General features: G+C 42.7%; 5 protein-coding genes and 1 pseudogene across 8 annotated transcripts in view; 2 read left to right on the forward strand and 4 right to left on the reverse strand.

The window, feature by feature from the left end:
• The first annotated feature begins 568 nt into the window (after positions 1–568).
• On the forward strand, positions 569–1669 carry LOC108160914 (zingipain-1). Its single transcript, XM_017295191.2, has 2 exons — positions 569–679; positions 743–1669. Exons 1-2 carry the CDS (start codon positions 584–586, stop codon positions 1652–1654), a joined length of 1008 nt encoding a protein of 335 aa, XP_017150680.2. The 5' UTR covers positions 569–583; the 3' UTR covers positions 1655–1669.
• Positions 1670–3570: 1901 nt separating this feature from the next.
• On the reverse strand, positions 3571–4609 carry LOC117193367. Its single transcript, XM_033398086.1, has 3 exons — positions 4517–4609; positions 4184–4351; positions 3571–4115 (listed from the first exon to the last, which is right to left on the reverse strand). Exons 1-3 carry the CDS (start codon positions 4572–4574, stop codon positions 3874–3876), a joined length of 468 nt encoding a protein of 155 aa, XP_033253977.1. The 5' UTR covers positions 4575–4609; the 3' UTR covers positions 3571–3873.
• A 3470-nt stretch (positions 4610–8079) lies between these two features.
• Positions 8080–8860, reverse strand: LOC108160561. Its single transcript, XM_017294636.2, has 3 exons — positions 8563–8860; positions 8221–8511; positions 8080–8166 (listed from the first exon to the last, which is right to left on the reverse strand). The coding sequence occupies exons 1-2, from the start codon at positions 8795–8797 to the stop codon at positions 8288–8290; spliced, it is 459 nt and encodes a 152-aa protein (XP_017150125.2). The 5' UTR covers positions 8798–8860; the 3' UTR covers positions 8080–8166; positions 8221–8287.
• A 1042-nt stretch (positions 8861–9902) lies between these two features.
• On the forward strand, positions 9903–14639 carry LOC117193195 (annotated as a pseudogene).
• Positions 14640–29115: 14476 nt separating this feature from the next.
• On the reverse strand, positions 29116–31123 carry LOC117193608 (voltage-dependent calcium channel subunit alpha-2/delta-3-like). The gene is made up of 2 exons (XM_033398350.1): positions 30528–31123; positions 29116–30469 (listed from the first exon to the last, which is right to left on the reverse strand). Exons 1-2 carry the CDS (start codon positions 30981–30983, stop codon positions 30377–30379), a joined length of 549 nt encoding a protein of 182 aa, XP_033254241.1. The 5' UTR covers positions 30984–31123; the 3' UTR covers positions 29116–30376.
• A 6058-nt stretch (positions 31124–37181) lies between these two features.
• The window catches only part of LOC108160677 (voltage-dependent calcium channel subunit alpha-2/delta-3), a 136106-nt gene continuing 102224 nt past the window's right edge, over positions 37182–71063 (reverse strand). The window contains exons 3-24 of one of the 4 annotated variants that reach the window (XM_017294824.2): positions 55174–55278; positions 54835–55111; positions 53623–54017; positions 52982–53431; positions 52727–52867; positions 52568–52651; positions 43970–44023; positions 42378–42458; positions 42247–42321; positions 42077–42184; positions 41942–42013; positions 41673–41875; positions 41473–41615; positions 41256–41312; positions 40242–40335; positions 39797–39844; positions 39581–39685; positions 39400–39518; positions 39200–39339; positions 38915–39139; positions 38305–38829; positions 37182–38246 (exon numbers count right to left, since the gene is read on the reverse strand). In XM_017294824.2, the coding sequence (XP_017150313.2) occupies positions 38154–38246; positions 38305–38829; positions 38915–39139; positions 39200–39339; positions 39400–39518; positions 39581–39685; positions 39797–39844; positions 40242–40335; positions 41256–41312; positions 41473–41615; positions 41673–41875; positions 41942–42013; positions 42077–42184; positions 42247–42321; positions 42378–42458; positions 43970–44023; positions 52568–52651; positions 52727–52867; positions 52982–53431; positions 53623–54017; positions 54835–55111; positions 55174–55278 (3594 nt within the window). In that variant the 3' untranslated portion in view covers positions 37182–38153. Of the gene's footprint in view, positions 38247–38304; positions 38830–38914; positions 39140–39199; positions 39340–39399; positions 39519–39580; positions 39686–39796; positions 39845–40241; positions 40336–41255; positions 41313–41472; positions 41616–41672; positions 41876–41941; positions 42014–42076; positions 42185–42246; positions 42322–42377; positions 42459–43969; positions 44024–52091; positions 52149–52567; positions 52652–52726; positions 52868–52981; positions 53432–53622; positions 54018–54834; positions 55112–55173; positions 55279–71063 lie in introns of those variants that run through there. The other 3 variants (XM_017294827.2, XM_033397240.1, XM_017294828.2) reach the window with 3 other exon arrangements.

Consider the following 71063-nt stretch of genomic DNA (forward strand, 5'->3'; position numbering starts at 1 on the left):
TAAGTAAGTCTCGTCTCAAGATGCACAGTTTATCGCCAGATTCCGCTGGCTAAAATCTCTGAATTACATAATTTAGCACTTGGTATTCAACAATTTAGAGAAGACAACAAACAAACAATCATATAAATGTTGCAATATTTATGAGGCCCATGAACAAGAGGCCCATGAATATGATTAATCATGCCTGCCCATAAAGAGAGAGAGAACCCCTAAACGGGGCGTGATTAGAGCTGGCGAATCGAAACGAGGAACGAGGAACGAGGGCTCATTTGACAAGTTTATTGGGCAAATAGTGCGCCGCACCCTGGACGCTTCTTGAGGCTCTCCTCTAACGGGGTTTATCGTCACGTTACGAGTGTCTTCTGCTGCTTCCATCTGCCGTGGGGCAAGTGCGAATTCGAGGCTGCTCGGCATGGGGCAGGGGCAGGGGCAGACGCATAGAAATCTATTTACACTTTTCTTGCGAAAGTGACTTACTTCTATTGTATTTGCGTTTGCAATCAGAAGGAGAGTTACCACCGACAACTGTCCGTATATAAGGCCCGTCGAGTGGTTCTTTCGGGCATCAGTTTCGGAATTCGTCATGCTCAAGTTGGTGCTCTGTTTTGTTCTACTCGCCGCCGGCGCAGGATGGGCCTTCAACCACGGCCAGGATTTAGCCGATTTCGAAGCATATGTGGTAGGTTGAAACCATTTTCCCACGCTTTCCGCTCTTGCAATTAGACGAAAATCGTATTCCCAGGCCAAATATGCAAAGATCTACCCGACCACCTCGGCGAGGTCCTTTGCCAACTATTACTTCATCTATAACCGCAACCAAGTGACGCAGCACAATGCCCAGGCGGACAGGAATCGCACCACCTACCGCGAGGCGGTGAGCCAATTCTCAGACATACGCCTGGTCCAGTTCGCTGCACTGCTGCCCAAGGCCGTGTACCCCACCGTTTCGAATGCCGTGTCTCCTGTAGCCACGCAGGCGCCGCCGGCCGAGTACGACATCGTCGCGGACCTGGGCTTGACCATTACGGTGGAGGACCAGGGCGTGAACTGCAGCAGCAGCTGGACCTATGCCGCGGCCAAGGCCGTGGAGATCATTAATGCCGTTGGATCTGGAAATCTCTCCCCCCAATCGCTGTCCGCTCAGCAGCTGATCGACTGCGCTGGCATGGGCGCCGGCTGCAGCACGCAGGCCCCGCAGTCGGCCTTCGACTACCTCACCCAGTACTCGCTTCTGTATCCATCCGAGGACTATCCAAACACGCCAGCTCTCAAGCAGCAGGGGATGTGCCTGCCAGCCCCGTCGGTGGGGGTGGGCGTCCAGCTGACCAGCTACTCGGTCCTGGCCGACGGCGACGATACTGCCCTCATGCGTTACGTGTCCAACGACATACCCGTAGTGGTGGAGTACAATCCGGCGACCTTCGGCTTCATGCAGTACTCGAGCGGTGTCTACCAGCCGCCCACCAAAGCCGCCATGGCCGCCAGCTCTCAGTTCCTGTTGGTGGTGGGCTACGGCTTCGATGCCGCCACCAATCTGAACTACTGGAAGTGCCTCAACTCATTCGGCACGGGATGGGGCGAGCAGGGCTACATCAGGATCGTGCGCAGCGCCAGCCAGCCGATCGCCAAGAACGCCATTTTCCCCAACTCGTAACACGTTACGGTGGTTGATTCAGTTAATAATCGACGTAGATAACGAAATAAAAATGAATTTAGGAGCCAATCGAAGCTATTTGTTATACTGTTCAATCCGTTGCTTTATTCGATTTCCCTTTGTATTTAGTTTATTTATTGAGTTTTCATCTACAAGCGGAGCTTTACAGACTTAAATGCTAAAAATTAACAAGTTCACATAATTTTTGCTTTATTCTTTCTCAAAGATCTTGTTTGATTTTCATTTAATGTCTTGTCTTTTTTTTTTGTGTTCTGTTATATTTCTGTTTGCATAATATGTATGTATTTCCTTTTGTGTGCTGCTGTTTGAAAAACCTAAGAAACAAATGGAAATGGAATCGATATATATATATATTTGGTATATATATATATACATAGAGAACATTCAAATCAGGCAACGCAGCAAAAATCATAATTTTGTTGGTGTGTGTTATTTCTTTTTGTTGCTGCTGGACTTCTAGAAACTTCTTCCATATACTATACTCGTATTCCATTTAAATGTTTAAATGTTAGTTTAGAATCTCTTCCCGCCTCCGTGTCTGGTAAAGCAAAGCTCAATGATATGATTTACGCTGCCAACTCATGTCTTTATTATGTCGTTATCTTTTCTTTTTTATATACGAGTATTATCAATTTCAGCGTGTTTTTTCATGTTTTGTTTCTCTGTGAATGTGCTCAAATGCGTATTGGAGTTTCTCAATCTTTTTATTATATTTATTTATTTTTGAATTTTGTTGAAAAGTTTTTCGATCTGTCATGGATTGCATTGCAGTGATAAACGAATAAAATGGAGCTCTGAGAGCTGGAATATCGAATCTAAATTATGTACGAGTCTGAGATTATTCAACTTGTTGGAGAATTGCATTTTGTTTTCCTTTTATTCTCTGGTTGTTTTCCTTTCCTCCATTTTTTTTAAATTACGGTACAACGGCAAGTGTTTTGTTATTTGTCTTTGGATTTTTGTTTGTTTCTTTCTTTTATAAATTAAAATTATTTAAGTTTATCTACATATGCTCACGTTTTTTTCTGTAGTTTTATTAGCTTTCCATATAATTCTTAATAATATTTAACTAAATAAATATAATTTTATATATTTTATGCAATTTCTGTTATGTATACGATGATATATAAATATAATTAAATTTTTTTGTTTGCTTTTCCTACACAAAATGATGTGTTCTTAACGGCTGTCATATAATGTGTCATGTGATGTGTTGGCTAGTGTTTTCCTTCCACCTTGCTCATTTTCTTGCTACCGTTTTTGTGTTGACTGTACTCTTGCTGTATCTGCCGGTCGGATCAATGACATAAAGTTTGATGAGTCTTTTCAAAAGACTCTTTTGTCTTTTGACAAATTTTAGGAAGATTTATTTTGTTAGTTTTCTATTTCGATTTTTGTTTGTATGAAGCTCAAAATGGACAAAATATGATTTCATAATTTAGTTGCTAATTTTATGGATTCTCTTGTTGATTTGTAAATAGTTTTCCCATTCTTTCTATTTAATGTATGTATATATATGTGTATATATATATTTTTATTAATTTTCCTTCCTATGCTTTTCTTGAGTTACATATAAATCATTTTTCTGGCTTCCTATTAGTTCGGAATCCTAATTATTTCAAATACTATGCTCTATAGATGTTCTCAATTAGTTTACCTTCGGTTTTTCGCATAGCTTATACGAAGGGGTTACCTTCTAGGGTTGGGTTGCCGTTGCCCTATTCTGTCGTGGTGTTAAATTATACATTTTTTTGGGTTTCTTCTCTTGTTGGGCTTCTCAGATGTTTCGCCGCAACAAAAATTAATTAATTATATTTTTTGCTCTGTCAAGTTTTATTCTGGATTAAAGTTTTGAAATTTTTCAGGCGGAGACATTTACTGGCAGTTTCTCTGTATTTTTTTTTTAATTTCGAACATAATGCTATGGGAAAATGTGGATTTATTTGTATTACTGCCCCCAATAACTGCTGTTTTTTTTTTGTTCGGTTATGCTCTTTTGCTGTTTATAATGCGTGACCATAAGATAATTTTCAATTTATTGTTAGTTCTTTTACATTTAACACATTAAATTAAATTAAATTACGCAACTAAATGAGCATCAAGTCCGGACCTGCACCAGGCCAAGAAAAACCATCGAAAGTAAGGCAAAAATAAGTGGATACAATTGGAGGTGTGAAAGCGCTAAATCCCAGCTAAATTTATGAGCTCTGGACTTTTATTGTGTGCCCGGAGCTCAGCAGGAGCGCGCAGCCGGCGGCCAGGGCGAGAGGCAGTATCATCCACGGGGCTGTCAGCGAGTTGCCGCCGTTGCACAGGTCCTTGGTGCAGGAGCAGTAGATGGCGGCCACATCGTGGGTGCCCGAACGCCGCACGCACTCCACATCGGTGCGCTCGTCGTGAATGTAGCCGCAGCCGCGCACAATGCGGGTCTTGCCATAGACTTGGATGGGAAAGCACAAGGATTAGCATTATATTGATCGGACTTGGGGTATTGGGACAATGACTCACTCTTCTGCACAGTTTTGCGGCACAAGGTGGGCTTGTACCTGTCCTTGAGATGCTCCAGGGGCTCCTGTTTGCTGCAGTTGACCTCTCCAATGGAGTACGGCTCGAAGGGATCGCCGCAGCGAGGATCGAATTCGCTGTTGCAGTCGTAGCACATCAGGGCAGTGGACACTGGGGACGGGAAGAGAAAAGCAACAGCGGGTTACACCGTTATATAGTACAGGTAGAGGTACAGGTACAGTTCGCCAAATTTCAGGGCTGTCAACTGTCAGGGCTGTTTTTGTGTCGGTCGGGACAGGGTTGCCTTTTTTGCATTGCATAAACTGTGGGGCTTACCTTGTATGCAGCAGAGCACGCCTAACAGCAACAACACTTTCTTCATGAACGGCGACATTTTCTCTGCACTTGGGTTTTTCGTTTATTTACTTATGCTCTTAGTCTCTTTTAAAACTCTTCTTTCTCCAAAAAAAAACTCTCTTTTCGTTGAACAATTTGAGGTTTCCTTTTCTGTTAGATTATCATGTTAGCCTGGAAAATGAGAATGCATTTGCTAATTCTGTGTAAACAGAACTGCCGAACTGCCGCAACTCTGCCACTCGCTTCGCTCTCATCTCTTCACCCCGACGATGAAAAGTGAAAATCCATTGGGCAAAAATAAACCGAAAGCTATGCGGAATAGGGCAAAGAGGAATGGGAATAACGGCAGAGCAAAGTGGGACGCAAATAGGAAAGACAAAACCAAAAAAAAAAGAAACGAGAGCTACGAAAGAAGTGCAGTTCGACAGTATGGTCTGGTGGCGAGGGGGTTAGGCAAGAAAGTGTGAGGTAATAAATGCGACGGCGCAATGCATCAGATGCTCTCTCTCTCTCTCGCTCTGTTTTCTTGCACTCCACTCGCTAAGGCAAAGAGAATTGGAACGAAACTGTAATGACGCGCTCTGTGTGGAACCTATTCGGGCGACCCAATTAGTGGGCCTGTGGAAGCCAATCCAATGCTCTTGGCGGCAAGCTTGATCACTGCCCTGGCTCAAAGTGAATTTCAAATAATTTAAAACTTGAGATTTATTATTAATTTCTTGTAGCACTAATGGAATGTGTGCCGTGGCTTTTTATGAGATTTTCATGGGAAGCATGGACACTTAATAGGATTTCCATGATTACTATCTACGATTTAGTGGGCCAATGGCTTAAACATTGATTTTCCTTCGTGTAGAGTGGGTGTTACGGATGAGGAACCTATTGCATTTGCTGCCCTGTAGCTAGGCAACCCATTCTACCTCCCTCTCACCCACTTCCCTCGCATACCCGCCAATCGGGGTAATCTTTTAATAGTTTTGTCATCGCAAGCGCTTTTCCGTTGCCATTTCATTCCCCTCAGGCCTGGTCGAGTTGGCCTCGGGTGTCGCCTCGAGTGAATTGTGATTGTGGCACGGCCCACAGCGGATGGTGCACTATACAGGAGCAATTTACGGTACATTTAACGGGGGTAAAAGCAATTTACCGTTAAAGTTGTTGAGCATTCAAAGCTCTGATACTTAAGCTCAAGAGACTTATTATTGGAACTACCTTTGAGACGGAAGATCAAAGCGGTCTTAAATGAAGAATTACCCGATATGAGATAAGAAAAGAACCAATTCCTTTAAACGGAACAATATACCAAATACATACCAATATATATTGGTAAGGGGCAGAAAAAAGTCAATGTACATAGTTTTCCCTTTCCATGTCAAGTCTCTATTGGCCAAAAGTAATTACAAAAGTACTCCCGCCATTCCTGTGAGGGAGACACCAGACACCCCTTTGAGCCAACTGCGTCTCCTCCTCTATTAACTTGTACAAGCACCAAGTCGTATACGTAATCAAGAAAAGTGCAATGCACTGAAGCCTTAGTAGAGCACCACTCCAATTGCTTAGCTGCTGGGGAAGCGGAAGAGGAAAATATGATCAGAGTTGGAAATATTACGCATACGCCTCGAATTCGGGTTTCTGGCACATACAGACTCAGACAGTTCACACACACACAGGGCATGTGGAGAAGAAAAATGAAAAATGGACAGCTGAACGAATGAAAAGCCAATCAATATGGTAGTCAAGGGGCTGTTGTCATGTCGGACCCGTCAATCACAACAAAATGCTGTTGTCGGGCGGAAGAGTAGAGTACCCCCGCCATACGGCAGAGGCATTTGGCGAGTGTGTCTGTGTGTCCATTATGACACTTCCCCTTAAATATTAGATGTGCCTTTTTCGATTAGATTGCATTCTCTATGGCATGCAACACTCTACAAAGCTCCATATCCGTCTTCATATGAATCTCCCTTCCAGCCTGCCTGCCTCCCTCCCGCTCTGTGGCTTCACAAAATTCAATGAATGACCTAGTTCAGACCATACCATACCGTGACTCCCCCTCAGTGGCACCTCATTGTGCTGCATGGCATTTCCTGCGGGAAATGTTCCTTCAAGTAATCTACTGCCTTGCGTCTGGTCTGTCAGGGTCTGTTTCCCACCGTTTTCTTTTTTTCTTTTGTTATGAAATAGTCAGACAATTGGCATAAAGGCATACCCTATCGATTTAGCCATTAAAAAAAAGAAGCCAAGCCCCAACGAACTAGGCAGAATAAGTGGAACGAAATAGTTGCTCAGGTGGTGGTTCAGGTGGTTCGTAGATGGTAGATGGGGTTTGGTTCGGCAGGTACATATCTGCTGCACTCTCGGTTGTATAATATAATATACAAGTATATGTACAGGGTGCAGGTCTCTTGGATTAACAGACAATACGTTTTTTTGTTCTTATTTGAAGTGATTTCGCTGTATTAGATATGACTCTTTTATCAAAATAATATAAGGGTTAAGTAATATATAGCTTCTTTTTTTTGGTTTGATTATACAAGATTGTGGTCTTTAGATTCAATTCAATTAGGATTTATTACACTCCATTTATACATATACTATGTACGTAAGGGTTTTTTCATTTTTTCAAACTGTTTTGTAATCATTTTGTCGCTCTCGCTTTACACTTTTCACTGATTTGTTTTGAAGTCACTTTTCACATTTACTCTCACTGTTATATAATGCCCAGGCCCTTACCACTATTTTATATAGTTCGCAAATGTCTGCCTTTCCATAACGATATATTCTACGAGTATATGTCGACTATATCTTTTGTCGTTGTGTTCATTTACATAAGAGCGGATGATGATGTGGGAGTCCGGAATTAATTTCCTTGGGTTGGGGTTTCTTTCGAACTTTTTCAAGCTGACGTCCGACTTTTGAAAACGAAAAGAAGGGCTTTGTCGGTGAGTGGAGTACGATTTCAGTGCAAATTCTATCGCAAGGACGAAGCACAAAGTCAAAGCGTGCACAGAAAGAGAGAGAGAGAGCGTTAGTCAGTCAGTCACCTAAGGTGTATTTATACAGGGTGAGTCATTCACAGAGAGCGACAGTGTTCCCTCATATATGTATGGTTCAGCTGCTTTCTCGTGTGAGAAGTACCTAAATACCTCACCATATATATACACCCTGCTGTCCCCATGAGCTTTGGCAGACCGACCGAGAGAGCGTGAGAATGAGCGCCCTAAAAGAAACCAAGCGAAAAAAGTTAAATCGATAGAAAAACGCGCCGGAGCCCGTGCCCCAAGCGGGATTATCTAATAGTACGGCTTAATCGCCAACTGATGGGCCCTCGATTGCGGAATCGCCGGCAGGCTTGTGGTTTGGAAAGTGGACCTGATCGATGTCGGGGCAGCTACCTTTTTGGGGTTCGACAAACACACACAATTTTTTTGATATATTTTGAAGTGTTATTATATTTGGCTTGCTTTTCTGTGAGGTCACGCGACGCGATGCAACCCCAGACACGGTGAAATTCCTTCTGAGCGCAAAATCTGCAGCTGTACGCAGGCCACCGCATCGGCCGGCAAGATGGGAGAGCGGAGACTGCGCACTGAGACAAGGAACATTCAATTCCAGTTCTACAATTATTTAACAAACTTTTGAAAAACCATTGCCTCCACGCTACCAACAGAGCATGCCCATTAACATACATTTTGAATAGCCGTTTCGGCACTTAACAGAGATATGTAGTTGCGGCTAACAGTCTGGCGCACCTCCTTAGGTCTTGATGGCTGCCATGATTCGAGTCCAGAATGCCTGAACCTCGGGATCCTGCATTAGGGCTCGCTTCTTGGAGCTCAGCACCATATTGAGTATGTCCGCATTCTTAAAGCGATCTCGGCTATTGGACTTATGCTCTGCCGCCTCTGGGGAGCCTACTGCTTCCGTCTCCTGCTCGTCCAGTGGCCCCGCTTCCAGCGCTGGGCTGGCGATTTGCGTGGCTGAAATTGTGAAATATTACCTATCTCTTTCTGGACTCTACACTAATCTACCTTTCTTGCACTTTGTGGTCTCCGTTTTAGTCTTTTCCGCTCGTTTCTGATACGGTTTGCGTTGTTTCAGAGGTTCCTTCGCCTTGCCACGCTTTCCTTGCCAGGACAGATCAGGGAATAACTCAGTGCTCTCGGCTGGGGTATCTGCATCCTGTTGCAGCCGCCTCTTGACATGCAAATTCAAACGTTCCTTGATATTGGGCTGTTCCAATTTCACCTGTAGAATCGATTCCATATTGCGCTCAAAACAAATTGCAAGAAATTCCAGCTGAATCAGCTGATGCGTATAACAGCACGTTTTTTCACAATGTGACCGCGTACCCATTGCCCGTGGGACTTAAGAACTATACCAAAATATACCGTCTATTTTTAATATATACCGTAAATATACTGACGAATTATCCATATGCCATATACATATACCTCGATTTTCATATTCCGTTGAATATTACTAGCTAGATAGAAGCGTCAACCCTGCCCACATAGTTTTATCCCATTGATGAACAAATGCTATACCAGATTAACTAATTTTTAGTACTCCATCTTATTGTATTTTGACTAAAAGACGGTTTAAGCAAAAAAGTTCAACAACAAAAAACGCAATGTTGTCACTTCAATGTTGCTGGTATTTGAAGACTCAATGCTTGTGAACCGAAGTATGGCTATTTCGTTAAGTGAATGTTAAGATACAACTGTTTTTAAAACGTAATTGAAGAAATTTTCTCAAATTGATATATTTAAGATGTATTCTTATTAGTTTCCTGTACATCCTGATCCCGATACGCATTTTTGAAATATGTAAGAAAACCACTAATTGCAAAATATCGTTGGAATACCTTTTAAACAGAGACAGACTATTATCTGCATTCATGAGAGACTGGGATGACAAACATTTTCCTAGGGTATGCAGAATGCCCATGTTGCGGGATATGCTGCGCGTTTTCTCTGACTCATACAAATTAATGTTGCCGCGACTTTTGTGCATGGAATGGGATTGTTGACACCGATTCATAACTGATTCAGAGAGAGCAAAAAGAGCCGAGAGGTGCGCGCCAAATATAAATTGTTTGAAAGCGAATGAGCGACAAGGACTTAAATTCAATGCATTGGAATAAATGATGAGGTTGAGGTGAAAAATATCGTGGCTTTGTTAAGAAAATCTACGAGAAGAATAAACAAATACTATTATTTTCCGCCATTTACAACAAGTCGTTAAACTGTTTAAATAGAGGGGGTTAAGTGGGCTAAGTTCGTTTTTGTCATCGGTATATTTTTTGGTATATTCTTAAAAAGAGACCGTATTTTTCTAAGGGGTCAGACCGCGGTCACACTGGACGCCATGTTGTTTTAAAATTTCAGCTTGACTGCGTCGTTGCGTGAAAAGTTGTAAAATATCGACGTCAAAGTGCAAATAACCACATCAAAATATAAAAAAAGTGATAATAAATGAACAATCCACCACGTAATCAATAATTCAACGTGCAAGTACGTGTTTTTGGCATCTGTAAGTGGGCAACGAAATTCTCTCGCTCTTGCCTCCGCGTCGCCATTGGTGTGTACGCATTGGCAGTGTGGTGCATCCGTGTGTAATTTTTTCTGCCCCATATGCAAAACAACGCTGGAAAAGGACCCCCAACACGAACAGCAAGAGCCTTTTGAAAGCGAGTTATGAGTGTCGCTGCAATGACTATGGACGATCAGAGACCGCTGATGAACAGTTACGACAAAATGTCGACAGCCAAATACGAGCAAAACATAAACCTTATAAGCAGTGGCTCCAGCAGTGGCATCAGCGCGGGAGGTGTTGGTGGAGGGGGCGTGCCGCCCTCTGGCCCGGCATCGCCCACACCCTCCGGGTCCGAGGAGTCGCACCACCATCCGCACCACTCGCACCACCACCAGCACCATACCCCCAACCAGGAGCAACAGCGCCAACAACTGCAGCAGCAAGAACAACAGCATGCCGCTGTTGCAGAGGCTGTTGCAGCCGCCGAACAGCGCCAGCGTCTGCTCGAAGGTATTATACATAACAGTAATCAAGGCTCCTATATACTCTATCTTTATATACAAAAAAAGAGCGGGAAGAACAGAAACGAAAGTGTAAAAATTTGTGTAAATTCTGTATTATAATTTCATAATTTGCCTAGTTCCCATTCTTGATTTGAACTCTCTCTCTCTCTCTCTCTTAATATACCCTGTAAGTATTCCCTATCGATTCACCTGCACTCTCTCTTGGTTTGTGCGCAGGAGAAAAATTGTTTATGAAAAACATTCGGAAAAGAACTCCACGTGTGTGCCACGATATGATCCTCGAAGCGAACACTCTCTGCGAAAGAACAGTTTCCAACAGCGTTTAGTAACCTTTTGTTATTTTTATTTTTAAATACAACTTCAGAAATTGTGAAAGTGCCAGAGAAATGAACGCTAAACGAGTTTATAACCCAACAATAAGCTAATAAATGAATAAATCATTAAAAAATATATTCATTGAAAATACAAAAATGTAATGAACTTCATGAATAAAATAAAGCAAAAGTGTTGTAAAGTGTTGTGCAAAAGAACAATCAAATATAAATCTGATAAAAATGATAACAAAATGCAAACCAAAATATAATAAAAACTCGAAAATCTCTCGCGTTCTCTCGTTCGGCGTCGCTGTGTACAGTTAGTTTTTCGTTTTTGTTTCGACCACTTTTTCGTTTGCCTACGTGCCAGAGCAGAGCCGCCAACGTGTCTCTGGCCCCCACCATCCATATATATATATATATATATATATATATATATATATATATATATATATATATATATATATATATATATATATATATATATATATATATATATCTCCCTCTCTCTTTTACTATCTGCCACTCTCGTCTCTCTGCCATACTCTCTCCCATTTGATTCCATTAAAACAAAAAGAAATTATAAATGAATAAAGCGCCAATGAAAGGCGAGTGTGTTACATATAAAAAAGCACAAGAGAGCGCACAAATAAATCACAATTATTTTTCTGTTTAAGTTTTGTGTTATCCCGGTATACAGTGAAAGAGAAAATATAATCCAAAAATATATATAAAATCATGGCCAAAGAACTCTCAAAGTTGTATAAATAAATGAAAAAGGCGCCAAAGAGCTCAGCCTGTGTATTGTGTGTTCGGTGTGCATGATGCGGTTTTGTTGCTGTTTCGATAACATAAGCAATCAAATAGTGTCATTAAATAATAGCTACAACAAATCTGCTAGCGAAAAAGAATGCTCTCATTTAAGCAGTTAATTAACTGTAATTCAGGCCGCAATCACACACAAATGCACGCACACATGCAGGCACCACGGCGAGTTCTACAAAGCAGAATTTTTTGCATAAATTAATTAATTGTATAAATAAATACAAAAGTGTGTTTGCACAACAAGAAAAAGTCAAATACAACAAAAATACCAAAGTCAATAAACTTTTTGTATATCACAAAAGAGTGTTCGAAAATGCCGCTAAGCAAAAGCAATGCAATACTGAATGAATGAATAGAAGAGAGTGGAAAGCTTTCCTAGAGAGCTTTCTGAGCAAAATGTGTGCGTGCATCGAGTTTTTTGCAAGTGTTTTTCAAAATCATTTTCCGTTCTGCCACAATAAAATCTGTTCAACCGTTTGTTGCTGTTTCCCACAGTGTTTGCAAAAAGAAAGAAAAGCGAAATCGAGAAATAATGCAAGTAAAAGCAAGAGCCCAAGAAAGCAAGCAATATATGATTCGATATGATATGTATAAGTGCCAGATAAAGAATGAATCGTGTTCAAGTTTCTCAAAAAACCGTGACTCGTGACAACCCCCTCCGCGCCCAACAAGAGTCTAGCGAAGGACGGCGGCGGCGGCGGCTGCGGCCTTTTCCACCAAGAATGTCACGAACTTACACGAAAGATTGCAACGCATTGGTATGATCTCGCATTAAGTTCCCTTTAATGAAACACACACACTCTGTCCCAAAAACTTGTAAAATACCATGTATAATTGTTCAAAAATACAATGGCAATGCAATGGCATATGTGTAAAAGAATTGCATTGGCCGCCTGATCTGTGAGGCGAATGGCTTTCACGAATAGCTCCGAAAATCTCTTGCTAACACAGACCCTAACTTTGTTTTCCGTCCTGCAGATGAGATCGAAACCCTCAAGCTGGAGCAGGTACGCATGGGGCAGATCTGTGCCGATGCCCAGCGTCGCGAGAAGATCCTTATGCGGCGGCTGGCCAACAAGGAGCAGGAGTTTCAGGACTATGTGGTAGGTTAGCCCGAACTCTGTTGTAGACACACCTAATTCTGATTCCCGGTCAGAGCCAAATTGCCGAGTACAAGGCACAGCAGGCACCGACAGCCCTGGCGCTGCGCACCGCTCTTTTGGATCCGGCTGTCAATCTGCTCTTTGAGCGACTCAAGAAAGAGCTAAAGGCCACAAAGACCAAGCTGGAGGAGACCCAGAACGAGCTGTCTGCATGGAAATTTACGCCGGACTCCAACACAGGCAAGCGGCTGATGGCCAAGTGCCGCCTGCTCTACCAGGAGAACGAGGAACTGGGCAAGATGACATCGAACGGAAGGCTAGCAAAGCTAGAGACTGAACTGGCCATGCAGAAGAGCTTCAGCGAGGAGGTGAAGAAATCACAATCGGGTAGGTTGAGGCGTATTTTCCTGCCTTGGCTTCGGCTGACATCTCTTTCTTTTTCTTCTCAGAGCTGGATGACTTTCTGCAAGAGCTCGACGAGGATGTGGAGGGCATGCAGAGCACCATATTGTTTCTGCAGCAGGAACTGAAGACCACACGCGATCGCATACAAACGCTGGAGAAAGACAATGTTCAGCTGAAGCAGGCTCACACGAAGGATGATACCGTCGCGATGGCACCACCCACCACCAACGGCACCAACAAGATGTCGCTGTCACAGACGCCGACTCCCTCGACGATAGGAAAACTAGAGCCGATCGACGAGAACGCCGCACTAGAAAGCAAAGCCGCACATCCCGACTATCTGAACGGAGATACCAGGAGCGTTAATAACAACGAACAAATTTTGCCCAGCTCTATTCCCGGAGATCATATTCTGCCCGATGATGTGAACAACAGCAATAGCAACGGTAATGGGAATGGAAATGTCGCGCGATTGGCACGCAAGAGGAACTACGAAGAGGAGACGACCACGAACATGGTGACACCGACCCCTGTGAGCTACAGTGTGGAGGAAATGACCACGGTGAGGGAAGTGAGTACCCCCAGAATACTGCCGCCCAAGAAGTCTAAGCTGCGAGGCATGCCGACGCGACGAAGCTCCCAATTGGAGGAAGAACTACATGCAGCAGCGACGGTAGCAGCTACGGTGCAACGCCACTGATCCTCGATAATTCTGCCACTGGAATGGTCAACGAAGAGGCGACCGCTGTTGCACAGACAACATTAGCGAGCGTGGAATCTGGAGCAGTATGCCCCGAGTCTACTGAAGCGGGAGTAGTGGCGGGGCCTGCCCGCATCTCGACGCGACGTCGGTCCGTGCGTATGCAGCAGAACGGAGCCGGACCCTTGGACTACTCGACCTAAGCGGAATAGGGCATTTTTCAAAAGGTTCGCGCGCACTTTATGATTTTTTTGTCATATTAATCGTTAAATCCTGACGTTTATTTTCGTGAATTGAGATTTCCAAACTGAGAGAACTTCTTAAGAGTAATATGCTATTATAATTTACTGTAATCGACTAATTTTTTTTTACACATTTGTCTTGTAAAATACGTTTAGCATTGCGTTTGCATTCACCATATAGGCATAATTGCACAGAAGTCCCTGATACACATGATCTACTGCTAGAGAGTAGAGTGTATCCCACATACTATACATATGAACGAGCTAAAGGTTGAATCGACAAACGATCATATATTGAACCAGCTGAATGAAATCTTGCACATAACGAGACACGTCATCTAGATAAATTAGATTTTAATTACTAGCGTAAGGTCATTTTTTGTAATACCATGAAAGTTCTGTAAAATAATATAAAACTTGTGTTAAAATAAATTGTTAAGCATAACGAAAATTTCAATCCCAACTGACCTTTTCGAATCGATCTCCTATCGGACTGGATCATTTCCAAAAAAAATTTGTGTGTACATCTTGTATCTTTGTATTTCCAAATATCGGAACGCCTCTTTGCGCCGTCACAAGGAGCATCCAAAATCAAAGAATGATTCTACCATCTTACCAGATTGCTGAATCTGCATGATATGATATGACATTATAACCACAATGAGGAAAACAATTTCCAGCGGCTCTCTCCCACTCTCTTCCTCGTCCAGAGTGCGCTCCCTTACCTCCAACCACCATTCCTTCACCCTTACCAATACTTTTGAATGTGGCATTCATTCTGGAGCTTCTGCTGGCAAAGGGAAGAGTAGAGTCTGACCGTAAAAACGAGACGCATGGGGGAATAATTGTGAAATTATTTCGTTTTTATTATCATTTTCTTCTTTTAGCACAGTAGACAAATGTTTTTTGGTTTTGTTTTTTTATTATTATTTGTAGTTTATTTAATGTAATACAATTGTGGCTGTCATTAGCGAGAGTTGTGTGTGTGTGTTTGTGTCTGTGTGTGTATGTGTATGTGAAAAGTTGTACTAATTAATATTGGAAATTGGAGATTGGGGAATGGAATAGCATTCGAGATTCGAGGGAATGTGTAAAAGGAGTTTTTTCGAGAAGTATTTCTCAGCATCTCTCACTCTCCCTACCTCGGTCTCTCATTGTTCTGCTGGGATTCTAACGGAATTTACAAATGTTTTTGGTGTGTAACAACCTGTGAGAGGCGAGGATGATCGTATGGGAAAATTCGTGGGAATATTTGCTAGAATGATTGAATGACGATCATTTCGATTGTAAAGTGCCCTGTAGCTTTTGGGGAAATTCACTCGGGGAATAGGATAGCTTCTCGGCAGACCAAAATTCAGGTACAACTGTGCGTCCTAACAGCACTGGGGGTGGAAGAAAAAGAAAAATAAACGCGCCACCTATAGGTCAAAGATCGTATCTGAGGAAAGAGTAATGGAAGTTGACAGTTAAAGGGTCGAGCAGAGAAAGTAGGGTCCGAGTGTCGAGGCAGAATGGCATTCGCTATTTTTCGTCTTGGACACTGAGCCAACTGGTAGCTTCTAGCGAAGCTCAGGAAGTAGGTACGTTGATCAACCTAGCGGTTGAAGTGAAGTGTGAAGAGTAAAGGAAAATTTTTGCTTAGATTCGGAAAAGTGCGCGAGCCTGCTAGAACGATAAAAACGAGGGGGAACGTTGTGAGTTGCTGCGGACACCGCAACTCTACAGTTCTACCCGATACTAAGTCAATATGGCTCCCCTCCGGCAGACGCCGCTCATATTAAACGACACGACAAAGAATGCGTGCGAGAGAGACAGAAGATCAGTCTGAGCGTGAAGTCGGGCGCTGCGTAGCCACTGCAAATTGATTTCTTGCTTTTGGCTACAAAAATGATCCAATCTGATCCTGATTCAGCAATTTGATAGATATGGTCATTATCTATGATTCTGCGTTTTTAGTTTTCTCGAACGTGCAATATTGTGGATGCAACAGATTTTCGTCCTTTGTGGGGGCGGAAGGGTGTGGGGCGAAATTCTGAGATATACGTTTTATAGTGAGATCTAACAGAAGTGTGGATACAAAATTTGGTTACTCTAGCCGTAATAGTCTCTGAGATTTGTGGATGCCCCAGATTTTCGTCCTTTGCGGGGGCGGAAGGGGGTGTGGCGAAATTTGGACACGAAACGGTCAAGGTCCGATATCACAGGAGTGTGGATACCAAATTTGGTTGCTCTGGCTCTTATAGGTTCTGAGATCCTTGAACTCATATTTTGCAATTGGCAAAACCGACCATGAAACCTGTGTGTTAGAGAGAGACAGAGCGAGAAAGAATGAAATTGTTTTCTTGATTCTGGCTATAATAATTATACGATCTGGTTGAGATTTTACACTCTAGAACATATAGTCATCCTCTACGATTCTGCGTTTTTGGTTTTATCGTATCTTTAAAAATGTGGATGCCACAGATTTTCGTCTTTTGTGGGCGGGGAGTGGGCGGGGCGAAGTTTTGAAATATTTTTGTAGCAGTGACATATCACAGAAGTCTGGATCCAAAACATCGTTGATCTAGCTCTTATAGTCTTTGAGCACTATGCGCTGAAGGGGACGGACAGACGGACGGACGGACAGACGGACAGACGGACGGACGGACAGACAGACATGGCTCAATCGACTCGGCTATTGATGCTGATCAAGAATATATATACTTTATGGGGTCGGAAACGATTCCTTCTGGACGTTACACACATCCACTTTTACCCCAAATCTAATATACCCCAATATTCATTTTGAGTATCGGGTATAAAAAGCAGTCAGCAAAGAAATTCCACTGCTAAATTGGTGCAGATCCGCGGGTAATTGGAGGAGAGCTTTGCAGCGGCGCAGCAGTACATGTATTCAAGCAGTCGGAACTTTTGCTACCCCTTAGGTTTGGCACCCCAGCCTCACTTAAATCTCAAGGCAAAGAGCACCGCTTCAACATAAATCCACCTGGCAAGGGGAAGGCACAGCAGAGGGGAACCATAAACAAGGGGAACCTAGTGCGCAGCAGAGGCGATAATAATTCGACTAAGGCTGGCCTACCCGAATCTCAGTTCAATCTCAAGGCAAAAAGAGCACCGCTTCAACATAAATGCACCTGGCAAGGGGAATGCAAAGCAGAGGGGAACCATAAACAAGGGGAAACTAGAGCGAAGCAGAGACGAGAATAATTCGACCAAGGCTGGCCTAGCGAGCTGAAGAAAGCGACAGATGCCGTTGGAAAGCAGCACGTCGTGTATCGCGAGCAGATCAAAAGAAAACGAAAACCAATTTTCGATCAAACTTTTTTTGTAAACGGAAAAACCCCTCGTCTCAGTGCCGCAGTGTCATAGAACTCCAGTGGTTGAACCGAAACCGAAAAGCCAGAGCGAGTTAGCGGAAAGGTAGCGGGATCGGCTCAAATTTTCGGTCGAACGCAGAAGGGGAGAGAGTGCGAGTGGTCGGGAAAGGAGAAAAGAATAGGAAGAGGAAGTAGAGCAAATGAGTAAAATAATGAATTTATAATAAGCTAAAGATAAAAAAAAAACATAACTATTAATTCTACTGCAAAGGGGTATGTTCAGCCACAGACATGTATTTAATGAATATTAGGAATATACAGTTCAATCTCATACACAAATACTCATAAATAAAATTGTCCATGTCATTTCATGTAACTGAATATGACGACACGAAAAATACATTAGCAACTAAGAATAGACAATAGCACTTGTAAACTCGAACCCACCAAAAGGGATCAAGCAATAAACTATCTACTTTATTGCCGCCAAGTACCTAAGTAAATGCACTGAAATATAACCGCCGCACAGAGTAAGTGTACCCAATCTAAAAATACACTCACAAGGAGCCTGTGCGTTCCTTCCCATAGAATAAGAGTACCACTGCTAGCTATATAAGGAGATGCATTTGTTCAATAAAAATCAGTATCAGAAACAGTACCATAGCTGCCTGTCACTCATCTTCCATCGCAATCATCAGAGGCTGTCGCCGTGTCTTCAGATCCTCACTTGCGCACCGTAGGATACCCACTCCGCAGTCCAACTGGTTCAAGTTCTAGTTGCGACGACCAAACTGTAGACGGTTTATGTACGGTATGCAACCCAGCTTCCTACACACACACACACACATTAACATTTGGTGACCCCGACCTTGGTCATCCTTTCAAACTGTCTAACAAGCTACAGTGAAAGGATTCGATCTGGACATCAGATTGAAGCAGTCAACAGGACATCTTCAATAAAAATTTGGCATCAGGCCATACACTTACGGTAGCATCTCCTACCAATAAGTATCACTTTGGCAAATCGGACATATTCAGGTTATCAGCCAACAGAAAAACAGCTATAGAATTCGATTACCACCAAGGCAATAAATTTTTGTTGTTCCGTGCGTTCCATAAATTGGAAACAGCACAAATCCCCCCATCCAACACATCACCTGTACTATTACCTTTCTGACCAACAACGGTTGCGATTCGGAGCGTATCCAGCTGCAAAGCAAATAAAACACTCCCAACGGGTCAAAAGTAATAAGTACAAACAGATAGAATGGATACACATATGGAGGCAGAAGCTGCCGCTACAATGGCAATGGATGTGCAGCAAGAGATTGGTGAGGAAATATCGAGGTGCATTCGGAACTTTAAAAAAGATTCCCAAGAACGAAAGCAAACGGCCTCTTATTTTCAAGCCAAAATATCAGCACTCGAAAATGCGTGGAATCGCTTCAACAAAAACGACTCCAAACTTCGCGATACAGACAAAACGGATGAATACGTAAAATTCCGTGAAGACTTACGTACAACATGTAAGCAACACATTACGATCTTTACCAAATGCATGGATAAGCTATCACAGACGTCTAGTGCTCGTGGGGAACGTCAAATCATCTTTAAAGAAAAGCATGAGAATCCTCCAGTAGATCCCAAAAAAAGCGGTCTGATCCAGCAGCCCTCGAAGGATTACAGAAAACTGCTTTCACTATATCGCCGACAAAAGGCCATAGTAGAGTCCGTTAAACGCAATCTGGAACAACTTTCAGAGGGGGAAGGACGCACATCAAGTGATTTGATAAAATCACTATGGACTCAAGCGCAGGAAGTCCACTTCACAATTCATGAGGAATACGAGGACCCAGTGGAAGGAGGATATGACATGGAATCCTACCTAACACTGGAAAGTAAGGTCCAAAGAGCATTGACAAAATCAGCCACACCAAACACGGATAACGTGCATCTTCCACGCATCAGCATCCCAAAGTTTGATGGGGATGTATTAAAATGGACCCAGTTCTTCGATCTGTTCTCATGCATGGTGCATGAGACCAACATTCCTACGGTGAAAAAGATGTGGTATCTTAAAACCACCGTTACCGGCGAGGCAGAAAGATTGATTCGACATATCGATCTAAAGGAAGAAAATTATGAAGCCGCTTGGGAAATACTAGTTGACGCATACAACAATCCCAGAGATGTTTCGAACACGGTACTGAACCGCTTCCTCAATCACCAAACAATTAATGACGATCCCAAGTCATTAAAAGAGTTGTATATAACAACCATAGAATCATCATTGGGCATCAATATATCTACGTGGGATCCGATATTGATTGCCATTATCAGAAACAAACTGGATGTAACAAATAAGGCCTTGTATGAGCAATCATTGGGAAGCTCAAAGAACATTCAGGCGCTGGATACGATGCTTCAGTTCTTGGAGCAAAGAATTCGGGTTCTCGGAACCAGTAAGAAGCCACCAGCATCAAGGAGAGACCAAAAGGCACGACATGTGCATCAGCAAACACAGGGGGAACGCGAGCACCCTTATGCACATTCTGCAAAAAAGCAAGCCCTTGGCTCTACGGATGCGAAGAATTTCGCTCCAAATCTCCATCAGAACGACTTAATTGGGTACAAAAACAAAAAATGTGCGTTAATTGTTTTAGAACAAATCACAAAACACGCATGCCCTGGTCGAAACTGCTTCAAGTGTGACAAGAAGCACAACACGATGCTACATTTGGAAACAGCATCAGGCGCAGCTACAGAATCAAGAGGCCCGACGGTTGGTGCAGCAAGTAACAATAGTTACAATCTTCTGGCCACAGCAAAGGTGGCAGTAGAAGCCAACAACGGGCAGGTTGCTATTTTCAGAGCACTGCTAGATTCAGGATCACAGATAAACTTGATCTCTGAACGAATGGCATCAATGTTGTCACTCAAACTAAAAGACACAACATTACGGATCGAAGGAATTGGAGGTCAATCAAAGACCAGCAGAGCACGAGTAAATGTGCTCATGAAATCCCTTCACAATGGTTTTACGCAAAGAATTGAAGCTTTCGTATTACCACAGATAATAGCTGATCAACCAGCTCAGGCACTCGATTCAGATAGCTTAAACATACCAAGCAAGATCTCACTGGCAGATCCAAACTTCCATAAGCCAGGCAAAATCGCCATGCTAATCGGAGCCGAGCATTACTACTCGCTGCTGCTACCAGATCAACAGTAGCTAAGGACAGGAGGCCCGTTGCTACAAAATACGAAACTGGGATGGATTGTGGCAGGAAAAGTCAAATCTGCCCACAATTCCTCACCCATTTGTGCAACGGGAGTAAACGAGCTCATGGAAAGATTCTGGACTCTGGACAATCTAGAGACGGAAGACAAACCACGCACTCCAGTGGAAGCACGGTGTGAAGCTCATTTTATAGAAAATCTTCAGACGGCCGTTTTATTGTAAAGCTCCCATTTTCCGAACACCCTTCAGCCCTGGGGGAGTCATTGGAAACCGCAACAAAAAGATTCCTAGCGTTGGAGCGGCGAAGCTCAACAGAAACTTGGAAGAGTTATGTGGACTTCATGGAAGAGTATGAAGGACTAGGACATATGAAGATTGTGCCAGCATCAAAAGTTCCCAAAAGGCACTACTTCATTCCACGTCATTGTGTACTCAAACCTGAGAGCACCACCACAAAGCTTCGGGTAGTATTCGATGCCTCATGCAAATCAACAAGCGGGAAATCTTTGAACGACATTCTGCAGGCTGGACCCACCGTTCAGAGCGAACTTATGTCCATTCTGCTACGATTTCGAATTCATAAGTACGTATTCACAGCGGACATAGAAAAGATGTACCGGCAAGTGTGGATGAATCCGGAGGATCAATTCCATCAGATGATAGTCTGGAGAAACAATCCATCCGAAGAGATCAGGTACTATCGCCTGAAAACAGTAACATATGGGACAACAGCTGCTTCGTTCCTAGCAACGAAATGTCTGGATCATTTGGCAATACAATACAAAGACAGACTACCAGTAGGATCAACAACATTAAAAACAGATTTCTATGTTGACGACTGTCTAACTGGAGCAAACACGATTCCAGAGGCAATTCATGTTCGACAAGAACTAAATAAGATATTGCTACCGTCCGGATTCAAATTGCGCAAGTGGTGCTCCAACAATGAGCAACTTCTCCAAGGAATCCCCAAAGAGGATATTGTAACCGATGTTAAATTAGGAGAGACACTAGAGCACTACAGCGTGAAAACTCTGGGTCTCATCTGGATGCCGAAGAAGGATACATTGTGTGGACGAACACAGAAAAGTCAGGCTACACGCATCACCAAACGGGTGATATGTTCCGAACTGGCCCAAATCTTTGACCCACTAGGACTCTTTGCACCGGTGGTAGTAAAGGCAAAAATCTTCATGCAACAACTTTGGGAGCTCAAACTGGATTGGGATGACGAATTACCATTACAACACCAAATCGAATGGAAAGAATACCGGGACGACTTACAAACATTGAACAAAATGCAAATTCCCCGGCATATCTACGATGGTAAAATTCCAGTTACCCAAGAACTCCATACGTTTGTAGATGAATCAGAACGAGCATATGGCGCAGCAGTATATGTACGCGCTACATACAAAAACAACCAAGTGTCAGTAAGACTGCTCTGTTCGAAATCACGTGTGGCGCCGACAGCCAAACAATCGCTACCACGGTTAGAACTTTGTGCTGCAGTCCTCGGTGCCGAGCTCACAAACCGAGTCCGACAGGATCTGCACATGGACATTAACACGGTTTCAGGATGGTTTTGTAATGATTCCACCGTTGTGTTATCCTGGATAAACGCATCGTCATCAACATACCATACCTTTGTGGCAAATCGAATAGCCAAACTCCAGGCATTAACAAACCAGTCACAATGGCGTCACGTGTCATCGGCCAACAACGCAGCCGATGTCCTGTCGAGAGGAATCGCAGAAAGCAGACTGGCAGATCACAATCTGTGGTAATATGGAGCATTATTCCTGCACGGATCTCGAGACAACTGGACGAAGGCACCCAACATAGAACCCAGCAATCTTGAGATAAAAAATAAACATGTAAGCTTGCCAATCACACCTAGCGCACTTGGGGATGAATTATATACTTGCAGACATAGCAACTCGTTTCCCAAACTGCAACGCATTGTGGCATATATGTTACGCTTCTGCTACAAAACCAACAGAGCGAACACCACGACGCTCTGCGCAGTTCTTCTTCTCACGCCCGCACTATAATCCTGCGAACCATACAACAAGTCGAGTTTACAGCAGAGTTAAAACAGTTCCAACGCTTTAAGACTGTGGATAGAAAGAGCTCGATCATATCGTTATCTCCCTTCCTAGGAGACGATGAGCTATCCGAGTTGGTGGTAGACTTGAAGAAGCTCTACTTCCATACAAGGCAAAACACCCAGTTTTGCTGCCTTACAATGACCCAATCATCAAAATGATTTTGCGGGAGCTAAATGAGGAGAACATGCATTGTGGTGCTCAAGCATTAAGGGCAATCGCAAGACAACAATATTGGATTATCAATGACAAGACAATGGCTAGAAGCATCATCCACAGCTGTGTTAGATGCACCAAGGCTAGACCAAAGCTGATGCACCAGATCATGGGCAATCGCCCAGCACAACGAGTCACACAAGCACGCCCGTTTCTTAATGCAGGCGTCGACTACTGTGGACCAATCTCGATCCACCATAAGATCCGAGGCAAAAGACCAGATAAGGCGTACATCGCCGTGATCTTCTGCTTTTCCACAAAGGCAGTACACCTGGAGCTGGTAAGCGACCTGACCACAGATGCATTCTTGGCCGCCCTGCGTCGATTCTTAAGCAGACGTGGGAGGTGCCAAACTATTCATTGCGACAATGCAACGAACTTTGTGGGTGCAAACAACCAGCTTAAAGAATTAGAAGACTCTATATTCAGCTCAAAGGCAAGTGCTCATCTGATCACGAATCATTGCAACAAAAAGCAAGTGGATTTTAAATTCATTCCTCCCAGGGCTCCATCGTTTGGCGGCCTCTGGGAAGCGGCTGTAAAATCAGCAAAAAAGCTGTTGACAACAACCACCAACACAGCCTCATTGACATTTGAAGAACTAAACACAGTGATAATCGAAATTGAAGCAATTCTCAATTCTCGACCCATCACTCCAACGTCACCCATCACCGCTTCACCAAACGTACCTGAAGGATTATTAGTTTTGGTTAAGGAAGACAACCTTCCTGTAATGAAGTGGCCAATGGGTCGCATCATTAAGACATATCCTGGACAGGACAACCACGTACGAGTGGTTAACGTTAACTCGTCTAGCGCCGCTCTTTCCAGAAGATGTGGCAATCAAAAGTTCCCACAACGTGATCAGTGACACCACGGAGATTGACGAGCCACCCACACAGCGAACAACAAAATTGTCACCTACATTAACATCAACATTAGTGGTGCTGTTGCTCATGCTTCCATTAGCATTGTCACAGTCAATAAATGTGACAAAACTCGCAAACAATCCTGGAATATTCTATGAGAAACTTGGAACATCAAGAATACCAACGTCTGAGTGGACCATGATCGTATACTATGACTTGGACCCATATTGGAAGGATATGCAACTAATGTCTGCTGGAATTTCAGAGTTACGATACATGTGCCCTGAATTAAAAAATGTTCCGGCATGTAACTCCATAGTTCAACACTTTCAACATGTGCATAACGAGCTACAAGCAGGAAGCGTTTTAATGAAAACCTCTCGAAAACGCAGATCGCCGCTGGACATCATAGGAAATGTAGCAAGCAGTCTTTTTGGTGTTCTCGACGCAAAATACGCAGAAGAGATGACTCAAGTAATTGAGAAAGTGAAAACCAATGAAGACTTTCTACTAAATCTGCTCCAAAACCAAACATCAATTGTCGACGCGACAATAAACGTAGTCAGAAAAGAAAAAAGTAACAACTGATAATCGCCTAAAAATTTTGGAACAGCATATGGCTACTATCAACCGAGAAAGAGGGTCATATCACAGCGATCATCTGACTCAAGCGTACTTAGGACTAATAGCACAATTAACCCTGCTCACAACAACTCTCCAACGAATGCAGTCCGACATATCTGATGTCCTAATCGGTATTCATCATCGGAGAATAAGCTCCACGCTGGTGTCTCCCGAGCAACTAATAGACCAACTAGACCAGATACGGGATCATTTGCCACAAGATCAAATGCTGCCGGTCACAACGAAGGAGGTGATTCAACTATACAGAATCATGCGAGCCGAAGGAACCCCGACTGCAAAACACGTCATCTCCAAGCTGACGCTACCGCTGGTTTCAACAGCTCAGCTCGAAGTTTTCAGCATCATCCCAATTCCGTTTTGGGATTCAATAAGCTGGAGTCTATTTGACCTCAGAACCACCATAATAACGGTGAACATCCATCGATACCAGTTCATGGGCACTACCCAAGAGGAATTCCGACGTTGTCTTAAAGTACACAACGAGGAGTTCATCTGCTTTGACCATCAGACGATCTTCAATGTGGACAATTGCTGTGAGTTTCAACTGTTTAACAATAAAACAGAAGCACTGTGTCAGGTAACACACACAAAGGCTGATACGGTGTGGCTAAAAACTCAGCATCCAAATAAATGGATCTTCGCAACGCATTCTACAACTAAATTTCAAGCAGTATGCAACGGAGTTCCGTCAACCATAACACTGGAAGGAACTGGTCTACTCTCCATGTCCATTGCACTGCTCGCAATACTGAAGTAAGCATCAGCACCTTCAGCACCACAATCAGCGAAGTAAAATCGACTTACACTCGGTTTGGTGACGTGAGCCCACCGAAGACATCAACCTCGCCACCAATGTGGCAACTGAAGAACCAGACATCAGACTTTCTTCAAGAACTTGATGATCTACGCCAGCAACTATCAACCATCAATCATCACGAGCTGCCACACCATCTCACCACCGTGCAGCACCATCAACTCGCTGCTTACGCAACCCTAGCAATATTAATTTTATTGATCATTGCCTTCATTTTCCTAGAGAAGTATCAACTATGGAAACCAAGGCCATCAAATCCCGATCCAGCCATGTCATCACCCCCTATACCACCTGCACGCCGGTTTGCCGTCGACTTGAGCGATGGTTGAAAACCAGTTCAACGGCCGGGAGAATGTTCAGCCACAGACATGTATTTAATGAATATTAGGAATATACAGTTCAATCTTATACACAAATACTCATAAATAAAATTGTCCATGTCATTTCATGTAACTGAATATGACGACACGAAAAATACATTAGCAACTAAGAATAGACAATAGCACTTGTAAACTCGAACCCACAAAAAGGGATCAAGCAATAAACTATCTACTTTATTGCCGCCAAGTACCTAAGTAAATGCACTGAAATATAACCCCCGCACAGAGTAAGTGTACCCAATCTAAAAACGAGGGGGAACGTTGTGAGTTGCTGCGGACACCGCAACTCTACAGTTATACCCGATACTAAGTCAGTATGGCTTTAAACGACACGACAAAGAGTGCGTGCGAGAGAGACAGAAAATCAGTCTGAGCGTGACGTCGGGCGCTGCGTAGCCACTGCAAATTGATTTGTTCCTATTGGCTATAAAAATGATCTGATCTGATCCAGATTCAGCAATCTGATAGATATGGTCATTATCTATGATTCTGCGTTTTTAGTTTTCTCGAATGTGCAATATTGTGGATGCAACAGATTTTCGTCCTTTGCGGGGGCGGAAGGGGGTGTGGCGAAATTTTGAAACAAACTCATCTCGGTCCGATATATTAGGAGTGTGGATACCAAATTTGGTTGCTCTAGCTTTTGTAGTCTCTGAGATCTAGGCGCTAATGTTTTACTCTAAGCAAAGCCGCAGATTCCGCAGTCTTAAAGATATGGTCATTCCCTACAGTTCTACGTTTTTGGTTTTCTCATATCTTTAAAATTGTGGATGCCACAGATTTTCGTCCTTTGTGGGGGCGGAAGTGGGCGGGGCGAAGTTTTGAAATATTTTTGTAGCAGTGACATATCACAGAAGTCTGGATCCAAAACATCGTTGCTCTAGCTCTTATAGTCTTTGAGCACTAGGCGCTGAAGGGGACGGACAGACGGACGGACGGACAGACGGACAGACGGACAGACAGACAGGGCTCAATCGACTCGGCCATTGATGCTGATCAAGAATATATATACTTTATGGGGTCGGAAACGATTCCTTCTGGACGTTACACACATCCACTTTTACCACAAATCTAATATACCCCAATACTCATTTTGAGTATCGGGTATAAAAAAACTCTTGATCCCTCACGAAGATTTATCAGCTGGCATCGAGAAAGCGCTTTCGCCGATGGACCGCAACACAACAAAAGAAACAGTGAGTAAATAAAACCATAAAGCGAAGTCATTTTAATAATCGGTTCTGCCGATGATGACAATTGGCTAAATCACACTTGTTCTATTGGGGAGAAACGAAAAAGAAATGCGATTACTTTGTAAGTCTGTCGAGCCGTCAATCGAGCGTTTAAGTTTGAGAGAGGGGATCAGCTGCTGACGCAGCAAGGCCAATCTTTGAGTTTCGAAGAATAACGCGGGGGAACGTTGTGAGTTGCTGCGGAGACCGCAACTCTACAGTTATACCCGATACTAAGTCAGTATGGCTATCCCCCGGGAGACGCCGCTAATTTTAAACGACACGACAAGGAGTGCGTGCGAGAGAGACAGAAAATCAGTCTGAGCGTGACGTCGGGCGCTGCGTAGCCAGGGCAAATCGATTTGTTCCTTTTGGCTATAAAAATGATCTGATCTGATCCAGATTCAGCAATCTGATATATATAATCATTATCTATGATTCTGCGTTTTTAGTTTTCTCGTATCCTCAATATTGTGGATGCAACAGATTTTCGTCCTTTGTGGGGGCGGAAGGGGGTGGGGCGAAATTTTGAGATATACGTTTTATAGTGAGATCTAACAGGAGTGCGGATACCAAATTTGGTTACTCTACCCTTAATAGTCTCTGAGATTTGTGAATATCCCCAGATTTTCATCCTTTGCGGGGGCGGAAGGGGGTGTGGCGAAATTTTAAAACAAACTCGTCTCGGTCCGATATATTAGGAGTGTGGATACCAAATTTGGTTGCTCTAGCTTTTATAGTCTCTGAGATTTAGGCGCTAATGTTTTACTCTAAGCAAAGCCGGCTATGCTACGTGTGTGTTAGAGAGAGACAGGGCGAGAAAAAATGAAATTGTTTTCTTGATTCTGGCTATAATAATTATACGATCTCGTTCAAATTTTGCACTCTAGAAGATATAGTCATCTTCTACGATTCTGCGTTTTTAGTTTTCTCGTATCGTCGAAATTGTGGATGCCACAGATTTTCGCCTTTTGTGGAGGCGGAAGTGGGCGGGGCAAAGTTTTGAAATATTTTTGTAGCAGTGACATATCACAGAAGTCTGGATCCAAAACATCGTTGCTCTCGCTCTTATAGTCTTTGAGCACTAGGCGCTGAAGGGGACGGACAGACGGACAGACGGACGGACGGACAGACGGACAGACAGACATGGCTCAATCGACTCGGCTATTGATGCTGATCAAGAATATATATACTTTATGGGGTCGGAAACGATTCCTTTTGGACGTTACACACATCCACTTTTACCACAAATCTAATATACCCCAATACTCACTTTGAGTATCGGGTATAAAAATAAAACCAAGTTTAAGCGCAGGGGAGTTAGGTTAAGGGAAATTGAAAATATTTGGAGAGGGTAAACTAAGTGCTAGTAATGTATCTAAATTTTAGCTATTAATGAATAAATTTATAATGTCTCCTTAAACGTTGATCTTGATTTCTGATACCCAGCCCCTGTAGTAGCGAGCCCTTAAGAAAAGGGATCATAAAGAATAGAGGAAGATGACAGATTATGACCAAGGAAGGGTGGGCGTGGTCCTTCATTCCAGCTGAGGACGACTTTTGATCCGTTCGTGTCGCGTGCGTGTGCATATGTGTAAGTGAAGTCTAATGGCCAAAAGTTTTGTTTCTCTCCGGTTCTGGAATTGTACTTGTACATGTCGTTAAGTTTCTTGCACGCTCTTTTAATATAAAAACAAATATCGTTGGTCTCAGAATAGACAAATAAAAAGAACACCACCCTTTTGCCGACGAGACAGTAGCCGGAATGATAGGTGGCTGGTCGACCTCTGAGGAAAACATCAGTCCTACTAATCGTTGTCCACAACACGATTAGTAAATAGTTAATAACAAATTCTAGGCAGTTCAAATGGCACAAGTCGATTACACTACCAATGGGGGAACAAGTGGGTGGCTAAAGCTTAGTAAGTTCCAATCCGATCTGAGGTGAGATCCCGCTCTGTCGAGGGTTTTGTATGTGTATTTGTTTTCGCCTAGACGCTAGTAAGATAAGATTCTTAAGAGCGCAAGTTCTTGGAAAATTTCAACTAGTCAATGTTCAAAATAAATATTCGTACGAGTATATCATACTTTAGTTACTAGATGCTGTTTTGCTAACACCAATCAGCGCTGTCCGCGGCTCAGTTCTGTGGCTCAAGTATCAAGTAGTAGTAATAAAAAGTTGATTTATCCTTCCGTCTTCCATATATGTAGGTACTTGTGGGTTATGCTACGTATCATCATCGTCGTCATTAATTCGTATTTCGCATTAACTATATATATAAAAACATTGCATTTATGTAGGTCAGTTTCGGCTTAGATCATCATTAACGAATCTGTGGTTACAAAAGTATGTATGTAATTCTTCAAGGCAGAAATTTCGGTCAGTTTCTCCCCCCAAATGCGGGCTAAGCTAAGCAAATATACAAAAGCTACTTAGATGTAGTATGTATGTATTGTTTGTTTGTTTTTATGTATGTATAGTATGTATTATATAGGTAGTATATCGTATAAGTGTGTGGGTGTGTACATACATTAAATATATATATGTCTATATACTTTCAATGGTTCCATTATTCGCTTAATCGATAGTGTTCTTGATCCGCTCATTAAACATAAATCTTTGTAGCTAAGTATTACTTACAAATGTGTCCGTCTTAAATTAAGATTTAACAACAAACATTCACATTCACTTTCATTCGAACACAACACTCATTGAAAACACTCACTCGCTCCTCACTCACTCAATCACTCACATAACCATGGGCAGTAGTCGGCATTGGTACAGTGCGTGCCATGAGTTCTATTGCGTTCTATTACTTGAATCGCGCCCTCGACGGTGCTTGGCGTTCAGCGTATAATACATATGTATGTATGTACATATGTGGTTTTTGCAAGTCGTTTAAGGCCGTTATTGGATTTGTGTAGTCTCATATACTCTACGTAATACTCGTAAGTGTACATTTTCTAATTAAGTTTGTCTATTGGAAGGTCCACAATATATACTATACATATATGCAAGCTTAAGCCTGGCGCTCCGCCCAGTCACCCGTCCACCTGTCACAGTCGGCACGCACTTTCCCGGTATTCAATTTGGTTTCCTTCTCCACCTCCTCCTCCTCCTCCTCCGCCACTCAACCACCGAAAACAGATACATATTTAGCTACTTAAGAACTAATTTGGAAAAGTTTCTCTAGGTGACCAAAAATATTTTTAAGTATTATTAAACTGCGCTCAAGCATTGAGAGTAAAAAATTCCTTTGTTCTGGGGATTGCTGTTGGGTCGTGGGGCGGGAGGGGGGCTGGGGTCCTACATTCGTACAATATGATACAAAAACGTATTGCCTAGATTTAAGCTAATCTGGTCGATTGCCGTTACAGCCAGCGACTCAGGATGTGGCAGAGCAGTAAGAGGGCGAGGTTCGCATAGAGGGAGCAGGCCTTACCGCACAGCTTGATGTTGCTCTCCTGGAAAAGGTAGCGAACTATTAGATATCCATTATATACAATCTCATAGTCCACTCACATTCGCATGCCGACTGATGCAGCTCTGGGGATGCACGCGGTTGAACTCGCGGGCGTGCTTGTAGCAGGCCAGCGAATCGTTCACCGACAGATGATAGTCGATGGTCTGCGGATTGACCGTTAGCACGAGGGCAGCGTCCCGCGGACAGAGCTGGTCGACGACCAGTAGTATGAGGTTGCTGAACGGTATGGGCAGGACGACAAATGGCCGCTCGCATGCGTGCGCTGTCATATTGTAGAAAACGTTGTCCTTCTCGTTGTAGAGCGTGTAGAGCTCTCGCTGCATGTCGCAGGACTTGACGCGTGTCCGGTGCAGTGTCAGATAGCGGAGCCAATGCTCCTCGGTCTCCGACTTTTTGCCATGGCCATTGTGGTGGTGCTCTGGCTCCGGCTCAGTGCCGTTCATGTCGCTGTACATCTCAGCGTAGTGGGCGGACACCCCGGGCGCCAGTTGCATTAGTTGCACAATATACCATAGCGCCGTATGCAGCAGCCATCTGCTCAGTCGAAGAACATGATAAAGTGGCTGAAAGGGGCAGAAAGTGAGTCAATATCGAGTGATACATATATGTATGGATTGTGTTTTGGCGACCATCGTTTGGCGGCCTCTGGGAAGCGGCTGTAAAATCAGCAAAAAAGCTGTTGACAACAACCACCAACACAGCCTCATTGACATTTGAAGAACTAAACACAGTGATAATCGAAATTGAAGCAATTCTCAATTCTCGACCCATCACTCCAATGTCACCCATCACCGCTTCACCAAACGTACCTGAAGGATTATTAGTTTTGGTTAAGGAAGACAACCTTCCTGTAATGAAGTGGCCAATGGGTCGCATCATTAAGACATATCCTGGACAGGACAACCACGTACGAGTGGTTAACGTTAACTCGTCTAGCGCCGCTCTTTCCAGAAGATGTGGCAATCAAACGTTCCCACAACGTGATCAGTGACACCACGGAGATTGATGAGCCACCCACACAGCGAACAACAAAATTGTCACCTACATTAACATCAACATTAGTGGTGCTGTTGCTCATGCTTCCATTAGCATTGTCACAGTCAATAAATGTGACACAATTCGCAAACAAGCCTGGAATATTCTATGAGAAACTTGGAACATCAAGAATACCAACGTCTGAGTGGACCATGATCGTATACTATGACTTGGACCCATATTGGAAGGATATGCAACTAATGTCTGCTGGAATTTCAGAGTTACGATACATGTGCCCTGAATTAAAAAATGTTCCGGCATGTAACTCCATAGTTCAACACTTTCAACATGTGCATAACGAGCTACAAGCAGGAAGCGTTTTAATGAAAACCTCTCGAAAACGCAGATCGCCGCTGGACATCATAGGAAATGTAGCAAGCAGTCTTTTTGGTGTTCTCGACGCAAAATACGCAGAAGAGATGACTCAAGTAATTGAGAAAGTGAAAACCAATGAAGACTTTCTACTAAATCTGCTCCAAAACCAAACATCAATTGTCGACGCGACAATAAACGTAGTCAGAAAAGACAAAGTAACAACTGATAATCGCCTAAAAATTTTGGAACAGCATATGGCTACTATCAACCGAGAAAGAGGGTCATATCACAGCGATCATCTGACTCAAGCGTACTTAGGACTAATAGCACAATTAACCCTGCTCACAACAACTCTCCAACGAATGCAGTCCGACATATCTGATGTCCTAATCGGTATTCATCATCGGAGAATAAGCTCCACGCTGGTGTCTCCCGAGCAACTAATAGACCAACTAGACCAGATACGGGATCATTTGCCACAAGATCAAATGCTGCCGGTCACAACGAAGGAGGTGATTCAACTATACAGAATCATGCGAGCCGAAGGAACCCCGACTGCAAAACACGTCATCTCCAAGCTGACGCTACCGCTGGTTTCAACAGCTCAGCTCGAAGTTTTCAGCATCATCCCAATTCCGTTTTGGGATTCAACAAGCTGGAGTCTATTTGACCTCAGAACCACCATAATAACGGTGAACATCCATCGATACCAGTTCATGGGCACTACCCAAGAGGAATTCCGACGTTGTCTTAAAGTACACAACGAGGAGTTCATCTGCTTTGACCATCAGACGATCTTCAATGTGGACAATTGCTGTGAGTTTCAACTGTTTAACAATAAAACAGAAGCACTGTGTCAGGTAACACACACAAAGGCTGATACGGTGTGGCTAAAAACTCAGCATACAAATAAATGGATCTTCGCAACGCATTCTACAACTAAATTTCAAGCAGTATGCAACGGAGTTCCGTCAACCATAACACTGGAAGGAACTGGTCTACTCTCCATGTCCATTGCACTGCTTGCAATACTGAAGTAAGCATCAGCACCTTCAGCACCACAATCAGCGAAGTAAAATCGACTTACACTCGGTTTGGTGACGTGAGCCCACCGAAGACATCACCCTCGCCACCAATGTGGCAACTGAAGAACCAGACATCAGACTTTCTTCAAGAACTTGATGATCTACGCCAGCAACTATCAACCATCAATCATCACGAGCTGCCACACCATCTCACCACCGTGCAGCACCATCAACTCGCTGCTTACGCAACCCTAGCAATATTAATTTTATTGATCATTGCCTTCATTTTCCGAGAGAAGTATCAACTATGGAAACCAAGGCCATCAAATCCCGATCCAGCCATGTCATCACCCCCTATACCACCTGCACGCCGGTTTGCCGTCGACTTGAGCGATGGTTGAACACCAGTTCAACGGCCGGGAGAATGTTCAGCCACAGACATGTATTTAATGAATATTAGGAATATACAGTTCAATCTTATACACAAATACTCATAAATAAAATTGTCCATGTCATTTCATGTAACTGAATATGACGACACGAAAAATACATTAGCAACTAAGAATAGACAATAGCACTTGTAAACTCGAACCCACCAAAAGGGATCAAGCAATAAACTATCTACTTTATTGCCGCCAAGTACCTAAGTAAATGCACTGAAATATAACCCCCGCACAGAGTAAGTGTACCCAATCTAAAAACGAGGGGGAACGTTGTGAGTTGCTGCGGACACCGCAACTCTACAGTTATACCCGATACTAAGTCAGTATGGCTTTAAACGACACGACAAAGAGTGCGTGCGAGAGAGACAGAAAATCAGTCTGAGCGTGACGTCGGGCGCTGCGTAGCCACTGCAAATTGATTTGTTCCTATTGGCTATAAAAATGATCTGACCTGATCCAGATTCAGCAATCTGATAGATATGGTCATTATCTATGATTCTGCGTTTTTAGTTTTCTCGAATGTGCAATATTGTGGATGCAACAGATTTTCGTCCTTTGTGTGGGCGGAAGGGGGTGGGGTAAAATTTTGAGATACACGTTTTATAGTAAGATCTAACAGGAGTGCGGATACCAAATTTGGTTACTCTAGCCTTAATAGTCTCTGAGATTTTTTAAAAACCCCAGATTTTCGTCCTTTGCAGGGGCGGAAGGGGGTGTGGCGAAATTTTGAAACAAACTCATCTCGGTCCGATATATTAGGAGTGTGGATACCAAATTTGGTTGCTCTAGCTTTTGTAGTCTCTGAGATCTAGGCGCTAATGTTTTACTCTAAGCAAAGCGGCCTATGCTACGTGTGTGTTAGAGAGAGACAGGGCGAGAAAAAATGAAATTGTTTTCTTGATGCTGGCTATAATAATAATACGATCCAATTCAGATTCCGCAGTCTTAAAGACTAAAGACTTAAAGACTGGTCATTCTCTACAGTTCTACGTTTTTGGTTTTCTCATATCTTTAAAATTGTGGATGCCACAGATTTTCGTCCTTTGTGGGGGCGGAAGTGGGCGGGGCGAAGTTTTGAAATATTTTTGTAGCAGTGACATATCACAGAAGTCTGGATCCAAAACATCGTTGCTCTAGCTCTTATAGTCTTTGAGCACTAGACGCTGAAGGGGACGGACAGACGGACGGACGGACAGACGGACAGACAGACATGGCTCAATCGACTCGGCTATTGATGCTGATCAAGAATATATATACTTTATGGGGTCGGAAACGATTCCTTCTGGACGTTACACACATCCACTTTTACCACAAATCTAATATACCCCAATACTCATTTTGAGTATCGGGTATAAAAAAACTCTTGATCCCTCACGAAGATTTATCAGCTGGCATCGAGAAAGCGCTTTCGCCGATGGACCGCAACACAACAAAAGAAACAGTGAGTAAATAAAACCATAAAGCGAAGTCATTTTAATAATCGGTTCTGCCGATGATGACAATTGGCTAAATCACACTTGTTCTATTGGGGAGAAACGAAAAAGAAATGCGATTACTTTGTAAGTCTGTCGAGCCGTCAATCGAGCGTTTAAGTTTGAGAGAGGGGATCAGCTGCTGACGCAGCAAGGCCAATCTTTGAGTTTCGAAGAATAGCGCGGGGGAACGTTGTGAGTTGCTGCGGAGACCGCAACTCTACAGTTATACCCGATACTAAGTCAGTATGGCTCTCCTCCGGCAGACGCCGCTAATTTTAAACGACACGACAAGGAGTGCGTGCGAGAGAGACAGAAAATCAGTCTGAGCGTGACGTCGGGCGCTGCGTAGCCAGTGCAAATTGATTTGTTCCTTTTGGCTATAAAAATGATCTGATCTGATCCAGATTCAGCAATCTGATATATATAATCATTATCTATGATTCTGCGTTTTTAGTTTTCTCGTATCCTCAATATTGTGGATGCAACAGATTTTCGTCCTGTGTGGGGGCGGAAGGGGGTGGGGCGAAATTTTGAGATATACGTTTTATAGTGAGATCTAACAGGAGTGCGGATACCAAATTTGGTTACTCTACCCTTAATAGTCTCTGAGATTTGTGAATATCCCCAGGTTTTCATCCTTTGCGGGGGCGGAAGGGGGTGTGGCGAAATTTTGAAACAAACTCGTCTCGGTCCGATATATTAGGAGTGTGGATACCAAATTTGGTTGCTCTAGCTTTTATAGTCTCTGAGATCTAGGCGCTAATGTTTTACTCTAAGCAAAGCCGGCTATGCTACGTGTGTGTTAGAGAGAGGCAGGGCGAGAAAAAATGAAATTGTTTTCTTGATTCTGGCTATAATATTTATACGATCTGGTTCAGATTTTGCACTCTAGAAGATATAGTCATCTTCTACGATTCTGCGTTTTTAGTTTTCTCGTATCGTCGAAACTGTGGATGCCACAGATTTTCGCCCTTTGTGGAGGCGGAAGTGGGCGGGGCAAAGTTTTGAAATATTTTTGTAGCAGTGACATATCACAGAAGTCTGGATCCAAAACATCGTTGCTCTCGCTCATATAGTCTTTGAGCACTAGGCGCTGAAGGGGACGGACAGACGGACAGACGGACGGACGGACAGACGGACAGACAGACATGGCTCAATCGACTCGGCTATTGATGCTGATCAAGAATATATATACTTTATGGGGTCGGAAACGATTCCTTTTGGACGTTACACACATCCACTTTTACCACAAATCTAATATACCCCAATACTCACTTTGAGTATCGGGTATAAAAATAAAACCAAGTTTAAGCGCAGGGGAGTTAGGTTAAGGGAAATTGAAAATATTTGGAGAGGGTAAACTAAGTGCTAGTAATGTATCTAAATTTTAGCTATTAATGAATAAATTTATAATGTCTCCTTAAACGTTGATCTTGATTTCTGATACCCAGCCCCTGTAGTAGCGAGCCCTAAAGAAAAGGGATCATAAAGAATAGAGGAAGATGACAGATTATGACCAAGGAAGGGTGGGCGTGGTCCTTCATTCCAGCTGAGGACGACTTTTGATCCGTTCGTGTCGCGTGCGTGTGCATATGTGTAAGTGAAGTCTAATGGCCAAAAGTTTTGTTTCTCTCCGGTTCTGGAATTGTACTTGTACATGTCGTTAAGTTTCTTGCACGCTCTTTTAATATAAAAACAAATATCGTTGGTCTCAGAATAGACAAATAAAAAGAACACCACCCTTTTTCCGACGAGACAGTAGCCGGAATGATAGGTGGCTGGTCGACCTCTGAGGAAAACATCAGTCCTACTAATCGTTGTCCACAACACGATTAGTAAATAGTTAATAACAAATTCTAGGCAGTTCAAATGGCACAAGTCGATTACACTACCAATGGGGGAACAAGTGGGTGGCTAAAGCTTAGTAAGTTCCAATCCGATCTGAGGTGAGATCCCGCTCTGTCGAGGGTTTTGTATGTGTATTTGTTTTCGCCTAGACGCTAGTAAGATAAGATTCTTAAGAGCGCAAGTTCTTGGAAAATTTCAACTAGTCAATGTTCAAAATTAATATTCGTACGAGTATATCATACTTTAGTTACTAGATGCTGTTTTGCTAACAACAATCAGCGCTGTCCGCGGCTCAGTTCTGTGGCTCAAGTATCAAGTAGTAGTAATAAAAAGTTGATTTATCCTTCCGTCTTCCATATATGTAGGTACTTGTGGGTTATGCTACGTATCATCATCGTCGTCATTAATTCGTATTTCGCATTAACTATATATATAAAAACATTGCATTTATGTAGGTCAGTTTCGGCTTAGATCATCATTAACGAATCTGTTGTTACAAAAGTATGTATGTAATTCTTCAAGGCAGAAATTTCGGTCAGTTTCTCCCCCAAATGCGGGCTAAGCTAAGCAAATATACAAAAGCTACTTAGATGTAGTATGTATGTATTGTTTGTTTGTTTTTATGTATGTATAGTATGTATTATATAGGTAGTATATCGTATAAGTGTGTGGGTGTGTACATACATTATATATATATATGTATATATACTTTTAATGGTTCCATTATTCGCTTAATCGATAGTGTTCTTGATCCGCTCATTAAACATAAATCTTTGTAGCTAAGTATTACTTACAAATGTGTCCGTCTTAAATTAAGATTTAACAACAAACATTCACATTCACTTTCATTCGAACACAACACTCATTGAAAACACTCACTCGCTCCTCACTCACTCAATCACTCACATAACCATGGGCAGTAGTCGGCATTGGTACAGTGCGTGCCATGAGTTCTATTGCGTTCTATTACTTGAATCGCGCCCTCGACGGTGCTTGGCGTTCAGCGTATAATACATATGTATGTATGTACATATGTGGTTTTTGCAAGTCGTTTAAGGCCGTTATTGGATTTGTGTAGTCTCATATACTCTACGTAATACTCGTAAGTGTACATTTTCTAATTAAGTTTGTCTATTGGAAGGTCCACAATATATACTATACATATATGCAAGCTTAAGCCTGGCGCTCCGCCCAGTCACCCGTCCACCTGTCACAGTCGGCACGCACTTTCCCGGTATTCAATTTGGTTTCCTTCTTCACCTCCTCCTCCTCCTCCTCCGCCACTCAACCACCGAAAGATACATATTTAGCTACTTAAGAACTAATTTGGAAAAGTTTCTCTAGGTGACCAAAAATATTTTTAAGTATTATTAAACTGCGCTCAAGCATTGAGAGTAAAAAATTCCTTTGTTCTGGGGATTGCTGTTGGGTCGTGGGGCGGGAGGGGGGCTGGGGGTCCTACACTCGTACAATATGATACAAAAACGTATTGCCTAGATTTAAGCTAATCTGGTCGATTGCCGTTACAGCCAGCGACTCAGGATGTGGCAGAGCAGTAAGAGGGCGAGGTTCGCATAGAGGGAGCAGGCCTTGCCGCACAGCTTGATGTTGCTCTCCTGGAAAAGGTAGCGAACTATTAGATATCCATTATATACAATCTCATAGTCCACTCACATTCGCATGCCGACTGATGCAGCTCTGGGGACGCACGCGGTTGAACTCGCGGGCGTGCTTGTAGCAGGCCAGCGAATCGTTCACCGACAGATGATAGTCGATGGTCTGCGGATTGACCGTTAGCACGAGGGCAGCGTCCCGCGGACAGAGCTGGTCGACGACCAGTAGTATGAGGTTGCTGAACGGTATGGGCAGGACGACAAATGGCCGCTCGCATGCGTGCGCTGTCATATTGTAGACAACGTTGTCCTTCTCGTTGTAGAGCGTGTAGAGCTCTCGCTGCATGTCGCAGGACTTGACGCGTGTCCGGTGCAGTGTCAGATAGCGGAGCCAATGCTCCTCGGTCTCCGACTTTTTGCCATGGCCATTCTGGTGGTGCTCTGGCTCCGGCTCAGTGCCGTTCATGTCGCTGTACATCTCAGCGTAGTGGGCGGACACCCCGGGCGCCAGTTGCATTAGTTGCACAATATACCACAGCGCCGTATGCAGCAGCCATCTGCTCAGTCGAAGAACATGATAAAGTGGCTGAAAGGGGCAGAAAGTGAGTCAATATCGAGTGATACATATATGTATGGATTGTGTATAGGAATCCCAGAGGATGCGCGCCTACCGATAGCAGCATGCTGGAGGCATTGTTGTCGCCCCTGGACTCGAAGCACACTGCCTGGTAGTCATAGACGAAGACCCGCTTGTAGACGTTCTCCTCCAGCAGACGCTTCATAATCGCCCCATTGACCTCGCCGAAGAATCTGCCCGTTTCGTGCACTCTTGTCGAGATGATCACATAGCCATTGTTGTCCAGTATATAGCAGTCTTTGTCATCCACGGCACAGGCCTGTAAAGAGGAAGAAATCAAGGGCAGATAGATATAGAAAGATCGTGAATGTACACTCACGTTGCCAGTGATATTGTGGAAGAGCTTATAGAGCGCCGAGTGCTGAAACTGGAAGCCCACAACGGCCGCCGGTGCGGATTTGCCGCCCTCATTATGGAAGATGGCATGACTGGCAGTTACAAAGATCTCAGAATTGCTTTCTAAATGACAAAGAGACGATTTATGTGGAGTCCAAAATATAGCTGTTACCCCCAACATACCGACCGCATCGAAGGGCACGGAGTAGACAAAGCTTTCCGCCCGTACAAAATGTTGGTCCACGGCGCGCTTGTACCAGATCTCATCGATGGCGCGTTTGTTTTTCTGGCTGAAGGTCTCACTGCAAAAAAGAAGTCCTTACATATGTATGTTTATCTGTAGTTAGAGTGGTAGTAATCTTACCCGACACTTGGCTCCTCGGCCAAGTTGAACTCGTGCCAGCGTGTGAGGCCGCTGTGGGTGGCCAGGAAGGCGACGGTGACGCCAAAACGCTGCTTGAATTCGTTTCTAAGCCAACAGATAGAAAGGTTACATTAGAGACTTGTTCGAGGCAGGGTATATATGTATTTTATGACTAATTATAAGGAAATACTGAAGTATACTGTAGTATTCGTTTACCTTGGCAGCAAACCCATTAGAACGGCTATTGGGCTTGATGCGCTTGTGCTAGATTTGTGAATGTTTTTAGTATTCATTATGAAGAGGCATTATGTTTTTGTGGCATATCAAGTTCAGGAGATACGTATATTCAATATTCAATAATCAATAGATATATTTTAATATTGTGGGTGCGAAAAAATTCATTATGAGAGAGACATCAAATATCAAAAAACAGCGACAAAGACGACGGAAAGAATTCGTACAATAAAGTGCAAATAAATGTGAGAAAAAGAAAGGGCGTACACAGAAATAAAACATAAAAATATGGTTAATACGAGTATGAGCTGTGCTGCTTTCGATCTGTAGGGATCTGTACGGGGCGGGGCGTTGACTGTACTTGAGGTGTCAAGCCTAGGCACTATTTCATACCCTACGCCGCTACGCAGCCCAGTCCCCCACTTACCTCTTGTCCTCCTTGGAGTTGAAGCTGCTATTCTTGGAGAACCACTCGGTGACGCCGGCATCGAAGACCAGGGCCTGCATCAGCTGCCTATCGCCTGCAACACAAAACCAGACGAGAGTCAAAAGGAGCCTCCAAAACAAAAAACACGTGTACATATGAGTAATCTGGAGAATAATTGGGATGCCAGTGTTGCGCCACTAATCTCCAGTTACACGTATTTTTAGCGGATTGGCTCGGTGTTGGAACAGATCTGTGACATAAATGGGAGCTGTATTATCAGAATCCTCTGTGACATGCAACGATTGTAAGGTGCAAATTCCTCAGCTAACTACAGTGGGCTATAAAACCATAAGACACTATCAGAATCTAAAATTTATTTTCAAGATTTTCACAGATTTGCATCTGTGCCAAGTATGACTCCGTTCAGTACACACTCGGATTTAAGAATATATATTCGCAACGAGAATGGAAATTGTACAAGTGTTTTCCCTTGATCCAAATATATTTCATATTTTAAATGAATATATTTCATATTTAGAATAAATATATTTTTTACAAATTGTAAATATGATATTTATTTTAAGGTGGTTTTTATTTAGATCGACTTTTTAATATTTATTAGATGTATTTAAAAACCGAATATTTAGTTTTAATATGGCTTCTCTGAGTGCAGCCTTCCCAATTCGTATTTTCTATTGGGCTTAGTGTCTTAAGGAATTGAAACGCACTATACATACACATATTTGGAAAACAGTTAACACGAAATGGGTACAGAAAATGCATTGGTAAGAGTATTGCAAATAAATGTCATCGGTTCACAGCCAAGTACAGTACGGACCATAAGCATCTACGGGACATATCCACAGGAAGTGGATGCAGGTGCAGGTGAGAGAGAGAGAAGAAATGAGTTCGGTGCTACGGTGGGTGCGTGTGTGTACGTGTGGGTGCACAACAGACTGTGACTGTAACTGTAACTGTAACTGTGACTGATGGCTTGAGGCATTCGTTACTCACAATAGTAGCTTTCTTTTTCATTGATTGATGGATAGCGGCCAGTTGATGAGTTGTTAGCTGTGAATTTGCATGAATATTGAGATTGCAATCGTAATTTTCGTTTTGGATTTTGGAGATAACAGGAGGCGCGGCGTTTTCGAAGCGTTTGTTTTGGAGAGCAGCGGAAATCGGTGGGTGCTGGGGACGGGGCTGGTGACGGGGCTGGGGTTATACTTACAGAACATGGCAGCTGTATGCTCCGGGGGCATAGCGCTTCGACTCGCTGGCCATCGCCAGCCAGGCTCAGTCATACGCTCGAGAAAGTACAAAAGTTCTGTCTCTGGCGTTCTGAATGTCCTGTTGCTGTGCTTACAAAATAGCCTACAAATGCACACAGAATTATATTGTGATACCCCTTTAGAAGGTAGATAGACGCACCAATCTGGATGTATTTTCCATCGCTTGCCATCGAAGAAGCTGCGTATGTTTGTGCCCTTGATATTGACGCGATGGATGTCCTGCTCTGACCGTATATCTATGCGAGTGACGCCGTACTGCTCCGGATAGGAGATGACCAATGTGAATGGTGTGTTCTTGATGGCTGTCCAGTAATACTGGCGCTTGATGCGAGTAACCCGTTTCTGTCAACCAAAATCCGATTAAAGTCTTGCAGTTTTGGGGAGTAATATAGTGTAGGGATTGCTTACCATTTCATCGAAATGATTCTTGACCAACATCCATTTGCTGCCAGTCGATTGATTGATTATAGAATCGCGTATCTGTTCAGGAATCGAAATATACACATAGTATCTTTACGGTTCAGATAAAGATGGGATTCGTACCGTCATCAGCACTGGATTGAAGTCTCTGGCGGGTCGATCGTCATCCAACAGCTCGACTTCAATCATGTCCACGCTATTGTATGCTGGTTTCAGTATATAACCTTGGAACTGGAACACACCAAACCATTAGCAATTCAGAATACGATCGAGTACCATCGAGGCACACTTACAATTGGACGAAAGTCTGGATGGAATAGTACATAACCGTTGTTGGTTACTATAAACGCGTAGCCATTCACGCCCAGCTGTGGACACAGAGAGGGGATTACTTGCAGGACTGTACGCATTGGAAGTGACCTACCATAAATGGCGACAGCAGCTTTTTGATTTCATTGATGGGCACGTCGGTGCCGGCCACGCCCAGTATGTTTGCAATCCTTGTCTGTGGCACGATCGGGATCGGGGGGAAGAAGGGTTTGGGATAAGTTTAGCAAAGTGTCGGTACGATCGAGGGAGTGGTCAGAAAACATATACACAAGTTGGACTTTAAATGTTTACAAGTACAGAGAATGGTTTAGTTAAATGTTTTTTGGGTTTTGGTTTTTGCATGTTAATCAAATACTGAAAAATGAATTTGAAATTTGAGCTTGATAAATGGCATTGCTATTACAAAACGAAACTTCGATTCGGCTTACGCATTTTATTTTAAGGCATCTCAAAGGAAAATACAAAGATGTAAAAACAAAATTAAAACGAATGTTGAATGCAAATATGATAGAAGCATCGTCTACTACGCAAGAACTTACGAGTACGAGTACGAGTACAGTCAAGATCAAGAGAGTTCTTTTCAAAGGATTTGTATGGTTTCTTTTTTGTTTGTTTGTTTGATTTTGATGTTTACAAAGATTTGTCTTGTTTGTTTTGGAATTTTGTAAAGCGTTTCTGGACGGTTTTTTAGCGGCTAATTACATGACTAGGCAGAGTAGTACTAAGAGCGTATGAGAGAGCGTTGTAGAGTGGTGGAAAGGTGTGAATCGAAATGATGAACAGAGAGGGTAGTAGAGTAGAAATCAAGGATACTTAATAGAGAGTATTACTGGAAAGAATAAACTGAAAAAAGTGTCGGCAAAAAGCTGTTTACAGATTGTAGATGGAGGGGTTGGGGTTTCCTTGGTTCGTATGGCATGTGGTGGAATGGGGTGCCAGATGGCAGAATGTACAGTTGTAAGTGTCTGTTTGCGTTGTTAATGTTGGTATTTGGTATTGCTGTTGGTGTTGGTGCTTTGGTGTATATTTTTACAGTTTTTATACCCTTCATAGTTGTAGTGTGAACACAGAGCTCTTGGTTGTTTGTTTTTTAATAGGGGTACTACTCGTACAAGACAGCATTTGCCACAGCGAGTGAGGGATCTGTGAGACAGACAGTTTCAGTTTTAGTAGAGATACATATGCCATTGCCCCAAAAAAGTATCCGATCACGGATATGTACATATATTTATCTGATATGGAAGCCTATTCGATACAGAGTAACAGAGCGATACAGAGAGAGAGACAGAGAGAAAGAGAGAGCAAGAGTGAGAGAGAACTTAGACTAGGATTGCAAAAATAAATCAAGGCATAAGTGGCGGCTCTGGATCCATCCCACTGGCTACGAAATCATAAAGTGGCATGGCTCTGGGGTCGGTGGAGGGGTGCATGGAGGAGAGGCATACAGAAAACAATACAAAAGACAAGGTGGAAACTGAAAATCGAATCGGCTGTGCCCCAATCAAATTAAAAGAGACGAATTTTGATCACTTCACATGCGGCTTAGAAAAAAAATCAAAAGAAATTGGCAAATTTTGCAAAATATTTAATAGGGATTTGCTGTGGGTTTTGGTGTTTTATTTTTTGTATGATTTTTTGTTTGTTTTTTTGCAGTTGTTGAATTTGATTTAGAAACAATTTACTCACAACTTGAAGGTTTATTTTCGCAGCCGGATTTATATCGGTCGTTAGATTAATGAGCTGTGAATTTGTATTTGTTGTACATATTTAATAAATCAATTCTCTAGGAACTGAAGCAACTTAAGTAGGGTTTATTCTAGAGGGGGTTAGGGTCTGGGAGAGGTAGAGGTAAAGGTAAAGGTCAAGGCGGTGGTGGCAGTGACAGTGGCTGGTGGCTGGTGGTAGTGGGTACAGTGTCGGCACCGGTATCCGTATGGTGTCGCTGGTGTCGGCGGTGGAGAAGGGTCCTACATGGTCGTCCTATCCAGCCTGCTGCTCAATCGAAGAAGGGTATAAAAACTCCATCACTGATTCAGAATCGATGCCCTCCCATTCCATTTGGGAGGGGGGGGGGGGGGTGGGGGTGTCTATTTTTTTTTGGGTAATACATATTTTTGGAGGAGATATTGTTGTGGTGGGTGGGGTTGTTCTGGTGTGCTCTATATAGGTCCTCAGCAGTAGCCTAGCAGTAGTTCGGATTTCACTTTGGTTGTTCTTCTTGTCAATGATTGTACTTACTAAACATCAATCAAGAGTGTACGTTGTACGCTAACATTTATTGTCGGTTTGTGGGTTACCAATGGGCACTTTGTACGAGTCGGATATACATATGTTTCTAGTCGATCGCGATCGTTACGCTACCCGTAGGCATAATCTTTCTTAGTTAAAACAACAAATGTTAAATTCTACTACTCAAAATGCTAGATAAAAGAGTACTATTTATACGTTGAGTAATTAACTAGGCATAGCTATTTGATAGTTTGATAATTTGATAATTAGATAATTGTAATAATGGTACGAGTACGGTTATCTATTAAGAAAATCAATATCTAGTTATACAGATATGTATGTACGTATCTTTAAATCCAAGTATACTTGGACAAATTTGAGTTGAATTTGTTGTTACATTTACAGTACAGTATCTGTATACACACGAATGAATAGTAAAACGATTTTATTTTTAGTACTTAATTTCTTTATGTCACAAGATTGGTTGAAATCCCCGACTTAACTTTACGTCTGCTTGTCTCAAACGGAACTGATCTCTCTGCTGCTGGCTAGTTTCCATGAGCCCTTCTCTTGGAACTCCCGACTCTGTCTTCGGGCGTTGCTTTCCTCGGCTGCATCTTCGTGTCGGTGGCGTACGTGCCTAGATCGATATTTGGGGATGCGTCGGCTTTGATGAAAGGCATCCACTGCTGGCGATCGGTGTTGCATTACATGACGGAGCTAGGAATGTGATACTCCTTGGTTTTATGTCTAGCTTTGATTGGTCCTCATGAGTGGCGTGATTCTAAAGAATCGATTTCTCGAGAGTGGCGTGATTCTAATGTTGATGAAACAATGTGGTCCATTGTTTATATTATGGGGGGCCCTCGCTTGGAGTATGGGAAGAAACAGTTATTGATTCTTGAGTGGGGTCCTGTTACTTGTGTGGATGGGGTGGATGAATTGTACATAAACATAATGTGTATGGGATGTGGGGAATTATGGATATGTCACTCCCCCAACGTTTGTTATTAGCCTGTCCCTAGGCGATTACCCTCGGGTATAGTGACGGGGTGTCAAGTGCGGTGGCTGAGGTTGGTTCCTCTTCTGCTTCTATTATAGGGTTAATACATTTAACCGTGACTCTTTTAGAAGTTTTCTTAAATTTAACAGCTACATAACTTAGTAGTACTAATATAATTACGACAAATGAAATTAGTAGACTTATTTGTAATAGGTTACTATATTTGGTGTATTGCATAATTATTTCATTAGTTTGGACATACGACAGTGGTTTTATTTTAGTTATGTTGTTGTTGACATAAACATTCTGGGCAAAATCTAACATTGTGTTTGATATTGTAAATTCATTTAATTGAATTGAACAGTTGTAGATTTTTATAATGGTATTTCCTTCCGCTATGATTTCTTGGTTTACACAATTCTGGCTTAGCGTTGTTTTTGGAAGATTCCATGTGATTAGTATATTGGGTTCAATAAAGTTTATTTGAAAGTTTTGAAAAGTTTTGGAATATGGACACTTAGTGGGAATTTGCATTAAAATTCCTTTTATACAATTGTCATTGGTTTTCAATCTAGTTTCTTTAACAAATACTTCTTCATTTTTTATGTAGTACTTGTCGTATGTCATATCTGTTAACATGTTATTTAATTCGTCTGGATACGGAACGATTTTATAGATTGGTACTTTTGTAATGTCTTTGGGAATGTTGGAAATTATTAGAATTTCGTTGGTATTGGATTTTAGCCATGTGGAGGTTTTTATATTTAGTATTTTCTCAGAATTTATTTGTTCCAGGTAGTCTTGTTTTAATAATTTTGGATTAAATATACCGAGCCTAGTTAATTGCATACCTAGTTCTATATCTTCGATATATTCTGTGAAATGTTGTAGATTGAATATCAAAATTTCTATTTGTTGATTCCTGTCTGTTTCTTCATTTAGTTTGTTTATAACGTTTATTCCGCTATTAACTGCATCTATTACCAAATTTAGTTCATTCATTTGAATGCTATGGCTGGCTAAATTTTCTATTTTTTGTTCCAAATCGACTTTATCTTCCTGATCTAGTGTTCCAAAGAGATATTTGTAGGCTGTTCCTACTATATTGATTAGGCCTCTTTTATTTCTTTTGGTTATTTTTAGCCCGTTCATTTCTCTTTGCAATTTGTCTACTAGATATTTTATTTGGATTATGTCCTGGAATTTAGTGGCTTGCATTAATAAATTTTGGTATAGTTCTTCGGTTTTAGTTACATTAACAGTTAGATAATGGTATTCGTAATTGATAGGTATGTTAATCGATCCAGTTTTGAATATCATATATCCGTTTTGGGATTTTATAGGATTTATTTCTATGTTTTGGCCCTGTGCCATTACGATGGTAATTATGAGGAAGATGAGGATTTTAATTGTGTTTAAGTTCGCCGATTCCATTAACTTCCTCGGTTTCTCTGGAATTATTATATTTGCTTCTATTAGATTTCTTCTTTTTCTTGAATTTTGATTTATAATGAGTTATTTTCCTACCCCTATTCTTTTCTTCATAATGTTTTTCGTCTACCTGTCTAATTTCGCCCGTCCTTTTGAAAGGATTTGTTACCTTAGACTTAACTAGAGGTGATAGTTTATAGCGGGTATCTACTTCATACTCTATGCGGTTTTTATTTAATTGAGTGATTTTATTCACTTTATTTAATTGGGTGTCATAATCAGGTGAGCCTGCATAAATGAATATATCAGCTGGTGTCCTATTTGTGGTATTATGTTTGGTTTTATGATTATAAGTATAAAGAATTAATTCAAACTTCGTGAATCTATCTTCTGGGTTATCCTCGCTAGATATTATTCTTAATTTTTCATTTACTGTTTTATGAAATCTTTCTACGTCAGATATTCCATTTTTGCTGGAAGTGATCTCTATTTTGACGTTTTCCGCATTCAGCAATGCTTGCAATGCTGTGCACATAAAAGCTGAATCTTTATCGGCTTTGATTTTAATTGGTTTGCCCATCTCGTTAAAAACTTTCATGATGGCTCTTTTTGCTTCTAACCAGTCACAACTTTTTACTTCTACAAGAGTGGCAAACTTCGAGTATACGTCAATACATGATAGGAACTGTTGGTTACCAACCATATAGAAATCTATGACGTATTTCTCTCTGATGTTCAGTATTTCCGGTGTAGTTTCGAATGCCAACTTCGTATTTCTATGCTCTGTTTTGGCAATATTACAAGTAGGACATTTGTTTATGATGTTTTGGATTAGTTTTTGATAATCCGGGTAATAGTATTTTCCCCTAAGCCAATTGACGGTTTTCTCTATCCCTGGATGGAGTAAGCCTTTATGATTCTTTAATATGGTTTCTTTAAATTCAGCGTAATTCTGAATATCTAGGAGTTTCGTGCTTGATTTAATAGCTTTGGTTATATTGTTAGAATTAATGATTTCTAAATAGGCTTTTTGGAATGGAGGAAAATCTATTTCGTTATGGAAATATAATGCGATCTTTTTGGTGCATAGATATTCCTTTATTATATCCTTCGCTAAGGTGTTAGTCATTTCCTTATACGTGGTCTTGATAATTAGCTTGTGAAAATAACGAATTGTTTCTACCTTATCTTCATTGCCTTTTATTAGCTCAATTTGCCGATTGTAATAGTTAATTGGTCTTTCCGTGATAGCAATGTGATTTAGATTGTCTTCCTGTGCGCTATGTACAGTTGCACCAACGCTATTGGAAGCTTCTCCAAGGAGATTTTCATTAATCTTTACCCTTGATAAGGCATCAGCTACATGATTTTCTTTGCCTGGTAGATATTTCATTTTAAAATCAAACTCATTCAGTTTTATTTTCCACCTTTGTAATTTCATATTTGGCTCCTTGAGGTTGTTCAACCAAATCAAGGGTTTATGATCGCTTTGTATCTCGAATGTTCTACCGAACAGGTATGAACGGAAATACTTGGTTGCCCATACGATCGCTAATAATTCCTTTTCGATGGCTGAATAGTTTATTTCATGTTCATTTAGGGTTCTGCTAGCGTAGCAGATCGGTTTGTGTTCTTGTGACAAAACCGCTCCCAATGCTATGTTACTAGCGTCGTTTGTTACCGTGAACATTTTGTCAAAGTCTGGGAACGCAAGGATAGGGTCTGAGGTGATGAGTACTTTTAGTCTCTCAAATGCCTCGACGTACTTTTCTTCCTTGGGGTCTATGACAGCTCCTTTCTTTAGTTTGAGTATCATGGGTTTTGCTATGTTTGCAAAATTAGGAATGAATTTCCTGTAGAACCCGCACAGACCTAAGAATGACTTTATTTGTTTAGTCGTTTCTGGTATTGGAAATTTGACAATGGCAGAGATTTTGCCTGGATTTGGTACTATTCCTTCAGTAGTGACTACATGACCTAGGAATTCAGTTTCCTTTTTCATGAATTCACATTTATCCATTTGTAGCTTCAAGTTGGCGTCTCTCAACTTTCCAAATACTCTCCTTAGTGACAACAAGTGTTCTTCCAATGAAGTGGAAAATATAATGATGTCATCTAAGTATACAAAGCAATCTTTGAAGATTAACTCTTCTAGCAGATTGTTCATACATCTTTGGAAGGTAGCTGGGGCAGTGGTTAGCCCAAAGGGCATACGAGTGAACTCGTAATGTCCATGCTCAGTGGAGAACGCAGTTTTGGGGATTGAGCTAGGTTCCATGGGTATTTGATGGAAACCTTTTGCTAAATCGATTGTCGTAAAATACTGACATTTACCTAGTTTGTCTAGGATTTCATCCATTCGTGGAGTTGGGAATTTGTCCTTAACTGTTATTTCATTTAGACTTCTATAGTCTACTACCATTCGATATTTTTGCTTTCCTGAAGCATCTATCTTCTTCGGAATCATAGATATGGGCGAGCAGTAAGGAGAATTCGACTTTCGAATTATTCCCTGCCTGATCATATCTTTGATTTGCTGGTTTACCTCCTGATCATGTATCTGGGCATATTTGTATGGTCGTCTGTAGACCGGGTCTTCATGTTGAGTTTTAATCTCGTGCTTGATTGTACTTGTGAAAGTCAAATTGTCACCTTCTCTGTACTGCACATCCTTAAACTCATATAAGACCTTCTTTAACTCTTCCCTCTCTTCGTCGTTTAAGTGTTCCAATCTTAATTGATTACATTCCCTTAATTCACTGTCTAGAGCGTAAACGAAGTATTGATCTCCCTCTGGAGATGGGTCAAGGCACTTAGGTGCGATCTTCTCTTCTTTTGTAGAGGGATCAGTGCACTTCTGTGCGGTCTTGCCGGCTTCAATAGCTTCTCCACTCTGAATGATTGGGTACGACCTAGCTCCTAGTGTTACAGTGTCATTTCTGTAATCGATGACGGCTTTACTTGCCATCAAGTATTCTCTTCCTAATAAAATATCATAATTTTCGGAAAAGTTATGTATGTAGAACTTTTGTTCGGACGGACATGTTTTGTTCGCATTCCTCATTATACTCTTAGTTAAACGGACAGGTCCATTGATGGTATGGACCGTAAGGTTATCGTCTTTTATCTCGGAATCTGTATAATTTTCTTGCATGATGTTGATAGATGATCCCGAGTCAGCGATACACCTTAATATTTTTTTATTAGTGGTAATGTTTATATAGGGTCCTCCTCGGTTTCTTCCGAGGCGGCTTGATGAAAATTTACGTCCATCTTCGTTTGGCCACTCTGGCTCTCCCTCCCTCTTTTAGTAGGTTGGTTGGGTCCACTCCCACTAGCTTGGTTTTGAGATAGTTGCTGATTGAATGGATTCTGAGCCCTACCTTGATTTAAGGAATTTTTGAACTCATTGTATAATCCAGGATTTTGGGAATTTTGATTTTGATTTGTTCGATTAGTCTGACCTGTTCCAGATGAACTCTGAGTTTGATTGTGATAGTTAGTAGTATTATAATTTGGATAATAGTTTCCAACATTCTTTCGATTTGATTGAGACGATTTCGATTGATCTTTATTTGTACCTGAATCTGTTGTACTAGCTTCGTACAATCCTTATTCTTGTGCTGCCTTCTTAAGATTAGACAATGTGGTAATATCTTTTCTTGCTAAGGTCATGAACATTCTGTCAGGAAGTTTTCGAGTAATGACATCTTTAATTGTGTTGTTCAAAGCGTTTTTATAAATGACATTATTTTCTGGTATGTTTTCTAAGTTTAGCTTATTGTTTATTAATAATGCTTTTATCTCTAATTCTTCTATAAACTTACGAAGATTGCCGTTGAATCTGGTGGTGTATAGTTGTCGTAAGAGTTCTTCATATGGTGTGTGATTTTTGAACTCGTTGATCAGCGCCGTCTTCAGTTCGAGCCACGTGTTGGGTTGTATCATTTGCGATATGCGTTGTGCCTCTCCTGACAGTTGGATCTCGGTCGCTCCAAATAGGATCCTTTGTTGGCGAAGATCTTCAGTTGGATATAATCCGCACACATATTCGATTCGTTTGATAAATGAGCTTAGCTGTCCAGATGAACCGTCATAGGCAGGTATTTGTCTGATCGACAGCAGTGCCTGGTTCAAGTAGATTTCGCTCAATGATAGTGGTGGTAACGCCATGTTGTTGGTGTTGATTGGGTTTTGTTTTGTTTTCAGTAGTTTTTAACTTTATTTTGGGTTACTTGTAAGTTTTTTGATTTTGTATTTAGTGTTTCACTGTTCTTGGTGGATCACTATCTCCGCTTACTTCAGTTCACTTAATTTTAGTTTTGCAAATCGTATGTGCTCGTAACACATAGGTTCTTTGGCGGATTTCACAATTTTATTAACGATTCCGGGATTACGTGATCACAGTAATTAGAAATTACACAAGCTGACCATTACCGAAATATAGGAGTTAATTTTAAACGAAATCCTACCCCGACTTAACTTTACGTCTGCTTGTCTCAAACGGAACTGATCTCTCTGCTGCTGGCTAGTTTCCATGAGCCCTTCTCTTGGAACTCCCGACTCTGGCTTCGGGCGTTGCTTTCCTCGGCTGCATCTTCGTGTCGGTGGCGTACGTGCCTAGATCGATATTTGGGGATGCGTCGGCTTTGATGAAAGGCATCCACTGCTGGCGATCGGTGTTGCATTACATGACGGAGCTAGGAATGTGATACTCCTTGGTTTTATGTCTAGCTTTGATTGGTCCTCATGAGTGGCGTGATTCTAAAGAATCGATTTCTCGAGAGTGGCGTGATTCTAATGTTGATGAAACAATGTGGTCCATTGTTTATATTATGGGGGGCCCTAGCTTGGAGTATGGGAAGAAACAGTTATTGATTCTTGAGTGGGGTCCTGTTACTTGTGTGGATGGGGTGGATGAATTGTACATAAACATAATGTGTATGGGATGTGGGAAATTATGGATATGTCACTATATATATATAGTAGGTAGGAGGAGCTCAATACGATATGTAATTAATTGGCGTATATAAAACTTTTCTCAAGAGCAGTAGGATACGATTTACGCAATAATTTCATTTAGAAATTTTTAAAATTTTTTTTTTTTTTTTGTTTGTTGTTAGAATTTGGCATTATAGTTTGTACCTCACGTGTTTGCAATTCCCAGAGTGCTTCATTTATTAAAACTTCTTCGGTGATATTCTGTGGTATAGTAGTGTATAGTTTGGTAGTAGTAGTAGTAGGTAGTAGTAGTTGTGTGTTATATATATAACGAAAAAATATTAATATAGTTGTAGTAGTAGTAGTAGTAGTAGTAGTAGTAGTAGTAGTAGTATAGGTGACTTGTTACATAGATAGATTTCGATTTCATGGCTTTTGACGGTGGGTTTTTGGTTTTTTTTTCTTTTGTTTTGGGTATTTCTGTATATCTTGCTTCGATTGTAAATTGTAAATGAGTCGAGGGCAAAATGAATGGCGGCCCTGGATCTGAGCGGCTGCTGAGTGGGGGTTTGCCACGGAGTCGATTTTGATTTATTTTGTTGTTTAAAGCTAAAAATTTTGCAGTGCTGATTTGTCGCTGATAGAGTCTGTGGTCTCTTTATTGTCTTGGATTCACTTACCGCATTCTCGCGTCGATCGTAAATGGGCATCGAAACGGTGGTCATGAATTGATAGACATTCGAGTCGACGGGCTGGTTCCAGGTCTGCATGCAAAGAGAGTTAAGGAAAATGCTTTAAAAGGGAGTTCTCTTTGGAGTATTCGTGAAACGATAGCTCACTTCCTTTATGCGCCGATACTCGCGTCTGTGCATCTCGCTGGGCTCCAGCATACGGTCGTGCACCTGCCAATACTCGAGGACGTCCGCCTTCTGCTCCTCGCACTGCTTGATCTCCCACAGATGGTCGGAGAGCTTTGTATCCTGGATGCATAGATCAAAGGAATGTGTTTGTTTTTTTTTTAATTGTCGTTCTCTTGGTCCCCCTACACACACACACACACACACACACACATAGAAAATGTTGCATTTACGCACCTCAATGTCCGCATAGACCTGTGTCCAAATGACCGGGTGATCGTGCCTACCCAAAACAAGGGGCCTGGCCATAACCGGTATATAGTTTAGGACCATCTCGCGGACCTCAGCGGTGTCGCTGAGATGCACATAATAGCCCTGATTCTTGCACGCCATCCACCGTATATCATCCCAATTAGCCACCTCTTTGCCAATCAGATAGGTAAAGACCCGCACCGGCTTATAGGGCGGATCCCGCCAATTGTGCAACTCGAAGACCTCGCGATTGTTCTCCGGCGCCCCATCCCCAATGATCATGATCGCCTGATTGCATTGCGCACCGCGCGACGTCGAATTCGCCTCTTCCAATATCTCGAATGCTCTTGTCAATGCAGCGGTATAATTGGCGATCGATTTGGGTCCAAAGTTTTCGATCCCTACTTTCAGTTCACGAATGTTGCCCAAAGTTGCCTGGATGGATTTCGAAATAGTAGTGTATCGAATTGAAGGTATCGATTGGGGGGCGTGTTTTGTGGTTTGGATTGTTGTGGGTGGGGTGGGGAATTGAAATTGAATTTGAAATTGAAATTAATGTGAAACCAATTGAAATCGAAATCAGACAGAAATGATTTTAGAAAGAGTATGATTGTATTGATATATACTTGAATCAGTGTATCCTCGAAACATCCGACAACTGGGCTCACTTCCTTATCAAAGGTGAAGATGTTCACAAAGTCATTTGTACCTAATGTATCGAGTATCGTATTGACAACATGCTTTGCGATATCTAGCCTCTGTCCCAACATTGAACCGGATCCATCCATTAGAATGACAATATCCTTTGGACTCGTCGCCGCCTCCATATACCAGGAGCGTAGCCGGCAATCGTATAGATCGATCGGTACGTCCTTCTTCCATTTGGATGCAGGGAATTGACGCATAAAGCCGGTCGAACTGCCAAAAAATTGCCACGACAATGTCGGATCATTCTTGTAATTATCGCGGAATATCTGATCCAAATTCTCCGACCATTGTATCGCCTTTATCACATCCGGTGCTGTGTATCCGTGGATATGTGTGTATGTATGGTTGAGTGGGTTTCGGTGGGGATTTTTTTTGGCAAGAGAAACGGGAAGAATTTGTACAGAAACACAGATTAGTAGGCAATCCTTTATCCTAGTGTAAGTTCGTTGTGTTGTCTCTTCGGGCAGGACATAGCACAGGAAAGCTCAGGCACAGACAGGTAGGAGTGTGTTTTTGCTGTGCTTGGACTCTCCGTGTTATGTGGCTTTGGGTTGGGTGTTATACGGTTTCTGGCATTATGATTCTTATTACTAGTATTACACGTATCGGCGTACCTTAGCTGTCGAGCATTCTCTGCGTCCCACGCGTGCGAGTCGGCAACGTACGCAATGCGCCACCAACGGCGATCGAGTACAGTTACTGTTGTGCCGACTGTCTGTTGGTTGGATGCATTAGGTACAGTTGTGTTTGCCGGGCGGCGCAATGCGGTGCTTGCTGCGCGCACGCGTTAGGGCGCGCATTGACTTAAGCGATTTGTATATTGAAAAGGAAAAAGTAGGCGCACGAGCGGGTAATTGCACAGCGGGTAACGGTTATACGGTTAAGCAAGCAAGCGTAGAGCGACAGAGCGAGGAAGAGAGAGCGAGAGGCGCACAGTGTTCGATAAGCTTTGCCTTTCATGCGCGAGTGGTTTGAAGCTTTACAGAAGACAGGCACACTGTGTGCCCAAAAAAGTGGAGTTAGAGTTTCATAGAAGGAAAGGGAGATATACATATATGGATAGAGATAGAGAGAGATGGAAAGAGAAGAGATACACGGATTATATCGTTATATCGAGCATAGTTCCAAACCTCGATCGAACACATTCACGGGCACATGCACCGAGCTAACACTGAAGTTGACCGGTGTATTGTGGAACTCCGGCCGTGGCTCCAGCACCACCACTTTGGGCTGAACGTAGATCAACGGCTCCCCGATGTCCTTGTCCATATCAGGGGCTGGCGTTGGAATCGGGGGCACGGGATCACCCGGCTCTAACATCTCCTTGGCATTGTAATAGGAGAACATCTTATCCGCCATATCGTTCTGATGGGACAGAGCCGTGTTCTCAGATGTGTCCATTATGCGCTGAAAGTAAAGTTCCAAAAATATCTATAGAAATGTTATTTGGGGAGCAGGACACCACTTACCCGCACAGCGCTGACCTTCAGGTCCATCAACATTTCTATTTCCTTGGCCATCGAATCAACTATGGAGGCTCCAACGCGCTGAACCACTTTGGCATCCTTGAAACTCTGTGGGAATGTGAATGAATCTGCTTAGGAATGTGGCCAGAATGTGTCAAACGGTCTCTGAAATCCCTCCCAGAACACGAGCATTAGTTCTTCCCTCAAATAGATTACATTTCTGTCCTAAGCCCATTACGAGGCCCCACTGGGGGGCCATCTGTCCGAATATAAGTGTCTATTTACACATACTCGTACACATAGGCTATGAACAATGCACATAAATAAACAGTTGGCGGCTCAAATGAGGTTGTAACTCATGTGCAACACAATTTCATTTGTACATCCAATTGCTTTTGCCTAAAAATAAATTACCAGCTGTCCCGACCAGCGTCCATTATCTGACCTCATATATGGGGTGCAGACACAGAGGCGGACAAATATTCTCTTGGAATGGAATACCCTTTCAAAGGGCTATGGAACTCTGATACTGATTAAACTCTATGGAAAACAATCAGTCTTTATAGACCAATCTATGCTTGTTTCCCTTTTACATTTTCTGGAGTGGCTTTGAAACCCTATACAACGATGTATTTCTACATATCTACACTTGAAAAGGGTATCGAAACATCGACTCACTTTCTCAAATGGTACCGAGAACAGAGAACTAATAATTTGGAAGAGTACTTTTATCTGGAAACCCCTAACTCAAAACTTCTAGAAAGGGTAATAAAGTAGCGTCCTACTGACCCACACTCGCGCCACGTTGTTCTTCTTTTTGTATTACTTTATAATTGCTGTGTTCGGGCAGCCTTTAACCCAAATACGAAGCCGAAGTTGGCGCCGCCGTCTCGGCAGAATGTAGTGGTCGCTTGTCGGGCGGATAGGAAAACATATTTGTGTTCTTCGCCTGAAAGTATGCCCGATGGTATTTGTACAATTTATATATTTATGTATATTATATATATAAATATATTTATATATATTATATTATTTATACAAGTATATATCACACCTCACCGAGATACTTATTAATTATTATACCCGATACTCAAAATGAGTATTGGGGTATATTAGATTTGTGGTAAAAGTGGATGTGTGTAACGTCCAGAAGGAATCGTTTCCGACCCCATAAAGTATATATATTCTTGATCAGCATCAATAGCCGAGTCGATTGAGCCATGTCTGTCTGTCCGTCCGTCCGTCTGTCCGTCTGTCCGTCCCCTTCAGCGCCTAGTGCTCAAAGACTATAAGAGCTAGAGCAACGATGTTTTGGATCCAGACTTCTGTGATATGTCACTGCTACAAAAATATTTCAAAACTTCGCCCCGCCCACTTCCGCCCCCACCAAGGACGAAAATCTGTGGCATCCACAGTTTTAAAGATATGAGAAAACCAAAAACGTAGAATTGTAGAGAATGACCATATCTTTAAGACTGCGGAATCTGAATTGGATCGTATTATTATTATAGCCAGCATCAAGAAAACAATTTCATTTTTTCTCGCCCTGTCTCTCTCTAACACACACGTAGCATAGGCGGCTTTGCTTAGAGTAAAACATTAGCGCCTAGATCTCAGAGACTACCAAAGCTAGAGCAACCAAATTTGGTATCCACACTCCTAATATATCGGACCGAGACGAGTTTGTTTCAAAATTTCGCCACACCCCCTTCCGCCCCCGCAAAGGACGAAAATCTGGGGATATTCAAAAATCTCAGAGACTATTAAGGCTAGAAAAACCAAATTTGGTATCCGCACTCCTGTTAGATCTTACTATAAAACGTGTATCTCAAAATTTCGCCCCACCCCTTCCGCCCACACAAAGGACGAAAATCTGTTGCATCCACAATATTGCACATTCGAGAAAACTAAAAACGCAGAATCATAGATAATGACCATATCTATCAGATTGCTGAATCTGGATCAGTCAACCCTAGGTGGCGCTAGCCCCCACAGGACCAGGAACATTTAATATGTAACACCACAACAAGAAATTAAGCCAACCTAACTATACACTAACTATGGGGAATAAACTTAACGAGGGGGAACGTTGTGAGTTGCTGCGGACACCGCAACTCTACGGTTATACCCGATACTAAGTCAGTATGGCTCTCCTCCGGCAGACGCCGCTAATATTAAACGACACGACAAAGAGTGCGTGCGAGAGAGACAGAAAATCAGTCTGAGCGTGACGTCGGGCGCTGCGTAGCCACTGCAAATTGATTTCTTGCTTTTGGCTATAAAAATTATCTGATCTGATCCAGATTCAGCCATCTGATAGATATGGTCGTTATCTATGATTCTGCGTTTTTAGTTTTCTCGAATGTGCAATATTGTGGATGCAACAGATTTTCGTCCTTTGTGTGGGCGGAAGGGGGTGGGGCGAAATTTTGAGATACACGTTTTATAGTAAGATCGAACAGGAGTGCGGATACCAAATTTGGTTTTTCTAGCCTTAATAGTCTCTGAGATTTTTGAATATCCCCAGATTTTCGTCCTTTGCGGGGCGGAAGGGGGTGTGGCGAAATTTTGAAACAAACTCGTCTCGGTACGATATATTAGGAGTCTGGATACCAAATTTGGTTGCTCTAGCTTTTATAGTCTTTGAGATCTAGGCGCTAATGTTTTACTCTAAGCAAAGCCGCCTATGCTACGTGTGTGTTAGAGAGAGACAGGCGAGAAAAAATGAAATTGTTTTCTTGATGCTGGCTATAATAATAATACGATCCAATTCAGATTCTGCAGTCTAAAAGATATGGTCATTCTCTACGATTCTGCGTTTTTGGCTTTCTCATATCTTTAAAATTGTGGATGCCACAGATTTTCGTCCTTTGTGGGGGCGGAAGTGGGCGGGGCGAAGTTTTGAAATATTTTTGTAGCAGTGACATATCACAGAAGTCTGGATCCACAACATCGTTGCTCTAGCTCTTATAGTCTTTGAGCACTAGGCGCTGAAGGGGACGGACAGACGGACGGACGGACAGACGGACAGACAGACATGGCTCAATCGACTCGGCTATTGATGCTGATCAAGAATATATATACTTTATGGGGTCGGAAACGATTCCTTCTGGACGTTACACACATCCATTTTCACCACAAATCTAATATACCCCAATACTCATTTTGAGTATCGGGTATAATAATAAAAATAAAATTAAACCGCCGTAAATAACCGTGGTGTGAAACCAAAGTGCACTCGATCGGAAAAAAAAGAACCCAAGAAAGCAGATTGGGCTCTAATCGAAAAGTTTTGAAATATTTTTGTAGCAGTGACATATAACAGAAGTCTGGGTCCAAAACATCGTTGCTCTAGCTCTTATAGTCTTTGAGCACTAGGCGCTGAAGGGGACGGACAGACAGACAGGGCTCAATCGACTCGGCTTTTGATGCTGATCAAGAATATATATATTTTATGGGGTCGGAAACGATTCCTTTTGGACGTTACCCACATCCACTTTTACCACAAATCTAATATACCCCAATACTCATTTTGAGTATCGGGTATAAAAAAACAGAAAAAACGAGGGGGAACGTTGTGAGTTGCTGCGGACACCGCAACTCTACAGTTATACCCGATACTTAGTCAGTATGGCTCTCCTCCGGCAGACGCCGCTAATATTGAACGACACGACAAAGAGTGCGTGCGAGAGAGACAGAAAATCAGTCTGATCGTGACGTCGGGCGCTGCGTAGCCACTGCAAATTGATTTGTTCCTATTGGCTATAAAAATGATCTGATCTGATCCAGATTCAACAATCTGATAGATATGGTCATTATCTATGATTCTGCGTTTTTAGTTTTCTCGAATGTTTAATATTGTGGATGCCACAGATTTTCGTCCTTTGTGGGGGCGGAAGTGGGCGGGGCGAAGTTTTGAAATATTTTTGTATCAGTGACATATCACAGAAGTCTGGATCCAAAACATCGTTGCTCTAGCTCTTATAGTCTTTGAGCACTAGGCGCTGAAGGGGACGGACGGACGGACGGACGGACAGACGGACAGACGGACAGACAGACAGGGCCCAATCGACTCGGCTATTGATGCTGATCAAGAATATATATACTTTATGGGGTCGGAAACGATTCCTTCTGGACGTTACACACATCCACTTTTACCACAAATCTAATATACCCCAATACTCATTTTGAGTATCGGGTATAAAAACCCAACAACACATGGAAATTTTAAAAATGCATTTGATAAAAGTTTAAAAGTTTGAGCTTAAAAGCGTCCGCTCGGCCGGGTCCCATCCGCGAGCTTATGCCATGCAGCACGCGCTGTACGATTTTGTTTTTGGTTTGCAGGCAAAAGTTTAATGCACCCACACACAGTCACACGCCCAGCTACGAAAGATCTTTCGCCGCGGGAACACAAACAAAAACTGAGTGAGCTTTATAATATACCAACAACACTACATTTCTTTGCCTCCCAAAATTCCGCGAGCGTGGCAAAAGCTTAGTTCTTTTTTGCTAGAGCTGTTTGTCGGTCGTTGACCTCACACTTTTAAAGTAGTCACAGCTGATTGGCCTTCTGCCTTTACAGTACGCTTGGTAAAACGAATAGTATGTCCAACTACTCCCTGAAGCCGATGTGCTGGGACATGTGTACCTATATTGCGCTATAGTATTATCTTTCTATTTAAGGAAAAATCATTAGTTTATATCGCACTATAAAATATCGTATATGCACTTATAACTATTTACACTTATCGTATTTATTTATCTAAATATTCCCTAGTAATAATAGCTACATCTCTTGTGACGCTTTTCGTTCCTCCTTTTGTCCATTTAGCCTTGTCTTGGAGTTCTCGGTTAGTGTTTCTTTTTTCTTGTAACATGAGGGTATCTGAATATAGTTTCTAATAAAATGATTGTTAAGATGAATATGTGCTAGACGTTGCCGTATTTGGGGGGAACCATGCCGCTCGTGAGCGAAATAGGATGACCAATACCGGACACTCCAGGGATCCTGATATTATTATTGGCTCTTTCAGGATCATGGTAGGGTGGGCGTGGCACGACTCCGTGCCAGCAAAACAGAGATGTCCGCCGCGGTGGTAGATCCCTACTCCTTCTCTGCACTATCTTTGCCCCACTATACTTTCCCCTAACGATCCTTTCCTTGTCTGTCCCCCTCCCATTCCCAAAAAGAGTACGCGAATTTTAATAAAATAATACCAGCAGGAGCGAAGCAACCAAAGAACCCATCCCCATTTCCGACCAGAGACCAGCCGTGGAAGCGAGCGCGTACTCCTTCTCAGTTAGCCGACCACCAGCTTCATCGTGCAAAGATTCACTTCGTTACTCGTTACAGTAATAATTATTTTATTTGGCGCCCAACGTGGGCCGAAAGGCCTGTAGGTCAGGGTTGACGTAATTGTAATCCTTACAAAGCGGAGTTACATTAACTTATATGGTTGTGTGACCCCAGCCAAACTTGACCCCGAAGCAGAAAAAGTGTTGAGAAAGTCCATAACACCTGCGAGCAGTGCATAGTCATGCACTGGCTTAAGACTTTTGTTCCCTGTTTCCCACCCCCCTTCCTTAAAGCCCTTCTTTTTGTCCTGGAATTGGATCCTGTGATGGTGGATGCTTATTAGTTTCCGATAACGTTTAGCCTGCATCGGAGTATGATCCAAGACCCCTGTTCGATGGTAAGCTGCTCTGGAATCGATAATAGCTTCAACATAGCTTTATTGCCGAGCAGTATATGCCATAGCAGTGAAATCTAGATGGATTCACTGGTATGTGGAGGATAAACCCGCGGATAATACTGAGGGACAGGACTTCATTTACTTTTTTCCTTGTCTCGAATCAACTTTCATAGAGATCGGTTGTGTCGCGCTTGTGCAAAGTTGTTTTCTTTATTCTGCTTTAGCGGAGCATTCTCTTGTGTGCTAAAAATAGCATACATCGTAAATTCGGGTGCTGCTTTGTGCGGTGTCGGCAATTGGACAAAAACAAAAAACACATTTGTGAACGTTTTTACAACTGTATTCACTGCCCTTCGGGCAAGACATTCCCCTCAGTCTGCGCACAGCCGCACAAGAGGGGCAATAAAAACTTCGCTTATCAGCTACGGTATAATGAATGCGAATAGTTCATCTGACTCTCGGCTTAGAAATAAGCGGACTGATCATGAGAGAATGCTTCTAATATCAGGCAAATTACCTTCCGAGATTCGTTCTGAGTACCGTTCAGAGGCTGAACGCTCTACATGCACAGAAACCACAACAACAGTAACATTCACTAGTGCCACCAACAACACCACCTACACCATGGCAACTGCTACAATAAGCAGTATCTGCCCTGCACTAAGCTTTGATAGCCAAGAAAACTCCATATCCACATGCCCCGACTACCCTGATGCAAAAACACTTCGCACTGCTGCCGAACGACTTCTGGATGCTCAAAAACGGAGAACGGGCAAAAGAAAAAACGATCAGACTTTGTCATCTAAATCTAAACGAGGGAGCGGCGGCCGGGACCTGGGCTTGCCCCCACTACAAGCCAACAGGCAAACACCAACAACAGATTTTCCATTCTTGATACGAACATCCCAAGTGATAGTAATAATGAGGAAGTTCGGATGAATGTAGATGCAGACGCTGGAAATGACCAACTGGATGAACACCTTTATGAAGCAGTTAATACAGACCAGTGTCTTCAAGGAGAATCAACGAGCTCTGGTAATCAGCTTAAAGGCCCTCCAAAACCACCGCAAATAGTTGTCAATATTAGCAACTTAAATGACTTATTTGATGTCATAAAGGACGTTGCAAATTTGAATAACGTTGTCGTCAAAGCTAACCAGGGGGAAACGGTCAGAATCCTCCCCAAAGACAGTGATACTTATAGAGCAATTGTGGATTGTTTCGATGCCATTGGAATAGAATTCCACACATACCAATTGCAGACTGAAAAGCCTCATAGAATTGTTGTAAGAGACCTACATCATAGCACCCTAAACAATGATATTACCGCCGATTTTAAAATGTTGGGCTTCGAGGTCCTTCACATCCATAATCCAAGCTCAAGGACTAACAAGGACGAAAAACTTAATATTTTTTTCATTAATATTAAGCCTTGTGAAAAAATTAACGAAATTTACCAAGTCAAGACCCTTTGCCGCCAAAAAATAAGGATTGAAAATGCGAAAATCCACAGAGATTGCTCAATGTCGTCGATGCCAGGATTTCGGCCACACAGCCAAATACTGCCGCCGACATCACAACTGTGCCAGATGCGGTGAAAATCACCAAACCTCACAATGCACACGCCCCTAGATGCACAGCCAACCTGCATTCACTGCTCTGGAAGCCATATGGCCAGTTACAAAGGATGCCAATGGTATCAGGAGTTTCTACGCCGATCAATGGGCTCCGCAAAGAAGGCAATTAATACGAACAGGACGGGTCATGTCCCCTTAAATAATCAAGTGGCATAAGCTTACTCTACCACACTTCCTGGAGACCAGCAACAGTTTCCTACCTTGCAGTCTATTCACAAAAAGGGGGCTAATAGACCAACAATACAGCAGCACCAGCGAAATATTGTTCAGCACCAACCTTTGGTAGGCACTAGAAGTAATACAGGAGCCTCCTATGCTGCCGTAGCAAATGGTAATTCAAATGCAATACCTGCTACACCTGCTCAGCGTCGTTTTCATAGTCTACAAGCGCATCAGCCACAAGGATTGAATAACCAGCAACAGAATTCATATGAAGTTCATGCACTGCTACAACAACAGCAGACAAAATTTCAACAAAGGCAACAACAGCTCCAACAGCAGCAGCAGCAGCAGTTTCTTATGTGGCTACAGCAACAGCGGCAAGAACAGCAGCAGCATAATAGTCAAGCCAATCAACGCCTTGAAAAACTTGAAAAAATGGTTTTTGAATTGGCCAACACGATTAAGCAATGGGCTGGATCTAATCTTCAGCTCCAGAACAACGTTTCAGCAGCTCAATGAACCCACTTAAGGTTCTCATCTGGAATGCTAACGGCATTTCAGGGAAAGCAAAAGAAGTTGAGCTCTTCGCGCACAAGAATAGCGTTGACATTTTTCTTTTGACGGAGATCAGAATTAAAAGAGGGGCAGCTGTAAAAATACATGGATATGCCTTCTATCCAGCCTTCAAGCCATCGCGGAATAATAATAGCGTTGGTGGAGTTGCGGTTTTAGTTAAGACGTCGCTTCGTCATTTTCCACAAAGGGTCATTGAGACACGCAGCATGCAAATGTCAGCAGTAAAAGTAGCCACAGGACTGGGCGATGTGGAGTTCAGCGCCATTTACTGCCCTCCCAGAGTCAGGATTGAGGAAAGACATTACATCGATGCACTCCGTGCTTGCGGGCAAAGGTATTTGGTTGGTGGTGACTGGAATGCCCGACACTGGCTGTGGGGAGACACTTACAATTCCCCTAGGGGGCGAGAGCTAGCGGAAGCCATCTCTGCTACTGGCGCTAAGATCCTTGCAACTGGATCACCAACCAGGTACCCATATGTACTCAATCGCACGCCGTCCTGCATAGACTTCGCAGTACATCATGGTATTCCGGATTCTCGAGCAACAATAAGTCAGAGCTGGGATCTGGACTCCGACCATCTGGCCTTAGTCATCAGCATTAAAACAGATGGCATTATAGAAAATCCAAGCCCTCATCTAGTCACCATGTGTATACACACATGGCTGCTGCTGCCTCAACGCCCTCGCATCCTCCGACAAGCGCCGCCTATGGAATAGTTCTTACAAGAGAGGCCAGAGAGCTTTTGTCACAAAAAAGGAGATTTCGCAGACGCGCAATCCGATCTCAAGACCCATGGGACCGAATTCTATGGAACCGGGCTGCCAAGCAACTTCGAAACACCCTGAGAGAACTTCGAAGCAACTTCTTTGAACAGAAGCTTGCTTCCATGGATTACACCGTGGATGCTGGATATTCGCTTTGGAAGACCACTAAGTCTCTTAAGAGACAACCGTTCAGACAGATTCCCATCCGGTGTCCCAACGGTGAACTTGCTAGAAACGAAGAAGAGCAGGCCAATTCGTTTGCACATCATTTAGGGGACAGGTTCACCCATTACCAATTCGCCACGGAGGCGCAGAACAAAGAGACAAAAGATAGTCTGCAAACAACTCTACAAATGGCCTTACCCATTAAACCAGCCAGGGCTGAGGAGATTGTTGAAGTCATCAAGTCCCTACCGAGGAAGAAGGCTCCTGGCATTGACAGACTGTGCAATTCCACACTGAAAGCATTGCCTACTCGGGCGATACTCTACATAGTGCTCATTTTTAACGCCATGTTAAGGATGCAGTTTTTCCCTAAGCAGTGGAAGATAGCAACAATCCTGATGATCCATAAGCCTGGAAAACCGGAGGACGACCCTGAGTCGTATCGGCCAATAAGTCTTTTGTCTTCCTTATCTAAGGTATGGGAGAGGCTTCTTGCCAATCGTCTTGGTAGTATAATCAAGGAATGCCGTATCTTGCCGGATCACCAGTTTGGCTTTCGGGAGGGACACGGCACAGTGGAGCAAGTCCACAGATTGGCAGGACACATCCTACAGGCCTATGATGATCTAGAATACTGCAATGCAGTCTTCATTGATATGCAGCAAGCCTTCGATAGAGTTTGGCATATCGGCCTACTGAGCAAAATTAAAAAACTGTTCCCAGTACCATACTACGGTGTCCTACGATCATATTTGGAAGGACGTCAGTTTATGGTCAGGTTCAGGAACACACATTCAACACCTTGCCAAATGAGAGCTGGAGTTCCACAGGGCAGCGTCCTTGGCCCGCTGCTTTACTCTATCTATACTGCAGATCTACCCTCCCCAAGCGAGCAACATATGGAGGCCCCCCGTAAGGCTCTGCTTGCTACCTACGCGGACGATATAGCACTGCTCTACAGCTCCAAGTGCCGCCTTGAGGCAGCAGATGGTCTCCAAGAGTACCTCTACTCTTTGGCAGCTTGATGCAAAAGATGGAATTTAAAAGTCAACCCACTGAAGACCACCAATCCATGCTTCACCCTGAAATCGCTCATAGACCACACCCCACCCATAAAGTTTGAAGGCGTAACTTTGGACCAACCAGAGCAAGCAAAGTATCTCGGTATCACCCTTGATAAGCGTCTTACTTTTGGTCCACACTTGAAAGCTACGGCTCGTAAATGTGGGCAAAGAATGCAGCAATTGCGGTGGCTGATTAACAGAAGAAGCACCATGTCACTGAGAGCCAAAAGAGCAGTTTATGTACACTGTGTAGCCCCGATCTGGCTCTACGGTGTGCAGATTTGGGGTATAGCTGCCAAATCGAACTATAAACGGATACAGGTCTTGCAGAATCGCGCCATGAGGCAAATAACGAACTGCCCTTGGTACGTGCGCGGCTCCACCCTACATCGGGATTTTAATCTGCATACAGTAGAGGAGCAGATTGGAAGGCACACCAGCAGATACAGTGACAGGCTAATTAGACACCATAGTATGCTCGCCAGACGATTACTACCTGCCAGGCCTTTGAGGCGGTTGAAGAGATTGGGTTTTGCCAAAACTATTGGCCAACTCTAAGTTTCCCTCCCAATATTATAATATTATATTTTTTGTAAGTCCTCTCGCATTTAGCATTAGGTTTGGCTACCCCAATATTATTTACCAGTGATGTTAAGATACGTTATATGCAATGTACGGATTCAACGCTTAATAAAAAAAAAAAAAATAATAAAAAAAAAACATAAAATAAAAAAAAAAAAACTGGTATGTGGAAGTTGGCTGGACACAGGGTTATTAGTGGAGTAAATCTACGACCTGCCGCTACACAGAAGCGTATTAGTGAATACATTCGCCCGTATCCCTTGGAAATTGACAGGTACCTTGGGTAGCTTTGGTTCAGTTGTCGCCGGAGTCAGCTAGAAGAATTAACATTTTTTTTTGTTGCCGCTCAACTCGAATCGGGGTTATTAGGGTGCCTCCGTCTTTTGTTTCTCTCTCTACTTTCTAGTGATTGGTCTATTCGTGCGCCGATTTATACAGCAGGTTATCGCCGGCCGAACGTGGTACCCCTGGTGCTGGTGCGTTTCTTCGTGCTACGCTTCCGGCCCGGACCGATAATGGCTGCGGAAAAGGTATAGGTCGTAGCACGCAGAAACTATTACAAACTCCCCGTAACCGCTTCGGTAATGTTTCCTCGATGGGCGGCTGACGAGCACCGTCGTGATCCTGGTATGGGCACGCGTGCAAGAACGTCGTCCGTCCCTATGTTTAGGCGTTCGCCGCAGACAGGAAGTGGCCTAGAGCTACTATTTGGGTCACGATTGCCGAAGATACCTTCTCTTTATTTCCCCCTTTTTCGCTCTACCACGCATAGTTATTGGCAACCTTTTCGGAGGGAAAGGGTTGCATGGTTTCCCCAAAATCTCTCTATCAAAGATCGATTTTTTTTGCTTTCTCCGTTATTATTGTTTTTATACCCGATACTCAAAATGAGTATTGGGGTATATTAGATTTGTGGTAAAAGTGGATGTGTGTAACGTCCAGAAGGAATCGTTTCCGACCCCATAATGTATATATATTCTTGATCAGCATCAATAGCCGAGTCGATTGAGCCCTGTCTGTCTGTCCGTCTGTCCGTCCGTCCGTCTGTCCGTCCCCTTCAGCGCCTAATGCTCAAAGACTATAAGAGCTAGAGCAACGATGTTTTGGATCCAGACTTCTGTGATATGTCACTGCTACAAAAATATTTTAAAACTTCGCGCCGCCCACTTCCGCCCCCACAAAGGACGAAAATCTGTGGCATCCACAATTTTAAAGACATGAGAAAACCAAAAACGTAGAATTGTAGAGAATGACCATATCTTTAAGACTGCGGAATCTGAATTGGATCCTATTATTATTATAGCCAGCATCAAGAAAACAATTTCATTTTTTCTCGCCCTGTCTCTCTCTAACACACACGTAGCATAGGCAGCTTTGCTTAGAGTAAAACATTAGCGCCTAGATCTCAGAGACTACAAAAGCTAGAGCAACCAAATTTGGTATCCACACTCCTAATATATCGGACCGAGACGAGTTTGTTTCAAAATTTCGCCACACCCTCTTCCGCCCCCGCAAAGGACGAAAATCTGGGGATATTCAAAAATCTCAGAGACTATTAAGGCTAGAGTAACCAAATTTGGTATCCGCACTCCTGTTAGATCGCACTACAAAACGTGTATCTCAAAATTTCGCCCCACCCCCTTCCGCCCAAACAAAGAACGAAAATCTGTTGCATCCACAATATTGCACATTCGAGAAAACTAAAAACGCAGAATCATAGATTATGACCATATCTATCAGATTGCTGTATCTGGATCAGATCAGATCATTTTTATAGCCAACAGGAACAAATCAATTTGCAGTGGCTACGCAGCGCCCGACGTCACGCTCAGACTGATTTTCTGTCTCTCTCGCACGCACTCTTTGTCGTGTCGTTTAATATTAGCGGCGTCTGCCGGAGGAGAGCCATACTGACTTAGTATCGGGTATAACTGTAGAGTTGCGGTGTCCGCAGCAACTCACAACGTTCCCCCTCGTTTTTGTTAATATTTGTCTGAACTAGATTTATAGGAACGTGCTTAAAGCTAGTTAATATATAGTATAACTTTACGATGCCGGTAGACCGAAGCCCGGATTATAGGATTCAGCCAAGAGAGAGCGAAATCGTTTGCTGTGTATGCAAGTTAACGTACCCAATTCTATTGAGCTCTTATACGAGCTGTAAACAATCTTTGGCTTTCAAAAACGAAAACAATTTCAATCTTGGGCCTCCGCCTAATTGATTTCTAAGATGTACAATCTCAATGGCTACCGCCACCCGGCTTCTCATAAACAATCTCACACCCGGCTATCTGCAGATCCTGCACTTTAGGCATTTTACAGTTCTCTCTTTGGATGACGAAATCCAATACTCGGGATGGCGAAATCAATTGAAATGTTTATAGAAAAACTATTCCCGAAAGGGATCGACGATGCAAAGATCAAAAAGTTCAAGTCAGTCTTGATCCAGAAGTGACACCGAAAAGTCGAGCTAAAAACTAAGATCGCGCAAACCCTTTGTCCGGAATTGTAGCATATCACATACAACGATTGTTGTGTGTGGCGGTGCCACTCGAGCTGGTCGGGGTTGTATCGGGCAGGACTGGTGCACGCGCTGGCTCCGGCTGTATGATCGGTAGTATGGGGGGGGGGTCCTATACTGGTCCTTTCCTATACGTGCTCGCGTCGATGCCTTATCTTATTATTTTTGTTCGCGTGCAATACCCTGCGTATGACCGTATGATTAGTGTTAGGGGGTTGGGGAAGGAGGATGAGGAGGCTGGGGGAATTAGAAGGGACAAAGGAATTAAGGGGAAAGGGAAGTGGGCTTCCGCCATGCATATCCGAACCGACGGGTAGCTGTGCTGGTGTTGGATGCAACAGCCATGGCCCTCCCAACCTTGATCATCCTAATTCCGAAGAAAATATGGCTTATGGATGATCCCTTTTCTCGCCGGGGGTCATACCTCACTCTCCCTCATCGATCCCTGCATGGCTCCTAAACAAAAATCTTCTAACAAATCATTTCCAAATCATTAACAATATTTATTTTTAACGATAGTGCCTAAAGCTAAATACATGGGTAGAAAGAAAATGATATATAGTTATGGGTTGAGTATAAGCTAGGGCAATAAGAGAATTAAAACTATAGGAATAATAATTTTAAATAATAGGAATAAAATATATAATCTCAAAAACAGATGGTAGGGTACTGGGAATAATTTCATGAATATTTAACTAGGAACTTTTGTAATTTAAGATTTCTTCATTTTCGTTATTTTCGTATTAATGCAAAAGTAAGGGTAACTAATCACCGTCGCATAGGTGTGAAGCACCTGCTGCCGCTGATGTGCGCTAAAGCTTAAAGCTTCCAAAGCTCTTGAGCTTTTCGTGGGCTTAAGGCCTCCTTACAACAAAAAAAGCTCCAACATAATTTAGGGAAAAATCAAAGAATACGGGCGACCGGGCTCATGTATGGGTTTTTTTGTCTCTTTATGTTAAAAGTTTATAAACGTTAACTGGGAGTTCGTTCACTTACGAACTTTCATGTTCCGGCCACGTCCAAAAGATCTTTCGGCGAGGGGAATACCTGTAAGTTTTAGAGAGAGAGCACACACACATGGACACGCATGACCACGGCTAACACCAGATTATCTTGATCTTCTTTTCTTTTTATACCCGATACTCAAAATGAGTATTGGGGTATATTAGATTTGTGGTAAAGGTGGATGTGTGTAACGTCCAGAAGGAATCGTTTCCGACTCCATAAAGTATATATATTCTTGATCAGCATCAATAGCCGAGTCGATTGAGCCCTGTCTGTCTGTCCGTCTGTCCGTCTGTCCGTCCGTCCGTCTGTCCGTCCCCTTCAGCGCCTAGTGCTCAAAGACTATAAGAGCTAGAGCAACGATGTTTTGGACCCAGACTTCTGTGATATGTCACTGCTACACCGCCCACTTCCGCCCCCACAAAGGACGAAAATCTGTGGCATCCACAATTTTAAAGATATGAGAAAACCAAAAACGTAGATATGTAGAGAATGACTATATGTTCTCGAATGTAAGATCTCAACCAGATCGTATAATTATTATAGCCAGAATCAAGAAAACAATTTTATTCTTTCTCGCTCTGTCTCTCTCTAACACATGGTCGGTTTTGCCAATTGCAAAATATGAGTTCAAGGATCTCAGAACCTATAAGAGCCAGAGCAACCAAATTTGGTATCCATACTCCTGTGATATCGGACCTTGACCGTTTCGTGTCCAAATTTCGCCACACCCCTTCCGCCCCCGCAAACGACGAAAATCTGGGGCATCCACAAATCTCAGAGACTATTAAGGCTAGAGTAACCAAATTTGGTATCCGCACTCCTGTTAGATCTTACAATAAAACGTGTATCTCAAAATTTCGTCCCACCCCCTTCCGCCCACACAAAGGACGAAAATCTGTTGCATCCACAATATTGCACATTCGAGAAAACTAAAAACGCAGAATCATAGATAACGACCATATCTATCAGATGGCTGAATCTGGATCAGATCAGATAATTTTTATAGCCAAAAGCAAGAAATCAATTTGCAGTGGCTACGCAGCGCCCGACGTCACGCTCAGACTGATTTTCTGTCTCTCTCGCACGCACTCTTTGTCGTGTCGTTTAATATTAGCGGCGTCTGCCAAAGGAGAGCCATACTGACTAAGTATCAGGTATAAATGTAGAGTTGAGGTCTCCGCAGCAACTCACAACGTTCCCCCTTACAACAAGCGCACTACATAATCCCCCCCACTTAAATCACGCTTGGGGTGGGACACCCAAAGTGGGATCCGCGCTTGTAACAATTCATGTCAAGGTCTTATATCCTTGGTATGAAATTTGCCTACAAGGCGGCCTTGAAGATCTTCAAGTTCGTAATAGCAGTTTCCTAGCTTCCTGCGCACTCGGGACTTTATAAAGGTTGGTGCTAACTTTGCGCTAAAGCCCTTAGCGAAATTGCTTTGCTGAAAGTTACGTCTATATACTTCCTGTCCATCCCTATAGGAAATTTGTCTCGTTCGTAAGTTATAGGATCTGGCATTTCGGAAGTGCTGGGCCTGTATAGAGCCTTTTGCTTTGCTGCAAATTATGTCGAAGGAATCTTCTCGCGAAAATTGGACACCGCGATCTTCTAACATGTCTAGGTTACGCATCAGTTTATAGCTACTGGCATCGGTTACCATATTCTGTCCAAAAGAAAGCCGATACGGGGTAGTGCTTATGGCTAAATGATG

Source organism: Drosophila miranda, assembly GCF_003369915.1.
Source record: "Drosophila miranda strain MSH22 chromosome Y unlocalized genomic scaffold, D.miranda_PacBio2.1 Contig_Y2_pilon, whole genome shotgun sequence".
Lineage (NCBI taxonomy): Eukaryota > Metazoa > Arthropoda > Insecta > Diptera > Drosophilidae > Drosophila > Drosophila miranda.

Excerpts from the sequence above, each read along its gene's own strand:
- LOC117193608 (XM_033398350.1), bottom strand. The coding sequence starts at position 30,983 with ATGCAACTGGCGCCCGGGGTGTCCGCCCACTACGCTGAGATGTACAGC. Across the intron at positions 30,470-30,527 it reads GCATCAGTCGGCATGCGAAT|GAGAGCAACATCAAGCTGTG; the intron begins GTGAGTGGACTA and ends TACCTTTTCCAG.
- LOC108160914 (XM_017295191.2), top strand. The coding sequence starts at position 584 with ATGCTCAAGTTGGTGCTCTGTTTTGTTCTACTCGCCGCCGGCGCAGGA. Across the intron at positions 680-742 it reads CCGATTTCGAAGCATATGTG|GCCAAATATGCAAAGATCTA; the intron begins GTAGGTTGAAAC and ends TCGTATTCCCAG.
- LOC117193367 (XM_033398086.1), bottom strand. The coding sequence starts at position 4,574 with ATGTCGCCGTTCATGAAGAAAGTGTTGTTGCTGTTAGGCGTGCTCTGC. Across the intron at positions 4,352-4,516 it reads CGTGCTCTGCTGCATACAAG|TGTCCACTGCCCTGATGTGC; the intron begins GTAAGCCCCACA and ends TCCCGTCCCCAG. Across the intron at positions 4,116-4,183 it reads CCGCAAAACTGTGCAGAAGA|TCTATGGCAAGACCCGCATT; the intron begins GTGAGTCATTGT and ends TTCCCATCCAAG.
- LOC108160561 (XM_017294636.2), bottom strand. The coding sequence starts at position 8,797 with ATGGAATCGATTCTACAGGTGAAATTGGAACAGCCCAATATCAAGGAA. Across the intron at positions 8,512-8,562 it reads GACCACAAAGTGCAAGAAAG|CCACGCAAATCGCCAGCCCA; the intron begins GTAGATTAGTGT and ends TCACAATTTCAG.